This window comes from Arachis hypogaea, chromosome 10 (assembly GCF_003086295.3).
Source record: "Arachis hypogaea cultivar Tifrunner chromosome 10, arahy.Tifrunner.gnm2.J5K5, whole genome shotgun sequence".
Taxonomy (NCBI): Eukaryota; Viridiplantae; Streptophyta; class Magnoliopsida; order Fabales; family Fabaceae; genus Arachis; species Arachis hypogaea.
Window position 1 is genome coordinate 103,541,495 of NC_092045.1, and position 71,168 is coordinate 103,612,662.

The 71,168-nt window shown below is 35.5% G+C and overlaps 7 protein-coding genes and 1 long non-coding RNA gene across 17 annotated transcripts in view; 4 read left to right on the forward strand and 4 right to left on the reverse strand.

The window, feature by feature from the left end:
• Positions 1-17,019: 17,019 nt before the first annotated feature.
• Positions 17,020-18,338, forward strand: LOC112717859 (uncharacterized). Its single transcript, XM_025769787.1, has 2 exons — positions 17,020-17,150; positions 17,594-18,338. Exons 1-2 carry the CDS (start codon positions 17,020-17,022, stop codon positions 18,336-18,338), a joined length of 876 nt encoding a protein of 291 aa, XP_025625572.1.
• A 3,615-nt stretch (positions 18,339-21,953) lies between these two features.
• On the forward strand, positions 21,954-25,904 carry LOC140175887 (uncharacterized). 8 transcript variants are annotated; one of them, XR_011866854.1, is made up of 8 exons: positions 21,954-22,089; positions 22,199-22,417; positions 22,490-22,585; positions 23,238-23,317; positions 24,898-24,926; positions 25,030-25,107; positions 25,192-25,247; positions 25,392-25,904. It is a non-coding gene; the product is annotated as an uncharacterized lncRNA (long non-coding RNA). The 8 variants fall into 8 exon arrangements; XR_011866853.1 differs by having other exon boundaries at positions 22,199-22,410; XR_011866855.1 differs by having other exon boundaries at positions 22,199-22,398.
• An 858-nt stretch (positions 25,905-26,762) lies between these two features.
• LOC112716222 (uncharacterized) lies at positions 26,763-27,890 on the reverse strand. Its single transcript, XM_025768087.3, has 2 exons — positions 27,620-27,890; positions 26,763-27,494 (listed from the first exon to the last, which is right to left on the reverse strand). The coding sequence occupies exons 1-2, from the start codon at positions 27,816-27,818 to the stop codon at positions 27,031-27,033; spliced, it is 663 nt and encodes a 220-aa protein (XP_025623872.1). The 5' UTR covers positions 27,819-27,890; the 3' UTR covers positions 26,763-27,030.
• Positions 27,891-35,892: 8,002 nt separating this feature from the next.
• Positions 35,893-37,098, reverse strand: LOC112717862 (protein FAR1-RELATED SEQUENCE 5-like). Its single transcript, XM_025769790.1, has one exon. The coding sequence runs from the start codon at positions 37,096-37,098 to the stop codon at positions 35,893-35,895; it is 1,206 nt and encodes a 401-aa protein (XP_025625575.1).
• A 2,119-nt stretch (positions 37,099-39,217) lies between these two features.
• On the forward strand, positions 39,218-44,497 carry LOC112716223 (uncharacterized). Of its 2 annotated transcripts, none has more exons than XM_025768088.3 (7): positions 39,218-39,887; positions 40,088-40,225; positions 40,763-41,094; positions 41,880-42,624; positions 42,861-42,957; positions 43,030-43,084; positions 44,096-44,497. In XM_025768088.3, exons 1-7 carry the CDS (start codon positions 39,464-39,466, stop codon positions 44,153-44,155), a joined length of 1,851 nt encoding a protein of 616 aa, XP_025623873.1. In that variant the 5' UTR covers positions 39,218-39,463; the 3' UTR covers positions 44,156-44,497. The 2 variants fall into 2 exon arrangements, with proteins under 2 accessions (XP_025623873.1, XP_025623874.1); XM_025768089.3 differs by having other exon boundaries at positions 39,259-39,887; positions 40,091-40,225.
• A 281-nt stretch (positions 44,498-44,778) lies between these two features.
• On the reverse strand, positions 44,779-48,503 carry LOC112716224 (uncharacterized). 2 transcript variants are annotated; one of them, XM_025768091.2, is made up of 4 exons: positions 48,141-48,503; positions 47,906-48,027; positions 45,393-45,551; positions 44,779-45,194 (listed from the first exon to the last, which is right to left on the reverse strand). In XM_025768091.2, exons 1-4 carry the CDS (start codon positions 48,375-48,377, stop codon positions 45,104-45,106), a joined length of 609 nt encoding a protein of 202 aa, XP_025623876.1. In that variant the 5' UTR covers positions 48,378-48,503; the 3' UTR covers positions 44,779-45,103. The 2 variants fall into 2 exon arrangements, with proteins under 2 accessions (XP_025623876.1, XP_025623875.1); XM_025768090.3 differs by having other exon boundaries at positions 44,779-45,177; positions 48,141-48,440.
• A 21,158-nt stretch (positions 48,504-69,661) lies between these two features.
• Positions 69,662-70,765, forward strand: LOC112717863 (aspartic proteinase nepenthesin-2-like). Its single transcript, XM_025769791.1, has one exon. It carries the CDS (start codon positions 69,662-69,664, stop codon positions 70,763-70,765), a length of 1,104 nt encoding a protein of 367 aa, XP_025625576.1.
• A 369-nt stretch (positions 70,766-71,134) lies between these two features.
• LOC112716225 (DEAD-box ATP-dependent RNA helicase 51) overlaps positions 71,135-71,168 on the reverse strand; it is a 5,377-nt gene continuing 5,343 nt past the window's right edge. The window contains exon 12 of the mRNA XM_025768092.2: positions 71,135-71,168. This exon is cut by the window's right edge and continues 378 nt beyond it. The gene's annotated coding sequence lies outside the window, so the exon portion shown is untranslated.

Below are 71,168 nucleotides of genomic sequence, written 5' to 3' on the forward strand. Positions count from 1 at the left end.
TTCTTTTCGAAAATTGAAAACCTTATTTCTTCATTTCTTTTATTATTTTACAAATTTTAATTTATCTTTCATCTCGATAGCCATCTAATCGAAGACATTTTAATGCACTTTTAAAAAACTGGTACCTGCAAAGAGAAGTAGATTTCGCTCCCAGACCACTAGATATCAAACCACCATCAATTTTCAAAAAATCGACAAAACAATAATACGACCAATCGATTGAATAAAAAAAACAAATATGCCGTGCAAAATTCAATCGATTGTGTATCAATTCCAATCAATTGAATTTCTAACAAATACGAGTTTTCTAATCCAATATGTATGTAACGGATCAATGATAAAATTATGATCGATTAAGATTGTAAAATATTTATTACGATTAATGAAAGATCTAATTTGTTATTGTTTTAGTTTTTTATTATTAATAAACATAATAGATGAATGATAAAATAATAATTTATAGAATAAAAAATAGATTTTATAATTAAGTAATATATAAAGGATTAATTTGTAATTAAAATTAAATAAGGACTATTTAGCAGTTATTAAAAAATTTAAAAAACATGTTTTATTATGGAACCATTTAATGGTCCAAAGGTTCTGGAACCATTGAATCCGGTGCCAACTTTGAAAAGTTTTACCTTAGATATTTTCAAAAGTATCCCGATCTTTTAAAAGTTGCAAGTATAAGCACAAGATCTTTTTTATTTACCAAATACAAAATGAAGAGTTTGAGCTTTTAAAAAGTACAAGTACCTCTTCGAAAAGTTTTACCAAACTAAACTTAAATATCTAGGTTGGGTCAAAATAATGCTCCCAACCTGACAAGCTGCAAATATCTAGGTTGGCGCGTTCACCCTATTTGTGTCTTCTTGCGTAACTATCTTCTCCTGCTCGTGGCTTTATTTGCGGGATTCACGCTTCTAGTGCGCATGAGCTACCCCAACCATTATTTAGGGGTGTCGTTTCGATTTCATGCCCAGAGAATTGAATGCTCTTTATGAGTGATTTGAAAGTGCCTGAAAAAGACTATTATGTCCCTGGCCTTTTGCGCTTTTCCCTCTTCAGTTACAGTTACTTTTACCTCTTTTTCCTCAGTTTCATTTTCTTTCCATTTTTCATTCTTCCCCTCCCCCAACTACAACTATTACCACTGTCATTTTCTCATTATCTCCCTATGCGAATTGTTGCTTCCATTTCTGAATCACTCAAGGATTTCACGCTACTGCCACGAGGGACTTACCATTTCTCATGTCTTGCATCTTCCTCTTTCACAAATACTGGTACGTGGTTATTTTTTGTGTTTATTTTTCTCATCTTAGTGCCTGTGTTGTTGCTTTTGGCCGTTTGCCACTGTTTGTTATACCTTTTTATTGCTTGGTAGCTAGTTCTTAGAGGGTGCCATAGGTATCTTTTTTCTAGATTTAGGCCTATAGATGGTATAGTATAGGATATTACTTTCGTAGAAGAACATAGTTTTAGTTTTTGGCTTGTGATAAGCTTCCAACTTCTCGTTTTAACTTAAGTGGTGCCCCACTGTAGGTATGGTGCAGTAACCTCTCGTGAATCGTTATGCCTGGTGTACGACCGATGATATGAGCACGTCCTCCAAGATGACCGCAGAAAATTTACAAGAGCTTCATAACTCGGAAGCATTATGGGGGGATGGTCCCGAAGAAGCCAACAATGATGTTTTTGTGCCGAGCCCCCAGGAGCGTGTTTGCCAACTTAACTTGGAGCTCCCCATGTTCCGAATTGGACGAGGGTGTATAAACCCACGTTCACTTCATTTTTTCCCTTCGTCATGGCTTTCCTAAATCGATGTAAAGTTGCTCCCTCACAACCTCACCCTAATAGCTAGGCTGCCATCTGGTGCTTCAAGATGGTATGTGAGTACTTGAAGCTCCCGGCCTCCGTGGAAGTCTTCCTCTATGTCTTTCTTCTTACCAACCCCTCCTAAGAAGGTAAACATAAAAAGGAGTACCTCTCCTTTTGGACTGTGTAAAATCGGAGGATTTTCAACCTTTTCGAAAATTTCTTTCACGGTTTCAAGGAGACCTTCTTCAAGGTGAGGCTGGTCAGAGGCCGCCATCCCTTCTGGCTTACTCTCAAAGAAAAACTGTGGATCCTGACCTATTAGAGTTTTGGTGCCGGCTCAAACTATATGATCATGGTAACTTATGACAACCTAGGTCGGCAGAACCTACAGATTGCCGATGTCTTGTTGGCGATTTTTGGTTCTAACAACCTCAACTCCCATCTCTTGATGGGTGACCAAGAGGCCGGTCGTGATTGTGTGGGTAAGATCCTTTCTTTTATTGTTGTTCTTCCATTTTTTTGGTGTGTGTATTGCTATGTTGTTCTCGATTTCATAACTTGTTTTTTTCATGACTTGCTTTTTCATAGCTTGTTTTTCTCATCCTTTTGCAGTTGGGATGACTTCTAGACACGCTTCTTTGAGTTATTTGATGACTCATCTTTTTCTTAGAAATGAAGAAGATAGCTCAGACATCTCTACCCCTGAAATTGAGGTTCCCTGGCGAGAGTGAAATTCAATCTCAGCCTCCTACTAAGTCACCTGCCGGGACTAGTTCCACCGACAAGAGAGATCGAGGCAAGGGGATTATTACAACTTCACACAACTTTGTTAATATTTTTTCAACGCAAGCTAATTGTTTGTCATCATACCAATCATACCTATCACTTCAATGGAATGAGGTGGTACACACTTAAGAGGCAGTCTATGAATCATTTTGGAGTAAATTCTATAATGGAATAGTGTATTAAGGATGTGATTGATAAAGATGGTCACTCGTTCGATAATAAATTTTTTAGCACTTATGAAATTTTTTCAGTTTTTTCGCTACTAAGGGTATCTGATTCGTCAAATAAGTAACATTTGTAGTAATATTTTCAATTTTTTCTAATTCATGTTCCAATTGTGGTGATGTATCCTATGAAGTACGGACACTTTTTTTATTTGGACACGACATTCATCGACACTTGTCCGATACACGTGTTTTTTATGTCTAACTGTGTGTTAATAAAACATAAAAAAGAATTTCTGGACATACTTAGATACAATTAAATAATACCATTACATGTCTGTATTTCTAATTTTATTCTTAACATGTATTTTTGAAATAAATTTAAAAATAATATATATTATTAATTTTTAAAATAAAAAATATTTAAAAAAATTTATATAATTAAAAAATATAAAAAATAATTAAAAAATAAATTTATATTTTAATATTAATAAAAAATTAAAATATTATTATAATTTATTTAAAAAATATTTTATATTTTATATCTTATATCTATACTATGTCTTTATATTTTATAAAAATTTTAAATTTGTATATTCTTTGTTGTATCATGTTTTATATCCATATCATATTAGTATCGTACATGATAGATAAAGATGTATTACATCTGTAATTTCTAAAAGACACAGTAGCAAAAAATATAAATATAAATCCATATTGAAGATACACGCAAAAAATTAGTGTATTGTTAACCATCAAATGGATTAAATTGGTACATAATGAAATTGTATTTAAAGAAGAGAATAGTGATACCTGTTCGAGCTAGAGATTTCATTGTATCACTTCTCTTCGTAGAAAAATTGGTTATTGTTTCTGAAATCTCGAGTGTAGTAAATGAAGCAGCTATAACCAAGAAGCTCACTCTAATTATCATGTAGTCCTTCAAACAAATTACAGAGTATATACATATACAATTACCATCTCAAATTTTTCTAACGACCTTAAGTTGAAAAGAAAACTTTGCCCTATTTTTTTCACACCATTTGAAAGAGATAATTTTATTTATATCTTGTTCTTAACTAGGATGGGCTATCAAAATTTTTTAAATATTTTTATTACAACTATCAAAGTTTAATTTTAACGTGTGTAAAAAATTTTATACGATCCTTTAATTACATTCTTATATATTTAGAAAATTTTTTAAATAGTGTGTTAAAAATTGGATTTTTAATTTTAATAAATAAATTAATTATAATAATTACTGAAATAAATAATTTAAAAAATATTTATCAAAATAAATATTCTACTCTTATCTCGATTACTATAAACAAATTTTCGTATATCTCGTTTACACTCTAAACGAGATAACATAGTGTAAACGAGATATATATTATCTCATTTACACTATAAACGGTTATCTTTCTTCTAATTACCCACTATTAATATTGTTGTCTCTGACTCATAAAATTTTTAAATTTTGTATGTTCTTTTTTGAGTATTAATTTTTAAATTCAAATTATATATATTTTAAATTTTGTTTGTTGCATAGGAGTAAATAAAAATGAAGGTTGTGGTAGGCTTAGAGAAGGGGGTTGAATCTATGCCTTCCTTTTTTGTTGCTGTTATTTTCCTTTTTAAACACCTATGCTATTTTGATTCTGTTTGATCTGAGCAGCGGAAATTTATGAGACAATTTATTTTTGTCTCATGAAAATCATAAAATAGAACACAGCAGAGAAGAGAAGAGCTAACACTAGCAAGTATCCTGGTTCGGTTGTGCTATGCAACCTACATCCAATCTCCTCCACAACTATGGAAGAATTTCACTATAGTTAACAGTATTACATACACCAATAACACAGGATTGACCCAATCCTTTCACACTCAAGTTCTAACCTAACTTGACATTGGCTATGCTAATACCTAACTATACCTCTTAGTGCTAACCCAACTAAGAAAGGGATACCTTACTGGTACAAGATACAAGACATAAACACACCTAAAGAAATCTGAAAAATAACTCTAGACTTTTCTCTCAAGTGTTTCACTCAGCCTTTTTCCACTCATGGCTTTTACTTGAGCTTTTTCACAATGCCTTTTCTCACAAGAAATTACAGAAAGATAAACTTAGAAAAGTACATTACAATCAGTAAAACATGAAGGAGATTGACTTCATCAGCAGCCTCTTTGCTATGTGCAAAACCAGATTCGCAAACCTCAGATACAGTTCTTCAGTATTGGCCGAATGCTTCTTTGAAAGTAAGCATTATCCAAGTAGAGGAACTCCTTTTCAGGACACTGTTCTCACACTCTGTTTTTCTCTCCTTCTTTTTTTTTTTTTGAATGAACAGAAAAACTTCTTTTTAACTCCTTGCATGTTGCTGGGTTCTTCTTCCAAGGTCAACATCTTGAGCCTTGAGCTTCACCCACCACAGATTCACTTTTTCTCCTTAATCATCAAAGTAGAACCTTTGCTTCTGACTTTCTCAAACTTGACCGAAAGCCATGAAGGAGTAACCAAAATTGTTTTCCAATGGTCAACCAAATCTGAACCATAGAGATGCAACTTGGTCCCCAAGAATCTCTTGTGTCTGTGAATTTGTAGCAGTGAAGAGCAGAGATCAACTTTTCTCTTGAATGCCATTTTCGGATAGAGTAGAGAGTTGGGAAGAAGAGAAGAATATTTGATGTAAGCAAGATGAGATGGAATACCTTTAACCTAAGCTTGATTTGGTTTGAATTTTGTGATTAGATTTCTGTGTATCAAGCTTAACCTTTCTCTCTCTTGCTTCTTTGGTGTTTTGCTTGGTGAAGAAGCTCTTTCTCTCTTTCTCTTTCTTACTTTTTCTGAAGCTGATTTGACTTGATCTGAGAGGAGGGTAACGTTGCTTTGGTTGGAGCAACATGGAGGGAATTGAAATTAAGAAGCCAGATCGGGCTTGGATCGGGTGTTGGTGTGCTTGGCCCGATTTGATTTCTTTGGCTTCCTTCTTTGCTTTTGCTTGGCCTTTTTATTTTTGCTTTCAGCCCAATAAGCTTGCTGATTGCTTTTAGGCTATTAACATTTTGGCCTGCAACATATAATAAATAATTAGCAACATATAATTATTGACACTTAACACTAATTATTTATTTTGCCCAAAAATAATATTTGTCATCACTAATTAATTTAGTTAATTTCTTAACTCAATAATCTCCCCCTTGATGACAAACATGATTTAAGCAATAATCAAAAGAAAGTGAATTTGAGTAAGGTTTAGAAATTCCCTTTGATATTTTTCATTTGCTTTTATGTTGCTCCCCCTTTCCTTTTCAATATTTGCTCCCCCTGGATTTATGCTTTCCTCTTTGTCCCTGTTTCACATTGTTCTTAAAGAAAGCACAATAAAGAGCTATGCACACTATATCTTGTATAAGGAATATCAAATGAGCAACATCACATAATCAGCCCAACATCAAACTAATATCAGCAGCAAAAGGATTCAGCATGTGAAATCAAATTTTAGTGCAGCAATTAGACAAAAATCCGAAAGAATTACTAGTAGTTGCATCAACACCAAAAAATACCATCATTCTAGTATTCTAGTGCTATTACTCCCCTTTTTGTCATCAAGGGTGGAAAATAAACAAGATCAACAAAAACAACAATACCAATCCTGCAAGAAAAGGTTAGATCACAGTCCAACGTTCTAACTAAACCATCAAAAGTGCAGCAGTATTTAGAGTTATTACAGTCATCCAAAATAAAATAGTTCAACAGTTGCAAAATAAGTAGAATTTATGAGACAAAAAGAGAGCAGCAGCAGCAGTTTTCATGAGACAAAACTTAGGCATCAGAACCATCCCCCTCCGAAGCAGCTTCTTCTTCAGCATCAGTGGCAATGTCTTCATCATTTTGAAGATTATCAATGAAGGCCATGAGTACAGCCACCCTATCCCTCGATTTCTTCAGAAAGTTCTCATGCTTGCTAGCTAGTTTCCTTTGTTCCTTGCTCATGGCAATCAAGTGATTTTATTAGGAGACAAACTCTTGAGCAACATCCTTAACCACATTTAGCAGAGCAGATTTCTTTCCAGTGGAGATGGATGTTCCCTCAGTGGAAGGATCAGGAGAATCTTCGGGAACAAAATCATCATCTTCATCATCTAGGACAACTCTTTCAGATCTAGTGGGTCCTTTGTTCTGTTTCACTGAACCACCTCCCTTTAGATATGAATGTCTATTTTCATATTTCTCATTGGTCAAGTCAACACCAAAATACTAAAAAATACAAGTTAGAAATATGCCATAAAGAAGAGCTTTGTCCTTTTCACTTCTAACAGAATCAAACATGTATCTAACCATCAAATATGCAAATGAAATTTCAGTTTTGGTGAGAATGGCATATAAAACAAGAGTGTCAGTGTATGAAACCCTTTGATATGAACCACTTTGGGGAAGTATAATGTGGTTGACCATTCGGTGCAACTGAGCACATTCATATCCTAGGACTTTGTGTGTGGGTGTAATGCGATCTATTAAGGAGACATGTTCACAAATACTAGCCAGGGCATCATTGTAAGAAACACCAACTCCATCATCCCACTTAACTGACATGTAGGCACAAGGCCCAACATCAGTATAATTCAAAGCTTCACTGATGGTCTCATTGTTTAAAACGATATCTCGGCCCTTGACATACGAATGAGCAGTGCCTTTATGATAAGTCATGTTTGCATAAAACTCTTTGACCAACAAAGGATAAACAGGTTTTTTGATTTCAAAAAGGTGATTCCAGTCCAGAAAAATTAAGTTGTCAACAAAAGGAAAACCTTTTCTTTTCAATGATGGCAAATCAGCGAGAAATGAAGAGCACAGGGTACGATACTGGATGACTCCCTCATAAAAATCATTATTAATGGCAGATTTGAATCTATAGGGGTTATAGTTTGAATGAGAGGTCAAAAAATGAGCTTTGTGATCGAAAGGTCCTATTTCTGGTTCTTTAACATCTTTGAGAGGGACTCGAGTGTTACCTCGTTGAGAGCGCATTGGAACCGACCTGGATTTTGGTTGTGTTGGTTCGGGAATGGGTTCCTCAGTCACCTGATGTTTGCCTTTGGAGGAGCTAGGCTTTGCTGAGCTCGGTTTTGAAGAGCTAGGCTTGGAAGGTGTGGCCTTTGGTGGTGGCGTCGGTTTGGCAGAGGCAGAAAACCTTGGAGTGTTTTTGGTCCGAGCCATGGGGTCGCAGCGAGGAAGAGAGGTAGGAGGAGAAGGAGAAGGGGTAAAGGTCCGGTCTTGAGAGCGAGTGGAAGGCTTTGTGGGTAGCTTGTAAATCTTCTCACGAGGAGCCCTTTTTGCAATAACTTTCTTCCTCATTTGGTTAGATTCAATCTTTTGAGGGAAGAGAAATAGTGGTGTGAGAGGGAAGAAACCGAAGGGTTGAGGAGAAGTTATGGATGGAAGAGAGGGAGTGTTGGTAACTGTACCCAAAAAGTGGATTTCTAAAACCATGCAACTACATCACCATTTGAAAAGACTTGAAAAGACATGACCTCATAAAAGAAAGATTTGATTTGATTTTAAAAATTTAAAAATTAAAAATCAAACTAAAAGGATCCCTTTAAAAAAAAATTAAGGCATACAGCCCAACAAAAATTATCAACAAAAATGTATTATTCATATTTGGGCCTTGAGGTGATATGGTTTTAGTGAAACACATAGGGCAACCTAGATCTGATTTGAGGTTGGTTCAGATCAATTATTTATTTGAAACAAGCCCAGAGCACGCTAACTTGAGCGAAACGTCCATCACCTGCCCAGAATTGTCTCATACCTGTTTATGAGACAAAAAGCTCCAGCAGATACATCAGCAATTTTTAAATAAAGAATCATAACTCAAAATTCCTAGATAAGTCCTAAGTAAGCAGAATCTGTCCTCAGCTAATGGTTTTGTAAAAATATATGCTAATTGCTCCTCTGATTTAACAAATTGAATGCAAATATCCCCCTTTTGGACATGTTCCCTTATTGAGTGAAATTTCACTTCAATATGTTTAGTCCTAGAGTGCAAAACTGGAATTTTAGAAATATTAATGGCACTCATATTATCACACATCAAGGGAATATTTTCAGCATTTAATTTGTAATCAGCAAGCTGTGTTTTTAACCATAAAAGCTGAGAACAACAAGAAGAAACAGCTATATACTCAGCTTCTGTAATGGATAGGGCCACCGTTGGTTGCTTCTTACTTGACCAAACATTTAAGGACTTTCCAAGGAAGCAACATAAACCAGAAGTGCTCCTTCTATCAACTCTGTCACCAACAAAATCTGCATCACAATAACCAACTGCAGAAAAATCATCAATCTTAGGATACCAAAGACCAAAATTGGATGTGCCGTGAACATATCTAATGATCCTTTTAACTGCAGAAAGATGTGACTCTTTAGGTTTGGATTGGAACCTAAAACACAATCCAACACTTTGCACAATATCGGGTCTAGAGGAAGTTAGGTACATAAGAGAACCGATTATCCCTCTATACCTAGTCTCATCAACATCTTTCTCAGTTTCTCCCTTATCTAATTTAGAACTAGGATGCATGGGAGTTCCCATGGGTTTGGCATTTTCCATACCAAATTTCTTAACTAATTCCTTGGCATACTTTTTTTGATGAATGAAAATACCGTTTTCAGTTTGTTTAATTTGCAGCCCAAGGAAAAAATTAAGTTCACCCATCATACTCATGTCAAATTCACTTGTCATGAGTTTTCCAAATTCAGAACAAAGGAATTCATTGGCTGATCCAAAAATAATGTCATCAACATATATTTGGACTAGAATAAAAGAATCATTAGAGTTCTTGATGAATAGAGTTGTGTCAGTGGTGCCTCTTTGAAAACTATTTTTCAAAAGGAAAGAGCTAAGTCTCTCATACCAAGCTCTAGGAGCTTGTCTTAAACCATAGAGAGCTTTAGATAGTTTAAAAACATGATTAAAATGCTCTTTATTTTCAAAACCAGGAGGCTGCTCCACATACACTTCTCTATCTATTACTCCATTCAAAAATGCACATTTCACATCCATTTGGTATAATTTAAAACCACAATATGCAGCATAAGCTAAGAGAAGTCTTATGGCATCCATTTGGGCAACAGGGGCAAAGGATTCATCAAAGTCTATTCCTTCTTCTTGGTCATATCCTTGTGCCACTAGCCTTGCCTTGTTTCTTGTAATGCTACCATCTTCTCCCAACTTGTTCCGAAATATCCACTTGGTGCCGGTCACTTTCTTTCCACTTGGCCTTGGAACCAAAGTCCACACTTGGTTCTTTTCAAACTCAAGAAGCTCATCCTCCATAGCTTTAACCCAAGAGGGGTCATTTAGTGCTTCCTTGACGTTTTGAGGCTCTATTTGTGAAAGAATGGCAATGTTTGATCCTTCATTTGCCTTCCTAGTGGAAGACCTTGTTTGCACTCCATGAGAGACGTCCCCAATGACAAATTCCTCGGGATAATTCTTCAAGAATCTCCATTCACGAGGTCTGGTGGACTTGGAGGCGGATTCAGTCACCAAGGGATTTTGGGTGTTGCTGGCTTCAGGGTTTACTTCAGATTCATGAGACAAAATGAAATTATCTCTTGAATTTTCAGCAATTGCAGTTTCTGGTTCAGCTTGTCCAGAAATTTCTTTTCCATGATTCTGAGCAGCTTCATCATCCTTTTGAGCTTGATTTCCTGCATCACAATCTTCCAAAATGCTTTGTACCAAGTTAGTATCACAAAATGTAACATGTATGGATTCTTCAATAATTCTGGCATCTTGATGATAAACCCTATATGCTTTACTAGTTGTGGAATATCCTACAAACAAACACTCATAAGCCTTTGGATCAAATTTTCCCAAGTTTTCTTTGTTATTTAAAACAAAACATTTGCATCCAAAGATGTGCAAGTAATCTAAGTTTGGTGGGTAGCCTTTCCAAAGTTCATAAGGAGTTTTCTTCAAAAATTTCCTTATGATTGTTCTATTTAAAATGTGGCAAGCTGTATTAACCACTTCAGCCCAAAGGAATTTTGGAACATTACTCTCACAAAGCATAGCTCTTGTCATCTCTTGTATGCTTCTATTTCTTCTTTCCACAACACCATTTTGTTGTGGTGTTCTTGGACAAGAGAAGTTGTGAGATATTCCAAATTCCTCACAAAATGTTTCAAACAAATTATTTTCAAATTCAGTTCCATGATCACTTCTTATAGAAGAGATTTTCAAATCCTTTTCATTTTGAATTTTCTTGCAAAAAGGTTCAAAGGCCGAAAAGACTTCATTTTTGTGTGCAAGAAATAAAACCCAACCAAACCTAGTATAGTCATCCACAATTACTAAACCATAATGTTTACCACCTAGGCTTTGAGTTCTTGTTGGACCAAATAAATCAATGTGTAGCAACTCAAGTGGTCTTTTAGTAGAGATGTCTTCCTTTGGTTTAAATGAACTTTTTGTTTGTTTTCCCATTTGGCAAGCATCACAAGTGATGTCTTTGTCAAACTTTATCAAAGGAAGACCTCTAACTAATTCTTTCCTTACAAGTTTGTTTATTTGAAACATACTTGCATGGCCCAATCTCTTGTGCCACAACCACTTTTTAGATTCTTTAGAGTGAAGACAAGCTACATTTTGATCCTTTAGTTTATCAAGAGTAAGTCCATACATATTATTGAAACGCTTGGCAACAAACATCACTTCATTTGTCTTTTCATTAACAACACAGCATTCAAGCCTTTTGAAAACAACTAAATATCCTAAATCACACAGCTGACTTATACTCAAAAGATTGTGCTTTAAACCACAAACCAAAAGTACATCATCAATGAAAGTAGATTGCTCATTACCTACTTTTCCAACAGCAATGATTTTACCTTTACCATCATCTCCAAAGGTCACAAAACTTCCATCATACTTATTTAGTTTGATGAAGTAGGTTGACCTTCCAGTCATGTGCCTTGAACATCCACTATCCATGTACCACATGTCCTTTTTGTTCTTGGATGCTAGGCAAATCTGCATGAAGAGTTTCAAGTAGCCTTAGGTATCCAAACTAATTTGGATCCTTTGAAGTTAATCCATCTTGGTTGCCCAAGTGCATTGAAATCACAAACAACATTGTAAACTTTATTTCCTACAACTCTCTTTTCAATGAAGCATTGTGCATATGAGTGACCAAATTTCTTGCAATTAACACAATGATTTTCTGATGTGTGCCGCTGAAGTTGAGGTGAGTTATATTTCTTGAAATGATTAAATGGTTGAAATTTTCTGGTTTTTGGAGGAGATGCATTTCTTTTGACAAATTGATTTTTATTAAAGTTATTCCTCTTTACAAAAGCATTTTTACCAGAATTTTTTTGAGCATTTTTACCTTTCGAATATGAGGTTTTGTTGTAAAAAGGTGGTTTCTTGAAAACAGCCTCATTTTTCGAAATGTAACCCAAACCTGGCCGGTTTGAACTCGGTTCAGTTCTTGGTGAAGGCTCAGTTTCACTTGTGTATACTTCATCAAATTTTTCTTCACGTGTTGGAGTATTTTCGATACCAGATTTGTTTGGTATGATTTTGGTATTTGATGAAGAAGCCACAAATTTTATAGAGGAAATATTAGAGATTGCATCTTCCTTGGCTATGTAGTCCAACCCAGATTTTTCAAACAATGGTTTTTGACTTGCAAGTAATTTGTCCAAGTTACTAGAACCTTGAGCAAATTTTGCTAAGTTACCATTCAGCCTTTTAATTATGTCATTTAATCTTTCATTTTCAACAATTAACTCATGTGAAGGATCCACAATGTGCTTTCCTTTTAATTTTTCAAGTTCAGATTTTAGAAATCTGTTTTCTTCAATGATGTCTAAAGCACATTCAGTTTCCTTCACTTTCTCTTTTAAAAACTCATTTTCAGCTCTTAACACATCTCTTTCAGATCTGCATTCATTGTATTTGTCAAGCAGTTTTGATGTATTTAAAGTGAGATCATCAATAATAGCATGCAAGTCTTCAATGGTTAAATCATAATAGTTTACCTCATCAAGATTGTTGTTTCCAGCCAAGAAACAGTCCTTGTCATCTCCTTCAGATTCTTCTTCTTCATTTGAGTCATTCTTAAGATCCTCTCAAGCTGCCATGAGTACTCTATTCCTTTCTTTCTTTCCTTTGTCCTCCTTTTTGAGCTTTGGGCAGTTTGACTTGAAGTGTCCAGTTTCCTTGCAATGATGACACGTCACCTTGCTCAAGTCTATCTTTTGCTCCTTTGAACTTGAACCTTTGTATTTGCCCTTGCTTTTCATCATCCTTCTAAATTTCCTAGCAAAAAACAAAAGCTCGTCATCTGAAATACCATCACTAGACTCACTCTCTTTCGGTTCTATTTGTGACTTGAGGGCTATTCTCTTTTTCTTTGAGTCTGTGTTTGTGTGTGTGGCTTCATAGGCAAGGAGTTTTCCTCTCAGCTCATTATAGGTTATGGGACTTATATTGTTACTCTCGGTTAGGACAGTAGCAGTGTTTTCCCACTCTTTTGTGAGGCTTCTAAGGAGTTTTCTCACCAAGGTTGTTGATTATGATTGAGAATCTCTCAAATGCTTCATCAATGCTTTCTCCATCCTTCATGCTAAACATCTCGTACTCTTTTCGCAGCATATCAATCCTCGTTTCTTTGACTTGTTTGGTGCCTTCATGTGTAACCTGGAGTTTTTCCCAGATTTCTTTGGCTGTCTTGCATCTAGACACCTTCCGGTACTCTTCAAAGCTGATAGCACAATGAAGAAGGTTGATTGCTTTAGTGTTCAGCTCTATCTTCTTCTTGTCATCTTCATTCCATTCAGCTTCTTCTTTTAGAGTCACCACTCTATCAGCACTTGTTTTTGTTGGGATCTTGGGACCACTCACAACAATCTTCCATAGGTTGTAGTCAATGGATTGAATGAAGATCCTTATCCTTTCTTTCCAGTAGGAATAGTTCTTTCCGTTGAAGAAAGGTGGCCGGCCGTTTGACTGGCCTTCAGTGAAGGTGTAAGCAACTGTGGTTGTGCCCAAGTTGTTCGCCATTGGATCTTTGCTCCAAGCGGTTAAGCTTGATTCTTCAGACTTTAGCTCCTGATACCAATTGAAGGTTGTGGTAGGCTTAGAGAAGGGGGTTGAATCTATGCCTTCCTTTTTCGTTGCTGTTATTTCCCTTTTTAAACACCTATGCTATTTTGATTCTGTTTGATCTGAGCAGCGGAAATTTATGAGACAATTTATTTTTGTCTCATGAAAATCATAAAACAGAACACAGCAGAGAAGAGAAGAGCTAACATCAGCAAGTATCCTGGTTCGGTTGCCTTGTGCTATGCAACCTACATCCAGTCTCCTCCACAACTATGGAAGAATTTCACTATAGTTAACAGTATTACATACACCAATAACACAGGATTGACCCAATCCTTTCACACTCAAGTTCTAACCTAACTTGACATTGGCTATGCTAATACCTAACTATACCTCTTAGTGCTAACCCAACTAAGAAAGGGATACCTTACTGGTACAAGATACAAGACATAAACACACCTAAAGAAATCTGAAAAATAACTCTAGACTTTTCTCTCACGTGTTTCACTCAGCCTTTTTCCACTCATGGCTTTTACTTGAGCTTTCTCACAATGCCTTTTCTCACAAGAAATTACAGAAAGATAAACTTAGAAAAGTACATTACAATCAGTAAAACATGAAGGAAATTGACTTCATCAGCAGCCTCTTTGCTATGTGCAAAACCAGATTCGCAAACCTCAGATACAGTTCTTCAGTATTGGCCGAATGCTTCTTTGAAAGTAAGCATTATCCAAGTAGAGGAACTCCTTTTCAAGACACTGTTCTCACACTCTGGTTTTCTCTCCTTCTTTTTTTTTTGAATGAACAGAAAAACTTCTTTTTAACTCCTTGCATGTTGCTGGGTTCTTCTTCCAAGGTCAACATCTTGAGTCTTGAGCTTCACCCACCACAGATTCACTTTTTCTCCTTAATCATCAAAGTAGAACCTTTGCTTCTGACTTTCTCAAACTTGACCGAAAGCCATGAAGGAGTAACCAAAATTGTTTTCCAATGGTCAACCAAATCTGAACCATAGAGATGCAACTTGGTCCCCAAGAATCTCTTGTGTCTGTGAATTTGTAGCAGTGAAGAGCAGAGATCAACTTTTCTCTTGAATGCCATTTTCGGATAGAGTAGAGAGTTAGGAAGAAGAGAAGAAGATTTGATGTAAGCAAGATAAGATGGAATACCTTTAACCTAAGCTTGATTTGGTTTGAATTTTGTGATTAGATTTCTGTGTATCAAGCTTAACCTTTCTCTCTCTTGCTTCTTTGGTGTTTTGCTTGGTGAAGAAGCTCTTTCTCTCTTTCTCTTTCTTACTTTTTCTGAAGCTGATTTGACTTGATCTGAGAGGAGGGTAACGTTGCTTTGGTTGGAGCAACATGGAGGGAATTGAAATTAAGAAGCCAGATCGGGCTTGGATCGAGTGTTGGTGTTCTTGGCCCGATTTGATTTCTTTGGCTTCCTTCTTTGCTTTTGCTTGGGCTTTTTATTTTTGCTTTCAGCCCAATAAGCTTGCTGATTGCTTTTAGGCTATTAACATTTTAGCCTGCAACATATAATAAATAATTAGCAACATATAATTATTGACACTTAACACTAATTATTTATTTTGCCCAAAAATAATGTTTGTCATCACTAATTAATTTAGTTAATTTCTTAACTCAACAATAAATTTAAAATATAATTTAAATATACTCCTATACAACAAACGAAATTTAAATATATTTCAAATTTTTATATACACCCATATAATAAAAAAAATTTGAAATATAATTATATTTAAATTATATTTCAAACTTTTATGTACTCCTATGCAACAAACAAAATTTAAAATATATATAATTTAAATTTAAAAATTAATATTTAAAAAACGTACTTACGTGCTTTCGTGCATTTACGTACTTTCACATAAACGTGTTAACATGTTTATTTTAAATGGGCAATCTATCTCCCCTTTATTTAAATGTTTATTTCGGAACATAGCAACTACGAGTACGGAGGGAGTTATTTGGTAGGAAAAGCGACTGCTTTTATAAAAGGGAGCCGAGCAAGATGAAGCCCCGCTGATGGTGGTGAGCCGAGGAGGGGAAGATGACGAGGGTAGGTTGATAATTTCTGTCGATTTTTTAAATGAATGGGTCAAGGGCAGTGCAAATTAAATTGAACAAAAATAGTAATGAATCAAATCATTGATGGCGTAAATCAAGACATCCCGGATTTTGAGTGCGAAAACGCTTCCAGTTATGATGGAGAATCAGATCGTACAGTTACTTGTGAGTTTTCTTCCATGCTTAATGGGCTGAAACGGATAATAACTTATGGAAAATAAAAAGGAAAAAAAGGAGGCTGCTCTAAGGTTTCGGCCATGTATAACGAAAGGAGGCTGAAAGGCTGATCTTTTGGACTGGGCCTCAACCCATTAGGCGCTGGGCTTGAACCAGGTCGGGAGAAGCGCGATCTGCAACTTGCCAAGGCGCTCCTAAACGCGCAGCAGGGATCCCTCGAGAACGCTGTGCGTTGCCTTGATGGGGAGTGCGACGCCTACTATGGGGCTAGAAACAGAGGGAGCCGGGTGAGCTCCGATCTGGGGAGCCGGCAGGTCAGTGACGAAGTAGACCGACCCTGAACCGGCAGAAGACTTAGGGCGAGTCATGTTGGGTGGACAGATTTTGACGAGTAGGAAGACAGTCCTCCAGGCGAGTGGCGGAGAACCAGGAGTGCGCTGTAATGGAGTCGGGAACGGTGAGAGGTGAAGAGGATGGAGACGGTCAGGCTACTGTGGAAGAGGGAGAGGTAAGCATGGCTGATGGGGTTGCTGGATTAGGGGGTGCATGTAGTAATCAGGCTGAAAAGGGGGGTACGAAGCGAAAGATGACCACTAATACGCTGGACTTGAACAGTAATCAGGTTGATGGGGTGCAGACGAATGAACAGCACTTGGAGGAGCAATTATTGGAAAATAAAAAAACCTTGGAGCTGGCTTTGGAATCAAGGACTTTACTATGCAATGAGGAAGATGACATAATAGCAATCCTTTAGGCTCAAAATGAAGAAATAGCACAAAAGAAGAAATTGGTGAAACAAAAGGCGAAGTTGCGACGATGCAGACCAAAAACTAAAAACCAGGTGTGTACGAATAGTTCAAAATGACTTTCTGTTCTTGGAATGTTAGGGGGTTGCGGGGTGATAGGAAGATGAGAATGGTGAAGGATTTGAAAAATAAATTTAACCTGAGCATATTAGGCTTGATTGAGACTAAGAGACAGGTTGTGACAAGGTTAGACGTCAATAGGATTTGGGGAGGTTCTGGGACAGGGTGGGAATATGTAGGGTCGGACGGTGCATCCGGGAGACTGTTGATGATTTGGGACGACACTTTTTTTCATATGAACAACTGCTATAAGGGAGAAAGATGGTTATGTGTTAAAGGTGTTGTGCTAAAGAATAGCTTCAACTATACTTTTCTCTTGATATACGGTGCACATAGTAGAGAAGAGAAAAGCCAGATGTGGGAGGAGTTGAGTTACATTGATGGGTTGTGCTAGATCCCCTGCTGCTTTTTGGGAATTTTAATGAGATAGTGCATGCAGAGGAACGAAAAGGTACTGTTAATCTGTCTGTATCCGCAGAAGAGTTCAAGAATTGGATTCAGGACGTGCACTTAGTGGACTTGCCACTTACAGATCGCAAGTTCACTTGGTTTTGAGGTCGTTCGTGCAGTCGACTTGATAGAGTGTTGGTAAGTGTGGAATGGTTAGAAGAGTTCTTTGAGACTCGGCTACGAGAAGGACCAAGAGGCTTATCGGACCACTGCCCTGTTATTGTGGAGGATCGGAGGATGAAGGGAGGTCCTAGGCCTTTTCGGAGTCTTGATGCGTGGTTCACACATGACGGCTTCCTTCGAATGGTTAAGGAGGAATGGAGGGATTTAGGGGAGTTGCAATTTACAGATAAATTGAAGGCGCTAATGGGTCCGTTGAGAAGTTGGCACAAGAACAACTTTGGTGACATGAATAGTAAGATATTGAAGCTTGAGGAAGAGATAAAAAAGGTTGATGATATGGCAAATGCTGGAGTGTATGATGCTACTATGGAGGCTAGAAGGAAAGCACTAGTTACTTGCTGTGAGCGATGGTATGTGAGGAAAGAAATCCACTGGAAGCAAATGTTTCGATCTCAGCAAGCCAAGGAGATGGACAGAAACACAAGGTACTTCCATAATATAGCGTCGTCAAGAAGGAGAAATAATCGGATTGATAATCTGGTAGTTAATGGCAGACTGATAAGGAACCAAGCTAGAATTAAAGTAGCTATTAGAGAGTTTTATAAAGATCTGTATCATCAGGAGAGCTCTCCTTTACTGGGGTTCAGAGATGGGGTGGTTAGAAGGATAGATGAGGAAGAATCGGGGTCCTTGGAGGTGATGCCATCAGCTGAGGAAATTAGACAGGCAGTGGGATTGTGAGTCCTCGAAGGCGCCAGGATGTGATGGGTTCAACATGAACTTCATTAAGTGATGTTGGGATGAGATTGGAACGGAATTCACGGGAGCGGTTATGGAGTTTTTTCAGACAGCCAGGCTACCCACAGATTCCAATATTACGTGGGTGGCGCTAGCCCCAAAGTTCACTGGTGCGAAGGAGATGAAAGACCTCAGGCCTTTTAGTATGGTTGAGTGTGTGTATAAGGTCATTTCAAATGTACTTGTTAGGAAGATGAGAGCAGTGATGCCTGGGCTAGTAGGGGAGACTCAGAGTGCATTTGTACAAGGTAGAAAAATTCATGATAGGGTTCTCATAGCATGTGAAACGGTGCATTGGTTTAAAAGGAGAAAGGGAAAGGCAGCCATAATCAAGCTAGATTTTTAAAAGGCTTATGACAGAGTCAGGTGGAGCTTTGTAGATATTGTACTGGAAAAGATGGAGTTTGGTCGCAGGTGGAGGACTTGGGTTATGGAGTGTGTAACCATAGCTTCGATGTCAGTTTTGATTAATGGATCACCAACTAAACCATTTAAAATAGAAAGGGGCTTGAGACAAGGGGATCCGCTTTCTCCGTTCTTATTTGTGTTGGTTGTGGATGTACTGCATAGAATAATTGGTGAGGCAATAAGGAATGGCCGTATCTCCCATTTGGTGGTGGGTCGAGACAGTGTGGAGCTCTCACACCTTCAGTTTGCTGACGACGCTATCCTGTTCTGCCCACCAGATGATGAGACTATGCAGAATTACAAGCGGCTGCTGCGCTAGTTTGAGTTAATGTCAGGGCTCAGTATCAACTTTGACAAGTCCAGCTTAATTCCACTCAATTGTGAAGAGCAGTGGGTACAATATATGTGTAGTTTCTGGGGTTGCAAGGAAGGCACCCTCCCTGTTAAATACCTTGGAGTCTCCTTAGGAGCTAATCCAAGGTTGGTTAAGACCTGAAAGCCTGTCATTGATAAGGTGGAGGAGAAACTAAGCCTCTGGAAAGCTAGGGTGCTAAACAAAGCGGGGAAGTTGGTGCTTATAAAATCTGTCTTGAGTAGCTTACCAGTGTATTATCTGAGCCTATACAAGATGCCGAAAGCAGTTGCAGAGAAGCTGATTTCCCTACAAAGAAGATTTCTGTGGAGTAAGGAGGACGGGAGACAGGGCATGGTGTTGGTGAAATGGGAGTTGGTGTAGGCCCCTAAAAAATTTGGTGGGCTGGGAGTTGGAGAGCTATGATTCGGAACACCGCACTGTTGTTCAAGTGGTGGTGGCGTTTTGCGAAGGAAGAGTGCCCTTTGTGGAAGAAGGTGGTCTGTTCATGTAATAAATTGAGGCCAAATGAGTTACTATCCATGCAAGTGCTCCCTACTAGAGGAGGCCTTTGGAAGGATATTTGCCATATAGGATTCAAGTTGCAGAATCTGAGGGACAAGATGATTACAAGTCTAACTATGGAGGTTGGTGACGGAAGAAGGACTCGGTTTTGGGAGGATGTTTGGTTGCATTGTGGTTCCTTGAAAGATCGATTTTCAAGACTCTTCTCTGTTTCAAACAAATGTGGGTCGGATAGAGGGGATTGTGGGGTTTGGGATGGGCTAGAGTGGGTTTGGAACTTCCAGTGGAGGCGTGAGCTTTTTCAGTGGGAGTTAGAACTCATGAGTCAGTTACATGAGGTGTTGAGACTTGTGAGGCTAGTGAATAATAGGGAGGATAGAGTCGTGTGAAAATATGATAGACTTGGTATTTTTCGACTAACTCCTTTGTGCAGGTGCTACAAGAAAGAATGCTATCAGAGGATGTTACCAGTTACAGCTTCACGAAGACCATCTGGAAAGGGTTGGCTCTACCAAGAGTAGAGCTATTTGTGTGGTTTGTCCTGGTTGGCAGGGTGAATACAAAGGAACGGCTAAGCCGCCTCAGAATTATTAGCCATGATGATAAGCATTGTGTCTTGTGTAATAAGGATGATGAGTAGGTCCATCACTTGTTTCTTGGCTGTGATTTTGCTTGGCAGGTGTGGAGTGCATGGATATCTGCGTTTGGCCGACCCTGGGTCTTCCCAGAACTAGTGAAGGACCATTTTCTGAGTTGGACAAATGAGACGAGAAGAAAGGAAGACCGGAAGCAGCGCCTGAGATGCTTCTGCGCGATTATCTGGCATATTTGGATGGAGCGAAATAGGAGGATTTTTCAGAATGAAGGTAAAGGCGTTGACGAGATCATCTCAATGACCGTCCTGTGATGAATAGAGAGGTATGCATCCCTAGGGTTGTTGATGGCTATGCCAGAGATGACGTGGGGATGATGGTTCTTTGGGGTAGGATTTTTCGGGAGTGGTTAGTCTTCTTTTTTGGTTTGATCCTGTATGCTCTACCTTAGTGTGTTGAGCTCTTCTCCTTTAAAAAAAATATACATAAAAATTTTTAAATTAAATTAGGATCTAAATGGATTGATTTAAATTTGAAAAATAAAAATAACCGTTTGACAATTGTTAGGAGAGATTGATGAGATAATGGAAAAAGAATTGAGATGGCTATTTTCCACGTAGTTAGCCGTTTGCCAATAAAAATGATCGTTTTTTTTATCTCCCACCCATGTGGAAGATAATCGTTTCAATTCTCCTCTCACTATCCTGTCAACATCTCCTAATAATTGAGAAACAGTTATTTTTATTTTTCAAATTTAACTCAATTCATTTGGATCATAATTTAATCTAGAATTTTTTATATATTTTTTTATACTAATTGATCAAACATATCCATTTTAATCTTTTCTATCAACTTTTTTATATACCATTTGCATGTTAAAAGTTTGGATTATTGATATTATTAATATTTTTTATTATTTTCAAAAAAATTTTTTAAAAATACATGTAAACCAGATAAAAAAATATTTATTTTAGTAAATATTGTTTAAATTATTTATTTCAATAATTATTATAATTAATTTTTTTATTAAAATAAAAATCCGTTAAAAATTAGTTACTTTTTCGATGTATTAATATACGATAAATTATTCATATAAAATTATTTTATATTAACACTGTATACAAATTAAACTAGAAATATAATATTATAATTTAGAGTTTAATTTTAATATATCGTATAAAATAATTTATACAATTATATAGTTATATTTTTTTAGATAATTATTTATACTGTTAATATAAAAGATAATTATTTTTTAAATATAATATTATGTAATTAGATGTATGTTAAAAATCACTTTACGTTAATAATTTATGGCCAATTATATGATACAGATTAATAGATACAGATTGGATGACTTGTTGACAAGTGGCAAGAAGATTGCTTTGAGGGAACAGGCTTGGCAGAGCTTTGTAAGCCTGTCTGCCTTAGTTATGAAAATAGTAGCCGGCTAATGAAAACAGGGTAGAAGGAATATAGGTAACAAAACCCGAACTGGACACGGAACTGGGCTGGGCCTATGTTGTTTGGTTTTTGGTTTTGGGCAGCATGGGTGGCAGCAGCAATTGGAAGAAGTGGCTTTGTGGTACGTGAACAGTGTTCGCGGATGATGAAGTGGGAATTGGGCTTGGGTTGAAAGAGAAATCGGTTCCGGTTATTTTGTTTGGCCTTAGCCCAAGACGGGTAAAATGTAATAGGTTTAAAGAGAATGTAGCAGCCGCCGTTCTATAAGAAGGAGAACCCTAACCCCAGTTCATCACACCTAGAAGGAGAAACGTCGATCCCTTGTAACGTATGTAACACTCAAGGCTTTAAGGTAACTCCTCACCCTTGTCGTTTGGTATTTCAGAAGTCTGAATTTATGCGTTTTTTATATTGTAATGCCGCTGTGTGTTGATGTGGTTCATTGTTTGATTAATTGTGAGGTGGGGCTATAAGTGGCGGAGAGATCTGGATTACCTCGGAACAAAGACACCGTTGGATAAGGAGGAAGAGATCCGGAGCTTTGATGAGGGCGATTACCCTTGGGATGCACACTAAAGATGGATCTGTGTAGGTGGCGTACAGTAGAACTTGAATAAAGGTACATTGAACCAGGAATATTTCTTCAGATAGGTTAATCTTGGTAATGAATGAGGTGAAAGGTTGGTCCAACGGATGTATTTTTTTTTAATTTTATATACTTATTTTTATTATAGGATGTTGTTGTTGTGTAGGCGATGAGTGATGCAGACCCGTAACCGATATTGTGCTGTTGGTGCTTTGTTACTTCAATCATATACGAACTGGAAGCTTATTGTTGATGAATCCAGGTAAACTAACAAATTCCATACTGTTATGGGGACTATGTTATTTATAAGTTAGAGAATCATATTCTAAACCTAAATTTATGTAAATTCATTGCTTTTAAAATACTTTTAATATATGTTGACATGTATGAATTGCAACGAGTTACCTTGATGCTTGCATCTTGTTTTATTGAGAAGGCAATGGATTAGCTTAGAAAAAAAGTAAAGGCAATGGATTAGTTTAGAAAAAAAGTAAAGTTGAATATCTACTGTTAATTAATGTAAGGGCAGTCTTCGTTGATGGAACGGAACATAAAAAGAAGGTTCTGTGCCAGGGGAATTAGATTATATAAGCAGTTTTTACGAATCATGATTTTTATTGTTGTTGGATTTTCCATCAATGTTCATCGGCTGATCGATTTTTGAGAGTCCTATCTAATTGGATTGTCTGTTTTGATTGCTTATCTGGTCCCCCCGCATTGTGTGTCGGGGGAATTGTATTACACAATTGGTTTTTATGATTGATGATTGTTAGTGTAGTTGGTTTTTGCTGTCCATGTTCATGGGGTAGTGGATTATTCATATTACTTAGTAATCCGATTTTCTGTTTCTGATTGCCTTTTCGGTCCCTCCGCATTGTAATGCTTTGTCTCTAACCCGATGGAATCACGCGAAGACCAATTCAAGACAGAATAGCAGCTCCAAATTTGTTGAGGCGGCTCGTGGTTCCCTCCTCCTATCCTTATTCATGAATTGGTTAGTATTTTAATAATTTCTATTGCGTACAAAGTCATTGTGGATAAGAATAATTTTTTTCTCTTTCGAATTCTAATTATAAGGATTGGCAAAATTAAAAAATTATAAGTTCAATCTTAAGATGCACAGTGAAAAAGACGATTGAAGTGTGTAAAAAAAACTTTGCATTGTTGCTTAAAATACCATGTTTTAACATTAAAGAAATGCTTAGTTTAAAGAATTTGCCGACAAAGGTATCATGAAACCTGAAGGTAATAATGGTAAGATAGATGATACAATTATGACTCTTATAAAAATGAATCATCTTCAAGACTCAATTATAGTTCAAATAATTCATAAGGTGCAATGGAGTTGTTGTGTAGTTATGTTTAGTGTAAGTCATAGTAATATCTCCTAAATATTGTTTATGATGCTGCCTTTAAATTTGTGTTCCAAGAGAAAAGAAAGACAATTTGAATTTTAATTTTCAGTAGTATATACTTATATAGCATCGTATATACATGTTCTAACTACAACAATACACAAAAAAATCCACTCTCCTAATCACATGACTACACATGTCACTTTACACAACGCATCATGGCATGTAAATAGTTTGTTGACAAAAAAAAACCAAAATAATCACTGACGACTTGTTTAAGTTGCATTAAATCCAGATTAAATTATTTCATCAATAAAAAGTCTTTAGAATAGAGAATACTGTTGTATGGTTTAGTTATCTGTGCCTGTTGTGCCTGTTGGTAGATATTATTTGAGTACGTGCTGCGGTAAATCGGATGGTTTTAAAGGATTGTTGGAGAGGGTTGTCGGATCCGATATCGGTGAAGGTAGCAGCTGGGGAAGGAATAAAAGTAAAATGGAGTAAGAAAGAGGATATTAGTATTTGGTTCAACGAATGTTGGTAGGGTTGTAAAGTTATTGGGTTTAGGGCATCAATATTTTGTGATTTTTAAGTGTTTTGGTGGATCTAAATTTAAGTTCGTGGTGATCTATTTGAGTGACTCGAAGATTGATAATTCGAGTTTGATTCGTTTCCATGATGATCACCACTTTGTGGGAAATAATTTTCCGAGTCATATGGTGGTGAACATTATGGAAACCTCTCAAACTTGAGTGATCAATCTCCGAAGCATTCGAGCAGATCACCAAGAGATTAAATTTAGATTCACCATGATACTTAAAAATTACAAAATATTGATGTTTTAACCTGTATAGCTCCACAATTCCTTGCCAAGCTGCATTCAGCCAAACACTAACATCTTCTTTCTTGATCCATTTTGCTTTTATTCCATCCGCGGCTGAAAAATCCAACGATATTGGATTTGATAATCCTTTCCGGTAATTCTGTTAAAAAAACGAGGGGAAGGATTGTAGTCGGCAGGACGTCTTAAATAAGATATTTACAGTCGACACATAAAATTGAATATTAGACTGGAGTGATGATGATGTGTGTTTCTTCTTTGTTGAGGGAATATTGTATTGCATTTTATTCGGGAAAAAGTGTTACATACAATTTTTTCGGAAATATCTAATACGGGTGTCGCTAATGTCTCACCCCGATTGTTGACGAGGACATGAAGGAGCATGGGGGCAACAATTGATAGGCAAGGTGATTTTTGTAGTAAATCATGATGTCTTCAACTAGAGCAATACGCCAGGCCTTTGTGCTCAGGACAGTTAGCCCCTCAGTTTGCATTTTTTTTGTGGTGCAGGTTGTTTCGAGTTTACATCCTCGCACGTTCTTCAGCAGCTCGTCATTGTTGACGTTGTGGTGGAATGAGAAATGTTGGGTGAGTCTGACTGTTTATTATTACAACGTGCTAAACACATAAAAGTGGGTACACCATGATTATCCCTGATAGTGGAATTTTCAGGTCTCAATGAGATACTATGTGGAGAATCACGGAATTCAGACACCGGTTGACTTGCTGTAAGTTTTAAGCTTGCTGATTTTTTGGTTCCTGTCTGTTCCTTTTGTGTTACTTAGGTGTTGTGAGTTGATGTTGTAATTTTTGGTTTACTACCTGGACATTGTATTCCAGTTAGTTAATTCGATTTCCTTTTTGTTGTACAGGGATCCTCCCACTACTCGAACGACAAGCGTGATATGCCGGTTACCTGGGCTGGTCGACAAACTTACTTTCTAACCACTAAATTCGGAATACAGTCAAATGACGAGCACAATAAGTCTGAGTCTCATGCGAGCAAACACATTGCGGGACATTCGTTGTCTTTTTAAAATGAATTCTTGTCACTTTTGAATAAGGGCCATTTGGTGTAGGAAAAAATGTTTACATGTTAGTACCAAAAGTTGACTGTTTCGCATCACACAATTTGTCAAGCATTCTTATTCAATTTTTTTGTTGGGTGTCATGCCAGTTTGTTATTAGGATCGTTCAACTGTTACAACCAACACGGTGTTAATAACTTGGGCCTGCACTTTATTGTACATGTAAAGCCCAAAGATCATGACTAAGTAAATGTTTTGGTGTGTTTACTTAAATTTCCAACTTTGTGGTCAGCCCATGAGACTCTTATGTAATCTTAATTAATTAATATGCTTATGGTGACATATTTACTACTGGCATTGAACGCTATGCTTTTCTTTCAAATTTATGTCGTCTATCCTATCCATTCAATCTCTGCAGCGGTTATTATTTTAGATGCAACCATATCCATATAATTAATTAAATTAGTTTAAAGTTTTACTACTTTCTCGGATCGTATTAGTTTAACTAATAAAATTAGTAAAAAGTAGCTAAGTTCGTAAATTACATAACTATAATACTATAAAATTATTGTCGATATCGTCTAACTATAGTTAATGACATTAACGTAACAAAAACACTTATTTTTAAAGTATGCATTATTGTAACCAATTCATTAAGACAAATTATTATTAATTTGACAGAACATGTTACCCTGAAAAAGGATATTTTCTATACATTTAAATGTTACTATTAAATTAGATATACAAGTATGTTTCTCATTTTATTTTCATCATTTGCCTTTCTGTTATTATGTTTTGTAATAAAAAATACAATACAATTTATTCGGACATGTTAAATATACTTTAATTGATAAAAATAAAATAGTATATGGAGGTTAAGATTTTCTAAAACCATTTTGAGCATGAAGAAATATATTTATCTTTTTTTAAGAGAGAAAAAAAATAAAACACATTAGCGATTAAGATTTACAGTTTGGGAAGTAGAGCTTCGAGGTTGAAGTTGATCCACTCAGGAGCTGGTTATTTGGGTGTCCGGGTTTAAACTTTTATGGTACAAACAACATGAACCCTTTAGTAATTTGAGCATGCTCCCGTGGGTGCACTTTCACACTGGATACCATTTGCTTAGGTCTTTCACTTACGGTTTAGTCAGCGTTTTGTTGTTGTCTGCGCGTTCGTCTAAATTTCATGTCTTAGTGAGGATCTCCAGTTTTGGAAACCGAATTTTGGGGAAGAGATTAGGTTGACAAATTTAATTTAACACTATCAATAAAAAACCCTCTTCACTTGTTCATCCTCCCAATGGACAGAATACAATGAGACAGAAATTAAAAATATCACGATAAGTAGAACAACATACACGGAACTATTAAAGACATGGTCGATGTAGTTCATGGAGGATACACACATGGATGCTTAAAACCGGTGGTTGCCCAGTTAATTTAGCAGGCACTGATGTCGAAAGTCGATCGTCAGGATGGTATTAAGAAGAGTCCGAGTCGGAGTCTACCAATTCCGAGTTGTTACAGCAGAGAACGTACCTATAGGAGGACCGGAGCTCCTTGTAGCTGGACTTCACCGCCCCGATCTCCCATTGTAGTTCGTAATTGACTGACAGCGCCTCGTCTAGAAGGTCGTAGTTGTAATCATCAAGATGCTTTCCGGATATCTCCAGCAAGACCCGGATCATCTCTGCCGCCGCATCCTCCCGAGCAAGGTGAGGGTCCGTCGAGAATCTGCCAACTGCAGACAATGCACCGGTACGCACTCCCGGAGGGACCAAAATGAAAAACCTGTGAACATTGCCGACAACAGTGAAGTGTCGTGTTTGGGTCTGGTAATAAGGAGCAGGCCTAGAGAGCTCCTTGCATACTAGTCTTAAGGATGTTTGGCGGCTCCTCCAACCAACGACCTTGCTCCAGTCACGATCTGGGATCATCTCGTCGGCTACATATACCAAGAAAATAGGTTAACAGTGTTAACGGAAATGTAATAACCGGGATCCAGTCATAATGACGTGGTCACCGAACAAGGTCGGAGCAAGTCTGCGTGAAAAAGGTGAGATACAATACCTGGTCCGTTTCTCCGTGTGTTGCTTATGAGCCTGGCCACCTCATCGGGGTTTTCGGACACCCACCGCTGCTGTCTCACACGCTCAGCAACGAAGACCGGATCCAGGCCATCGCCACGTGCTTCTGCGATCAGAGTGCGGATGTGCTCCATCGATGCTGCCTCTTCAAAAGTGGCTTGAACAGGGTTGGTGTTGGACATCCCTTCCTCTCCACGGTGTGACAAGAAGTTGTGTGTCCTTGTTGTAAGTTTGACCACGACGTCAGGTTTATTGCCAACACAAAGAGTATGACCTGAACTTGTGCAGGGCTCCCCATATATATATGAGTTGTCCACTGCTTAGGTTTTTCACGTTTCTTGCTGACTCAGTTCACAATAACATTCACTCCATATGGCCCGGTATTTATTCTTTAGATAAAGTCGCCTGAAACGTCTTTTTTTAAAGATGTTTTCATACTGTGTTTTAGATAAAGTCCACTGATTTAAGATGTTTTAAAAACGTAATAGATTAACAATTACATTTTCTTGAAAAGATTACTTACATAAAAAAATATATCACATTCATCAGTAAACATATATATATATATATATATATATATATATATATATATATATATATATATATATATATATATATATATATATATATATATAACAAGCTCTAACCAAACTGGTCTGCTTTAAAGAATTTTCAAAATATCACCACAATGTCTCGAACCAAGAACCTTGGATCAAAAGCAACCTTCGCTAGCCTGGTTTTATGAAATTCCAGTTAGGTTTTTCAATGGAAAAATGACCTGGCTGAAGGGATCAGAGATCTGAGTCCCAGGCATAGGAGATACACTTCCACTGTCTAGCCACGCCAACATCAATGCATGTGAACTTGTCTTGCTGGGTCAGATTCGTCGCGTTGCCAAGGACCACCCACAACTAACGGAGTCTACGTCATAGCCCCGAAATAGGGGGAGTGTTACAAAAACCCTAAATTTCTGAGGTTTTCAGCTGTTTCTTGCGGAACACTGATTTTTCATTTGAGAGTCATACTGTGGGGTATCTGTTGGGAATCTCTGACGGCTAACAGGTAGGGATACTTTCCACTTCTCGAAACTACTCGTCAGGTCACATGTCCTCGCAGAGGGAAGATGTTGATTCCAGGCATAGCCCCGTGTCATCCAAAGGGGGTGGAGGCTGAAATCATTCTTCACAGAGGTAACTATTCAAAACATTGTGTCATTAAACGTTCCCCAAAACGGTCATACGTGGATGCACCGTAGATTGGCCTTGAAATTAATCACAAAATTACACTTCATTTCTACGGGGGACGTCCACCCCGCCGTTGACGACTGGCCAAGGCGGCACAGTCTGAGGCGGCGTATCTCCCCACGCCAATACAGCATGAGAAAAGCGTTTTGGGCAGAACCAATGGGAACTGTTTTTTTCTTTTTTACCCAAAGAATAAAAAGAACGATTTATTTTTCGACATTTACTCCAAAAAAATGTTCAGCCAGGGTTAAGTTGGATTTCGATGGCAAACCCAAAAAAAATAAACGCATTCCCGCTTGGGTCAATAAACTTTTTCTTGAGTATGCTTTTATGGGCCAACAAGTAAATAACATAAATGGGCCTGGTATAAAACTTTTTTTTCCTTATACCTGGAAGTGAGTGCTTAACACCTAGTAGGCCTTGGAAAAGTGTGGTAAGTAAAACGTAACATCGTTTAACTTGATCCGACCTAAACATAAAAGAAAAAGATTGGTAACATCTGAGTTGGATATAGTTTTCGTTAGACATTAGGCGCAGTTGTGCAAAATGGTAACCGATTTTTTTATCCCTAAATCGCGCACTTACATGCTGTTTGCAGGCGTGGAAGAAGCAAGACAATAATAAGGTCCCCCTCGCGGTATGGTTTCTCCGAACCTCCGGTTACTGTCCGTCCTTGGTCGCATACCCAGTCTGAGTCGACGCGTTCCTGCGCCAGACAAGCAACCGCAGACCATACCAAGAGGTTTGTTACCTCTCCTGTACCGCTATTTATCATTCCTATAGTAAACCTGTTCTATTTTAATGTCAATGGATTGACATTGTGCTTCCTCATTTTCGCAGCTTACCTCGGCGACCCAATGAGGATCACGGTCTGTCCGTTGCACCTACTGTATCCTCCTGCGCGCGCGTTGAAAACGTAAGAATATATACGTGACCCTACCAGCCATTACTTTGGTAAACCCTATGAACTGCTGCATTGAAACATGTATAGTTATGAACGCCGTGAACTTGTTCTCAAAACAGAATTGCAGCCCTATCGCGCTCAGTGTTGTCACCAGCGTTTCTGGCCTAAATAAAGAAATTCGAAGGCTCACCGAATGCATTTGCCTAAACAACCAGGTTGTCTCAGATTTTCGGAAGGCGTTGACTATGTTGGCGAAGATTCAGGATACGGAGCAATAATGTGACCAGGAAAGGAAACTTCGGTGCCCGTGTCAGAATGGGATTCCGCCAAAGCGGCGGCTGCGAACTGAGGATTTGGTAGACAACGATCCTATTTCTCAAGAGACAAAGCCGTCGCAGCACCATGATCCGACCTATGCGCCAACACTAGATGGAAAGTTTAGCATGGATCACATGCTTTTCAGATCCAAGAAATCGAAGAGAGCCCCTCGCAATCAACGGACCATCCGAGCCAAGACGCAGCCGAAAAAAAACCCTAACTTGGTAACTCCTAGCTTCGTCAACAACTAATTCAACTCGTAATCGAGGTGTTCCTTTCACCATCCCTTTCCTTTTTAAATTTCCCTAACTATTGCCCCTGTGATCCCTGCCAGGTCGATCTTACCGGTGAACGAGGTCGGCGTAGTCGACATCCACGGCGTCCACGTAGCAAGTCGCCGGGCCCCTCTAACTGCTTACAGAAGCACTACAATTACCTCGCCCCGGTTGGCAGCGATGGAGTTGTTCACGAATCGGCTCTTGTATGCATGCTTGCGGAGAATATCCCAAAGGTTAGGTTTTGATTCATGTATTTATTGACCATTCGAAAAACTTAGTGACTAAGACAACACTGTTTGTGGTTTCCACTGTTTGAGTTAGGCCTTTAACCTAGCTTTCGTACCAACCCGGAGTATGGACCTCGCAGGGGTTGAGCTTGCCGTTGCTACGTACATCTTCAGCAAGGATCTTCCGAAGAGGTATATCGAATGTTTTCAGTCATTTATGTTGTACGGTGCATTGGCTCATTTGTGCTGCCATAAACCCTGATTGACATAATACTTTAGGAGAACCCAACATGGTTAGGCGACAACTAGGTCCGCCATATGCCCTCTTTCGTTACACGTTGCTCTTCCAATTACACTAACCCGGTTCTTCTTGTATGTTTCTGCCGATGTCACTAATTCGTTTCTAGTGAAATTCTGGCCGACGTTGGTCACTGTTTTGCGGATAGGACAGCATTATTAACACTTGCTTCGAATGAAAGAGTTATGGATGACGTGAGTGCTTTTGTGTACCTTCATTCAATAGTTGTTGTCTTACTAGTCGGGTGCGGCCGCAGTTCGCATGTCACAATTCATAAGCTCATCCCTTAATTTTCAGGTTATTACAATCGTGGCAACGATGTTGTCGAAGACCTCCAGCCAGCACCAGTGGTTCATTCCGACAATGATCATGGTGAGTCACGACAAATGTAACAGCATGCACAATGTCTGATTAACTCTTCATAACGAGTCTGTTATGATTAACCTTTTTTGAGACAATCGGTTTTCCTCACTAATAAGGGACGATGTTTGATCTCACCACAGCAAGATGCCCTACAAGGAACGCGTATGACGCAGGCTAACATAGACGCGGTTGTGACCAAGCATATGAGGTGCAAGGTCGACAAGGTTACCGAGGTTTGAAAACGAATCCCGTTACTGGTGGAAGACGTGATTCTAACAGTCGTAACTTAATTTACCATAAGAAACCTTTTCTGCTCCCGTTGCGACTAACAGATCTTTCAACATTGCGAATAACAGATCTTTCAACCAATGTGGACGGACGGACACTGGTACTTGATGGTTGTGGATGTTCGCTGCCAGAGGCTGATGTACTTTGACTCGTTAAAGTGTACAACAGAGACCGAGGCAAGAAAACTTGCTATGACGCAAGTGGTAAGTGTAGTGACTTTTAACCCTAGCCTGCACGGTAACACATGTTAATTAGGTTAACACCTTTTACCATATAATTCTTGTAAGGTCCGGACTGCGTACTATGCGTAATAAAATCCACGGATTTCATATGTACTTGTCAGCCTGCTGGTTGCATCTGTCTCGTTCGTATATGCTACCTTTGTTAACGTTGGTCTGTTAATTAAATAAAATAGTGACATGTTAATAGAAATGAATTTTGGTATGTGCTATAAATACCATGGAATCTGATGCACCCACGAATAATAGGCTTAACCCGTTTGATGGAAAACGGCTACTTTGACATTAATTAATTATATATGCTGGCTTCATATACTCGATTACATATATGCTTAAATTATTTTTTGGGGAAAATATCATGACCTCTTCTCCTGGGACTGGTTTCTTAAGCAGGCACTGCACTTGGAGTCAATAACAATTGGACCCAAGTGGTTATCCAAGAGGATTGCTGAAAGACCGCGCTTCTCGTCTTACCCGTTCGAGGAGCCCGTGATGCCCCAGCAACATCATTTATCGTGAGTTCTGTTGTCATAGTGTTCTAAATACGTGTACTGTGTGGTTAATTGTTGGCAGGGTTTCTTTTCCATTTTATTTTTGCTGCATCAGTCTTTGTAGAAACTGTTATTTGGTGTGTTACATGACATAGGATGGACTGCGGTGTATGGGTCTTGCAATGGATGATTAGGGGAGCACTTTGGGCTATACACAGTGTGACGGTACGTTGTTCAAAGACGTCCATGATCAGTTACTTGAATGAAATATGTTAACGAGCCAAAAAATATAACAAGTCTAATTACAGTGTTGATAATCGAAGAACTTATAAACTGCGGTTTCATGGCTTGCAGGCAGTAAACAACCAAACAAAGGATGCGAATAGCCGTTGATCTTGTATTGAGATCACACAATGCAAAGGCAATCGATGTCGTGGAAAAGGCCATGAGTTTCTGGAGAAAGAAGATAGCGTCTTCACGACGAGGACAACAACGATAGCCATATAGGTTGGGAAGAACATATAAGTCTCTTATGAGGGGACTTAGGGTCTTATCTTTTTGTTTGTCTCCTATGCTGATCGCTTCATACGCCTGGTCATGATGGATGTCGACAACTAAGGATTTTTTTACATGGATGTTTATTTTTTGTAATTTTTTGTCATCTCGTTAGACTAGCTACTAGTTCCACCCTTTTCCGCGTGGGACGCCATGGCTCTAGATACGCATAGTAACAACAATAGGCGTTTTCAGCGATTAGCATTTCTGGGGTCTGAAAGAAGTTTCAATGGTTTCTTAACTCCACTCTAATTATTATGCATAGGAATGTGACTATGCATACTCACAATCTGTGCAGGGAATTATTTTTTTGTACCGTCTTGCACCGTGTAAAGCTATTTTTTGTTTGGTTAAAAGTGGTAGCCGTTGTTAGCTGTAAACTTTAACATTGTTGTCATCTATATATGTATATGTAAAGATTGGAAGTATGAAGCATGGTTACTTTAGCACCCTTCAGTGTTGAATAATTTTGGCCCGAATTCCAATAATTTTTATCACCATCTGTAACGAATAATAGCGTGTGGAACAACTTTAAATGCATCCATATTCCACTAAGCAAGTAACAAAATAATACAGAAGCATAATTTTTGCTGTTCTCATCCACCGTTCTTCTAATGTAATAATCTACGTGAGTACAATTACAGATAAATTATTTGGAACAATTCGGCATGACTTGGCACTGAACGACATACGTACTATCACTTGTGCCTAACCTTTCGCACATCACAAACCGACCATCTAACTTAACGATAAACGTGGCCACACTTACAGAGAAAAGACTTGGCACAATTCAGCTTGACTTATGAGAACCACAGATTGAACCTTTAGTTAACTTTCGCTTATGAAATGTTGTTAAAAAATCCCGGGACCATAAAATAACCATAAAGCTAGTTGAACGCAAGATTGTTGTCATAATGTATAGGAAACAACTTTACCACAAAATGTTCTGATACCGTGCATAAATTATAGGTAAAAATAATACAAGATTACTAACATAAACTACACAGTATGTCCCAGATGTGCTCTGGAGGGAACACCCTGTAATTTGAAACATAACTCTCTGCAAGGAAAACCGTCGGGTATTGAACAGTTGTCGAAACCTGCGCTTTTGTACGGAAAAGGAGTCACACTCTCCCGCAAACTGTTCATGCTCAGTCTATGAAAAGTTCCCTCCGAACCTGTTGGCGGGCAAAGAGTTTCCCATTGCATTCTACAATAACAGTTAACATTCATAATGTCAACCTTAACTGTCGTTCTATTAATATGTGTACTAGTCACCTTGGCAGGACAATGACTAAAAAATTCAAAACATTTTTACCTCTAGAACCCACTGTTGGAAGGCATCAGAACCTGACGTATTAAAGTTCGTAGCAGTCATAGCGGGAGCTGGTTCAGGTGAGGAAATCGCCGCATCTGCTTGATTAGGGCCGCATCCGTGGAGTGTTGAACAGCTGGGAGCCGCAAAGAACTGATGTATCTACTGCCCCCCGAGGAAGAAGTTGCCGCCGGCAACCCCTGGGTTTAACCGGGGTAGACTAGACTTGGCTGCATTGGGTCCGGGCGGTCTCGGTATGTATGGGTCCGTGGCGCTGGGAATACTAGGTTCAGAGACGCGATGTGCAGCCTGCAACTAGATAAACAAGTTATTCACATGAGACGGTTATGGAAGAATGAAGTGAACCTTGTGAAGCAAAAGGGAACTAAATAAACATAAGCAAAATGATACGGCCTACAGACACCAACGAAGAATGTAAATCACACACAATGTGACAAGTTTAAAAGACAAACTATATACAACATCATCGTGCAAAGCACTTACCCAGGCCGTTTTATCTCACTTTGCATACATAAATTGCATATAAAAAAATAACCGAAAGCACAAAACATACCTCCGAGCAACTACGCCCCGAACGATTCCCACTAGTCTCTCCGGAGGATGGATTCCCAACCGTGGCAGAGGTCACTTGTCGAGTGCCGACCTGGCTCGTATCCCTTTGAGACATGCACGTCCTCTTCGTGTGACCGGGACGCCCACAACAAGTGCAGCAACGCCTCTTCCCCTCAGGTTCTGCAGTTGTCGAGGACCCCGTCTCCCTACCGCGTTTAGGGGCCCCTTTTGTCCGGGTGACAGCCGAATCCCTCACGACGTCCTGTTGCCTCTCGCTGGCCTCGTGGTCTACGGTATTGCCCCTACGCACCTGAAGCCTCCGTGCCAAAGACGTTACTGCATCCCTCACTAAAAAGAAGTCAGATACATCGTCAGAAGCTAGTTTCGCCACGACACTCATTGCACTGCACAGCGCGCCATACCTCAATAAACAATTGTTGTGACCCGATATATTGCATGTTTCGGATTCTGTCCATTCCTTCGCATCCTTACACCAACGCCTAACAATCAAACCAGATGGGATTTCGTCTCAACCCTCATACTTCATCACGCAAAATATATGGCAGCAAGGAATGCCTTCACTGTTCCACAGCATGCAATCACATTCAATCTTTGGTTCGCTTGGATCGTAAAGAACCTTGCGAACCCTACGACGGTTCCCCACGCTTGAGAACTTATAGACGGACGTCGTGCTAATGCTGTCTTTCCCCAGCAACAATAAACTACCAACCCCCTTTATTTGTTTCCTAACCTCCTTGAAGACTGCTCTGGTGTATGTCTTTGCAGCAAACAACTCGATTTTATCAAGACCTGTTGTCAGTACGGGCGTGTAGTACGATGAATAGAATTGAGCTGTAACCTCATTATTGCGATAGTCTTTTACCACCCTATCCAGGCTCTGAACCAATTCAAGAAGGCTATTTGTGGACTTTAGGAACCCTTTGACAAATGCATTTATGCCCTCACACCTCGAAGTCGTTCTGTAACCCGCACAAAAGGTGCCACGTAGATATGCTGTTGCCCAACTATGTCTTAATTCGTAGGTGCTTTTGACCCAGCTGTTGTTCATTAACCCTAAACTTTCCACCGCCGTGCTCCAGTACTCCTCGAACTCTGTAGCATCGAAGTTTGCATAAACTGCCTTTTTGAAGACCTTTCGAAATTCAGGCTCCTTTCACCCTTAAGACACAGTTTTTTTCCAAATGCCACCCGCATAGGCGATGCCTGGCTAAAGGTAGCACATCGGCGATCGCTGCCCGCATTGCTTTATCCCCGTCAGTGACCACAACGGAAGGCTTCTTGTTTTCTATGACATCAAAAATGTTCAGCAATACCCATTTATATGTACGGACCTCCTCGTCCTCCAGCAATGCAAAGCCGAAAATTGCTATCTGCTTGTGATGATTTGATCCGGAGAATACCACCAGAGGCTTCTTGTACTTGTTGGACCTGTATGTTGCATCAAATGCAAGGACGTTACCGAACAACTGGTAATCCGCCATCATCTGCCCATCCGCCCAGAATAGGCTACCAAGTTGATTCTCTGCTGTTTTGGTGTATCTGGCAACAGTCATCATGTCCGTATTGGCCTTGCCTTCCAAATAACTTATTGCTGCTGCAGCGTCACCATTGATAATTTGTGCTATTCTTTGGCTGTGAACGTAATTGTACAAATCCCTCTTCGTAAACCGAAGCATCCCGTAACCCCCTGACTGCCCGGCCATGTACGCCATTATCTTTGATGTCGCAATGCCAAACTTTTTTAGACTATCAACTTGAGCTTTGTCACCGTCACTCAGATTCCGATGACTCGGAAGAAGATGACTAAACATGGTTGTAGCAAGAGGGTGGTTATGGTTGTCGTCTATTCTCCGGACTTTCCAAACCTGATCTTGCAGGTCATAGTAAATTTTCAGCTTCGCTGAACAACCCGTGCGACTCTCCAGCTTCTCCTCCCTCACTCTTTCTGGACGATCGTATTGTTTCTCATGCCTTGTACCTTGACGATGACAAAAGAAGTCTCGTCTAACCAAAAGGCCGTTCATTCGAGCCACGTCACCCTTCCTTACACCGAACCCCCTGAGTCTGGCAAACTGTTTGTATGCCGCGTAAGCATCTTCCTCGGTACTAAACACTTTGTCCAAGAAATCCTCCGTCGACCTAAAACCGGGAGCATCAGCCTCACATGTCTCCTGGCTTGGCCTGACCCCGTTCCCGTGGGTTTCGTCACCCGTTTCAGCCGTCTCGGAGTCACTCTCAAAGGAGTCATCCTCGTCATCCCCAATCGGAGAAGAAATGCGGAAATACTCATCCTCACTAAGACCGCCCGAGTCATCGTCTCCAACAGTGAAATGCACCTGCGAATCCATCTTCAACAACAAAGGAAGTCAATCACCTGGAAGATGGTTATTCGGCAGGAAACTTATCATGACTTACAATGCGACTTATTGAAACGCCCGCATCGGAATAGGGAGTTAAAACAGGCTAGGCATAAATAAATATTCAAATATTCAAATAATTAAATACACATGAAGTCTATGCTTGTAAATGATGCTACGAGTTTTACCGCACCTTAACTAACCGGTGAACTCGTTAACAATGCCACAACACCAACATACTTACATACATTCGGGTCTAACTTAGGGACATGATGTGGATACCATGAACAAGCTTTATCAATTTCAATCAACCCTAAAGACTTGCTCTCTGTCCAGTTTCTTCAACCTGGATGAATGGATTATTGGAGCAATGCAGCAAATTTATCGAAATGGTCAAGAAGAAAAAGAATAACAACAATAACTGCTTTTATTTGAGATCATAACAACAGCAAAATAAGAAAACAGAAAGGAGGGGAGCCATGCTGCATCACAACACTAGTATAGGAAATGTTATCTTTGACCAAAGTAAATAGTCTTTCTTATGCCACTGATCTATGGTGTCGGAACCTACATTCAATACAACTAACTCAGCACCTCCTCATACAAAATATATTTTACTTATTATTGACTTATCGAAAATTAAAAAATAAAAAAGAATAGCCTAACGCCATACAAACAAAACAAGCACAATCTAATAGATAACTCACGTAAGTCAACCAAAGGAACATGTAAACGTTATAGCTACTCTCTTAAGGCAACTCTCACACTATAAAATCACATGATTTTGTATTCGTACCTTCAGTGTGGGACAGACACTACATACTAATACACTGAGACCATCCATGTTTTTACTTATCATTACTAAAGACTATATAACTGTTACTTGCACAATCTCCGACCTCCCGCTACACATCCACAAACATGTCAAACTTTCTTTCTATGAACCCTACTTTCTGTAACAATTAACTTCTTTTTCTCCGTCCTTTCATTTTTGTTCTAAACGTATTGCCAAATCCATAAAAGGGATCCTTAAAGACTAAATTGAAGTAATGCGCAGTGCACATGACTCACTTCATGTGTTGTATGCAATGACAGGCTACACTAAGGGAGGAAGACCTGAATGTCAAGTATAAAAAGACAAAGAGGGATTATAAATTTCGTGTGACAATTACCAATTACAAATCAATCCCAAAAGTCTATATCACCAACAATTCAGTATTCGGCTTGAACGACAGAAGCTGGCATTCTAGTCATAAAAATTGAAAAAGAGGAAAGCACGAATGCAATAACATATACGGCAAAATTGGATAAACACCGTACCTCATGCATCTAGCGGAAGCTCGAAGCCAGGCACAACGCAACAGATTAATGGACTGACTTGAATTCAAAACACCTAATGCTTCAAACCTCTAAAGCAAGACCCCGTTTGCAACAGATTATATTCCAACAGATCATATTCCAACAGATCAACAACCAGCATACTTCATACCTAACACGACACGGGAAGTAGGGAAGCACCGCCTGTCTCCCCCGCCGGTAGCGATACCGTCTATCGCACAGTTGCAATCAGCGCTGGATACGAGAAGAACCAGCAAACTTCACCGAAGTTTGTTTCCAGCCTTCGACCTCTGCCGCTGCAGCAACACTGTCTCCTTGTGCCTCGAACCTAGGGCATCAATTTTGGCCACAATATCGTCGTCACTGTTTCGCTTCCCTTTGATGCATCAGGATATGACTCTGTATTTTTTTTTTCTCCCTTCCATTTTCATTACAAAAAAAAAAAATACCCATCATCTATTGGATACCCAAATATTTTTCTTGGCATAGCCCACCTTATCAAGTCCACTAACAGACTGTGAAACCAAAAAGCTTCGGCTTCTGGCTCAGCCAACCCAGCCATCAACTAGTAGACAAGCTCTGCAAAAGAGAGCAACGTGTCAATCTCATGATCATTTGGACAGAAAATCTGTAAATCTGTACCAATTTAAATCTTTACCATAGAAAGGCCCTAATTTATTAAAATTAAATTCTATAATTTAATTATATTTTTTAAGATAGCCTAATATATGACATATTTTTAATACATTAACAATAAAATTTTCAGTAATCACATTAATCTTGTTTTCCCGCGTTACTTTCCATGATCTAGTTGACCTGACTCGCGTGAAGTCGTGGTAGTTAGTAGTAACTAGTTTCTGAACTGCCACACTCCACGAACAAAATCCTATTCACACGCCAATCTTAATCGCAATCACCAAAAATTACGCCAATCAATATCATGAAACCCTAATTAAAATTTCCATCACCAGAATTGAATTGAATCCCATACCGAGTTACCGACACCCTCTCGACTTCCATGGACCCCAAATTCAGGCGCGTCGGTTTCGAACCCGACCCGAACCAATCCCAATATCCGCTTACTGTGCCCCCGCCACGTCTTCTCTCCGAGAGAACCGCCGCCGTTCCTGTTCCGGAGATAGGGTTCCGGCGTCAGTTCCCGGGAGATCGAATTCCGATTGGGAGTTACAACCCTTCCCTGGCGCTGCTCGGAACCTCGCCATCAGCGGCGTCCACGCCTACTTCCGAGTATCGCGATGGCGACGGAGAATTCTCCGAGGATTCCTCCGGTTGGTTCCTTCGCAGCGAATCGAGTTTTGCCGTCACAGAGTTCGATTTGCCGGCGAAGCCTCTGGAAAATTCATCGGAGAATTGTTTAACCGGCAGTGTGAATTCGAAAAATGTAGCCGGATCCAGAGCCGGAGCTATAGCCGGAACCACCGGTAGTAATAACGATGCTACATTAAACTTTCATTTTCTTTAATTCAAAATAGGCAATGACATGCTAGCAATTACAAATAAATGTGAGCGATTTTGATGATGTTGAATAAGCTGCATTTGCTTCTTCTGATAAATGGCTGATTCTAGATATAGTTATTTGTTATTCTTTAACATGTTAATGACGAAAGCATAATACTCATAGCAGAAAGGATGGAAGGAACTGCCAAAGAAGAACGCAACGATGTGCCCTCAATTTCGAAGCCAGTTAAGGCAAACACTACGAAGGCCGAGAGACGAGCCTTGCAGGAGGCACAAAGAGCTGCAAAAGCTACTTCTAAAGGTGGTTGTAGTCATTGAAAATTTTGTTGACAATTTCGCATTTTTTTTTCTGAATATTTCAGAATTGATTTGATTTATGCATACTACTATGAAGTTTAAATTTTAGCTCGTCTTTTATTCTAAATTTTGAAAACTGTCAGTGTTCTTGTTCTGTTAATTGGTTTTTAAATGAGAGGCATGGTTTAAAATAATTGTTGCTTCACAGTTTTCATTAGTTTTGTGCCCTTGCATAGTTTTTGAATTGTAAACCAAGGTAAACACTTGCTTTGAGCAACCCTGGGGGCTTTTTATTCTTGCTACTTTCTTAGAAGCATCAGTTTTTAGCTCTCAATTATTTCTTTCTAAATTTTTTAAAACTGGAAGACTGTTGAAATTTGATTAACTTGTTTTGACTGAAAGAAAAAATTTGGAGTTTCATGTTTAAATAGGCCAAATATATCAGATAGTTAATTTGTTAGTTGCTTATTCATGTATTCTATGACCTTCATGTGGCTCCTGTAGTCTCTGCTTATGCTTTTGATAGTTGTTCTGTATCCAGCTGATGGCAGAGCAGAACCTGGTAAAGGTGTGAAGCAGTCTTCCGGGAAGAAAGATGGACCTCCTGTAACATCTTCGACAGCTACTGACAAGAAATCAGGTGGTCGTTCTTTGGAGAAAGAGAGGAAAAAAGATGTTCCTCCTCCACGTATGCAATTTGACGACAAAAGTAGAGTTGAAAAGGCCAAAAGGCGTGCATTAGTCAATCAAACTGAAGCTGTAAACAGAGTTGAATTATTTCGTCATTTGCCTCAATACGAATATGGTTCTCAGCTTCCTAAGCTTGAATCAAAGCTTTTCCAAATTGATTCAGTGCATCCTTCTGTGTTCAAGGTACTCTTTTGGAGTTTCATAAGGTTGGTTCAAATTAAGATACTTGGAATCTATTTGTTGATATTACTAGTTAAATATGTGATCTGAGCATAAATATCAACATTACAACTAACTTGTGTTTTCATTCTATAGTGTGTATATTTCGTTGTTAAATGCAATTGCTTTGCTGTGTCTTAAATTAATTATTCTTATTTCAAATCTCCATTCTCCTTGATATTATTGTATTTGTTAGTTGTGTTTAATATTATGTTTGCGATGGTTACAAAATTTTTTCTAAAACTTTGATGAAAATAAATATTTAATTTAAACCGTTCAGTGGTTACAAAAATGTTGTTTTAAAAAACTTTTATGAAATAAATATATTAATTTAAAGTTTGCCCTTTGTTTGAATTTATAACTTTACATGTTCATATGTTCATGAGTGCAAAGAGGCATCCTATACGATCAACTAGATATGGATGTTTTTTGTTTCTGTTTTAACTCTAAATTATATTTGTCTCCCTTGAGATTAGGAGATATGAAACACAACATTTCTTGATTTGTCATGTTTTCACTGACAAAGTCTGTTAGAGGTGTTCAATGCTGCAGATCATGTAGTTTGCCCTTTTCTTATGTATTGTCTTTTGAGCTGGAACCTGGATCGATATTATTCCCTCTTCCCATGCAGGGGGGAAATATGTCAATTCCATTTGAAGCAATTTTTTACATGCATGTATCCATGCTTTGAAATGAACTTTTAAATGGCAAATATAGATATGTTGCTCACTGGCTTATTCAATTTTCAGGTTGGATTGCGTTACTTGGCAGGAGGTACATCTGGTGATAATGCTCGTTGTATTGAAATGCTCAGAGCCTTTCAAGAAGCAATCAGAGACTACTCTACTCCTCCTGAAAAAGCTCTTGTTAGGGACTTAACTGCAAAAATTGGTAGTTATGTTTCATTTTTCACTGAATGCAGGCCTCTTTCTATTAGCATGAGAAATGCAATTAGATTTGTAAAGAGTCGTATTGCCAAGTTGCCTTTAAGTCATTCTGAATCTGAGGCAAAAGCAACTCTTTATTCTGATATTGATCGATTCATAAATGAGAAAATAATTCTTGCTGCTAAGGTGATAGTTGGACATGCTGCTACAAAGGTTAGGGATGGAGATGTTCTTCTAATATATGGATCATCATCTGTTGTGGAGATGATTCTTTTATATGCTCATGAGCTTGGGAAACAGTTCCGTGTTGTGGTGGTAGATTCGCGACCAAAGCTTCAAAGTCAGGCCTTAATCCGTAGGTTGTTGGCAAAGGGACTCGATTGTACATATACTCTAATAAATGGTGTTTCTTACGTCATGCATGAAGTCACACGAGTTTTTCTGGGAGCTTCTGCTGTTCTATCTAATGGAACTGTATATTCAAGAATTGGGACTGCATGTGTTGCTATGGTGGCTCATGCATTTCATGTTCCTGTATTGGTCTGTTGTGAAGCTTATAAGTTTCACGAAAGAGTCCAACTTGATTCAATATGTTCCAATGAACTAGGTAAGTTTAATAGCATCAGTTTGTTGGCTTTGCATTTTCATTTCAGCGTATCTTGATATTTAGAGGAGGGATTGGGATAGAAATTTGTATCTACTGCTATCCTTGTGTCAACTGTCATGCATTTTATATAAATGATCTTCAACCCACTTCTATTCCTTTCATGTGCTGTCAAGCGAAAAAATTCACTTTTTGTGAAATGAAGCTGTCAATTTGAGAAAACTTCAAATTGCTTGCAGGTGATCCCAATGCTGTTGCCACGGTTCCTGGAAGAATGAATGTAAATTATCTAGACAATTGGACCAGTGAAGACAATTTGCAGATTTTGAATTTGATGTAAGCTTTAGATTTTACGTTTGTGTGAACAGCCCATGAAAAATTAGATACTGATTTTATTTTGATTGATAGGTTTGATGTCACTCCTTCAGATTATATCTCAGCAATTGTTACAGACCATGGAATGGTAAGTTTATCAGTGTGAGTTGTGCAGGTTTTAAGGTTGTTTTGAATGCCACCACATTGTCTTAGATGTAAATTAGGTGACATATATCCAGCTCTTTTATGATGTAAAGTTCGATTCCTAATTCTCCTCCCACATTATTTTGCATTTGTCTCTTTTCATTATAGAATGAACCCTCATATTCGCCCTTGTAAAATTTATTGGGGAGGGGCTTGTTTGCTTTTCTATTTTCAACTTTTTATAATTTGTAAAGATGAAAGCAGAAACAATATAAATCCAGTTTTCTGTCTTAATTTTCTATTTTCACTATTTTTTCCTAAAATCTTGAAAAAAAGTTGAAAATGAAAACTACACAAGCCCAATTTCTGAGGGAAAAAAAAAAGCTCTCAGGATTTCCCAATTGTGGTAATTGGAATATTAATGTTGGCCATGTTAGTCCTTAACATTTGGACATGTGAGTTCTAGAAAGGACTAGAGAATGAATATGTCTAAGATTTCTTTTGCCCCTTAGGAAGGGAACTAAGTTAGGGTTTTCTCTTTTTCATTTATATACATAGAGATTGATTCTCAAATCATATCCAGTTGTCCTAGACGTACATTACCGGTTTTTTGGCTCTTTCCTCTATTTATGTTCTTGTTGAGGGGGAGGGGAGCATTTTGAATGTTTTTGCTTTCTTTTTCTTTATGTTCTTTCCCTCCCTGATACATTCAAAAGAAAGTTAAGGTGACAATCATCACTCATTATGAAAAATATGGTAGAAATCTACGGTGGTTTGGTCTTATTCACAGAAGACTTGTTTAAAAAGCCTTTGGAAGAGTAGGTAAAAGGAAGATAGTCCAGGTCAGTTAGAGAAAGACTTGAATTTTAATATCTTGGCTATGGCCTATAGATATGGTTTATGTTGTGATAGTATGGAGTCAATTGGTGAATGTAGCTGACTGCACCTGATAAAGAAGAAGGTTTAATTGTTGCTAGCTTAATACTTTCTAGTTGTTTTCGTCTTTTTGTTGCAGGTCCCTCCGACAAGTGTGCCCGTAATTGTACGCGAATACGGTCGAGAGCACTTGATTTAGACTCTCAAGTTTTGGCCCACAATAATTCTAAGTTTTCTATGTGCTTTAAAATTCTTTTCTGATTAAAAAAAAATCAATCATGCTACATGTACACACAAAAATCAGCTGCCAAATTAGCTACTCATATAAAATATATGCTAGATAATAAATACATATTGAAAATGATTTAAACAATATGTATATTTATGTACAAACACATAATGACTGATTTGGTGGTTGATTTTTGGTGTGCATAACTGCATATAATATTTTTGTAATACAGTTTATATCATGTAATCTTTTCATCTTCCAAAGATCAAGGAGATCTGCGTATTCTTTCAATAGTTACACATTCTTTTTAAATACTTTTAGGTCAACTGAAATTTGTTACCCTTAAATTGTAAGTTTAGACACTACACAGAAGTTGGAAGCAGCTTCTTTTTTCAAGTGGTTGTAGAAAGTATTCATTGATGAAAACGAAAGACAGTCTGTAGTACAGTAGATAGTTGAACTCTTACCGAAGCAATCGAAATTCGTAATCGTGGAAGGGATTTTATTATATTATATTAACACGAACGATTTCACAAACTTTGCTGCAGGAAGAATATAAAAATATCTTATCATTGGATTCAGTAGAGAAAGAATGAACAAATTAGAAAAATCAATGGCTTGTGTCAATGGGCAATGTCATAGCATCCTCGGCATTATCTAGTAGTGGCAAGATTCCGAAGATAAAGTGCAATGCCACTACTCCAGTAAGGTAATGTTCCCACAACAACCTTTGTACAATCAGAAAACTCTAAGCCATAAACAACAAAACTATACTGCGTCAATTGCTTCATTTGTGTGTGTTGGGTGGGGCTGCTGGTGTAAGTGGAAATTAAATAAAAATGTAAAAGGAAAATGCGATTCTAAATTTTTAATCAAGAGCTTAAAACTTTTTTATCCTTCAGCTTCTCCTCGCCCTCCTTAGCCTCCAAATAATTGCATATGGGTCGGGGCATATCCTGTATGGTGTTTTTGGTGGAGGCATTTGAGGTACTCTGCAAGAACAACAATTCTAAAACTGAGTTATTAGAAGCTCTATTAAGTAACCTTAATATTGTATTTGTGCCTATATATACAAGAAAAAAGATGCAAGGATATAAAAGCATGAACGCATCTAATAATATATAAGCTCCAAATTGCTAAAACCATGTGAAGGAATCTAGCATGTTGAGGAATTATTAATGGTGAGATAGATAGTGAGGGAACATACTTTAATCTAGAAATATCGATCTGAGAAAAGTCCATGTTGGTTGCACTGTCTAGAACTGATACACTGGGTCTCAATGGTGGTGTAGGGGGCTGCTTGATTGCTAGTACTCTGCAGTTGAAATGTCTGGCCATGCTATTTGGGGAATGGGCCATAGCCAATCTATTTACCAAATGAATAAAAACAAGATTTTGAGTTTGCAATGAAATGAATGATCATAATTTATTGTGTTATTTTAGAGGACTCGATGGTGAAAATCAACACGTCATTTCAAAATTATTCATTCCCCTTAAATACAGCTAATTATTATTCATCATTATTTATTTAGTGGAGCCATCGCATGTGTTGGTTGAGCCAAATGCACCATGTACTTCTGTTGGGCCAACACTACCCTTCTTAGAAGTTAGAACTCATCTCTGCCATATATAATAATAGGCATAGCTAACATAAGATAGCTTCCTTCTACATTAGAAGCACACCTTTGAGGGCCTTTAGGCTTTAACCTCTAAAGGGATTCATATGTAGAGTACATGGGCACAGCATTACTTACATTCCGAAAACATTTCTTTTTTTTTTCTTTTCTTTCCCTTTAATAGTTAAATCAATGCTAAAGAATAGAGCAATAATTACAATAAATATTCCTCAAAAGTAATTTCAACATGATAAGACTACTACTAACGGAATCTAGCAGGTGCTCCTTTGTCCTTTTACTAAAAAAACAAAAGAAAAGAAAAAGAAAGACTCAGAACTCAGAAGTGGAGCCAAAAAGCATTGGCAGTTTTGTTATCATTACAGATGGCACGTGCAATAGTCATGGCCTTACGTGATCAAGTTCCAGAGATCACTAACACTGGATAAACTCTCTCAATTTTTTTAAGTGGTATTATAAAATATAATTCTTTATTATACATTTTTTAATTAAAATAAAAAATATGTAAAACACGACATTATATCCTTTTTTACCTCCCATAATGATACTTAAATTCAAAAGTGATTTTGATACCAATATTTTAGTTAGGAACTAATCATTTCATTTTTATAATGTCATTTTCTATTTGATAAAATTTTATTATAAACAAATTTTATATAAAAAGTAAAATCTCTTAAATAATAATATTGTCATACTCTTTTGTAATTATTCATTTTGTACTGTAAGCTTCACAGCGTTGATATTTAATTAGGAATTAGCTGATGATAATAAAAGTAGAAAATTTGCATTCTTTCAATGTATTATCAACATATTGAATGCATAAAATTTTTTTAAAATTTATATTTTTCAAAAAAATATTCTATTTACATAAGATGATTAGTTAAAATAGAAAACAGATCTTTCAAATTAGTGTTATAAAGTGTAATCTTTTACAGTACACTACTATTTTTACACACAAGAGAAAGGATTTTATAGATAAAGCGAATTCCACTTTTATATTCTTAATAAATACCTTTTCAAAGACACCCAAAAAAAAAAAGAAAACGCTTTTTATTTTTGACATGGAGAAGAGAATGTAGTAATACAACACTACGGAGAAGAGAGATGTTTTTCATACATACGGTATCAGCAGAAAACGCACCCTCCGTTTTGAGTTTGGAAAAAAATAAAAAAAAGTTAAAAATCTTAATCGGACGGTTCGATTTGTAATTTCGAAAATAAAAAAAATTTAATGTTAAAATCGGACCGTCCGATTTTCATTTTAACAAATTAAAAAAATAAAAAATACAAACCGGACCCTCCGATTTGGTGTTTATTTTCTTTTTCAAGCAAATCGAACCCTCTGATTTGTAGTTTATTTTTTTCTTCAAACAAATCGGACTGTCCGATTTAAATAAAACACCATATAAAAAAAACACCTAATCTTCCAATATCAATGTATTACACATGTATTTAACTAATATAAAAAAAATTAGCCAAAAAAAAAAACATTGAGACTACTACTAATTCGCAAAACCTTAAATATTAAAATTAAATTAAAAAACCTTCAAAACTTCAAATATCACTATTGTTGTTTATTCATAGTAGCATCAGAAAGAGCACAAAACAAATTGGAACATTTAAGACACACAGGTCCCATCAACTAGGGAAGAAAGCCAAGATCACCAGAAAAAAGAAGAGTGATATGGAAATATTGATTATTACAGATCCCAGAATAATTATTATGTAATTAAAAGTTGAAATCCCAATTCCCAAGTACCACTAATCAGAATCTGTCTTATTTCTTTTCCGAAAAAACATAAATATACAGAACATTGAATTTCATGCTTTTCATTCATCGGTGATCACCCACCTTAATTACAATGACAATTACCAAAGAGAAACCCAACTTTATTCTTCCCCCAACAAAAGCAATAAATTCTAGGGAGAGTAAATAAATACTATTTTAATATCAATATTTTTTTAACAATTAATATATAATTAATTAATAAGAATGATATTTTTATTGTGAAAATCATTTATCAAATTGAAATTGACCTGAAAAGTATTTGAATATATTTTGACATTGAAGTTATAATTAAATTACCTGTAAAGAAAGCTATGATCATGGAGTCCAACCACAAGAACAGAAGCTCCAAGCTCTCGAACCGTAGCAGCAATCTTAGTCCCTTCTTGATCCCCTTCCGTGACAATAATCTCAACCTTTGTCTGTAACACAATCCTCCTAAGATTAATTTGTACATAGCAACAAAATCAGTATAACAATAAATTAATTAAATCAAATCAAACCAAGTTAAGATCAAAGTTTATTAGTTACAAACATTGGGGTGGCTATTGCAGATGTGTTGAAAGGAGAGTGCTAATTGGTAACCATTGAGGCGAAGAAGGCGAGATTTTGATCTGGTTCTTGTTCTTGAAGATGATGAAGATGAAGAATGGTAAACATGAAGCAATGTGATTATGTCACCGTAGCGAATGATATTGTGAAGTGCCCATTTTAGAGCTGTTCTTGCAACTTCTTCATCTTCCACCATCACCACTATTTTCCTCACATCCATTATTTTTCTTTTTGTTCTCTTCTTGCTTTTCTTCCCCACACTACTCTCTAGTTTCCTCTTCTCTTATTCACATGATTATTTCTTTTTTTATTATTTATAGTTATTCTTAAAAAGTTAATTATCAAATCAATAGAATATATGTTCACATACAGAATATATATTAAAAATATATTAAATAATATATATTTATATACAAATATATAATAAATTATTGAGTATATATTTAAATAGGTCTTTAAAAAATTTTGCATCGAACATTTTTGTTCTAAAAAAATTTTATTAAAAAATAAAACGTATAAATTTTTTTTCATACTTTTAAAGAATTATTTATCTGAATAAAAATAGTGAATCTGATTAAAATAAAAATTTATATATCTTATTTTTATAAAATTAAAAGACTTTATTGTAATAAAATTTTTTAGAAATAAAAATGTTCGACACAATTTTTTAGGAATCTATTTAAATATATATTCTAAATTATTTGATGATTAAATTTTTGTGGATATATAATATTTTTGTTATTGATGATTAATAACCCATTCATATATGGCCAAGGTTGTCTCTTTCTCTGATGGTTTGTGTCTATTCTTTATTTCAATGATGATTGACATTAATTTAATAGTTTATGGCATATTCTTCTAAAAGCTTTAAGTTATTAAGTAGAAACGCTTAAATGTTTTAGGTTTAGTATGTTTTTGCATGATTGAAACGTGAATTATGCACATATTTGTTTTTTATTTAAAATTTTATCTTTTGTTTTAAAAGAAAAAGATTGCAAAAATTTGAATTATAATTTTTTTTATGAATAATGTTACACATCAAAATTTTTTTATAAACCAAGTCCAATCAAATTAAATAATAAGATAATACTAATCAAGTAATCATAACTAATTTTTGTTATGTTAAACTAATTTAATTAAATTTAATTAACAAAAATTCAAAAAAACTTAGATATATAATATTATTTTTTATTATAAAAGTTTTGATTATTTAAATAATCATGTTTCATCTTAATAAATTTTAATCTTGACTATTATATGTGTATATATTTTCAATCATTCATTAATTTTATATTACTATGTTATGAATTGATTTGTATCCTTAATTAAAAATGTAAGATCAAATATGAGATCCCAACCAAAAAAAAATATGAGATCACAAAAAAATTCAACTAGAGAATTAATTTATTTTAAGTTAACATCAGTAAATTTTTTAATCGTAAACTTTAAAATTTAAATTTTAATCATAAACTCTAAATCATTCAAAATATAAAGGTTAAAAGTAGTTATATAATAAAAAAATCAACCAAAATTAATTATTGAAAAATTACTTTCCTATTTTTTTTATTTATTATTTTGGAAGATTGCTAATTGCTACGTATTGAATGAAGTTGGAAAAGACGAAAAAGTACAAATGAAAAAAAAAAGAAGTGGTTGAATAATAATTATTTGGTTATCAATCTCACAAGTTGAAAAATTGTGTCCATATACGGGACAACTTTGATTGGTGCTTCGTGGTATATATATGTTCTAGGTTATTCATTATTCATTTTAATTCTATTGTCAGTCACCCGATTAAAAAGAAAAGCTAGCAGTTGACCATTATGATTATGATTCTTTCTTTTCCTTTTGCAATTTATTTCATCTAACATATTTTATTCATTATGCAATAATATATATTACTCATTATTGCCTTTCTTATAAAAATACAATAACATTAGGACGTGGAATTACGTGCGTTTTATTTTAATAGTGCAACTAGATATCCTTTTAAAAATTGTTTATTATTCAATTTTTAAAGAAGAAAAAAAATTAAAAGATAACTAATTTTTCATAAAAAATAAGTAATTTTTTATAAAAAAAAATATTTAAATTAATTATATAATATTATTTAAATAAAAAAATTGATTAAAGACTAAAAATTTAAAAGATAAGTAATATTTTTTATTTTAAATATTAATTTGAAGCACCTTATTATATCCAGAGATAGCAACGGAGTCGGACAGAATAGAGACAGAGACAAGAATGTCTCTATTCCTGTCTCTATTTTTTATCCTTGCTCCTAGATTTATTTCCTATTTTTCTTTTTGATTCCCACGGTGAAAAAATATTATTTTCCATTCTTATTATTTGCAGGGTCCATTTTTTATTTCTCTTATAATTCTCACTGATCACTAATTTTTATAAGAGTACAATTATAAGTATTCATCCTATACAAAAACATCAAGATTTTATACATAAATGTTAAACGGCAGACGCCGATTTCTTTTGAACTGACGTGGTGGCTGGACGCGACGATGAGACAGAACATAGAGCAGCGAACGAGATGAGAGACATGACAACGCAGAGAAGAATGGACACGATGGCAGAGTTCCGTGTAAGACCCAGAATTTTTAGAAATTAATTAATAAGTTATTTATGATTTATTATATTTATTTAAGATTATATTTTTAGAGATTTTATATATAAACCGAAAAATTTTTTATTTATAATTTAGAGCTTTAATAATTGAAAAAAAATAATGAGAATTTTATGCGTTTTAATTTAAATATTTATATTTTTAATATTATTTATAATTTTAAAGAAAATTAATTTGATTATCTCTAATTCCTTAATTGGAGTATTTATATGAGAATAAATTGTAAATTTATGGATAACTAGTATTTTTATATATAATTATTATTTGATTAAATTAGTTTTCAATTACTACATTATCCTTATTTTTATTAGAAATTACCAACCTAACCCTAGCCTTTTTTTTTCTAATCAAAATCCTAACTCTAACTATACACACACTCCTTCCTTTCATCCTCAACAGTGCCGCCAGCCCCCTCCCACTTTTTCCAAAAAAAAACCTACACACGAACACACCAATGGCACACACACACAAATGGAGAGGGAAAAAGAAGAAAGAAGAGAGGGAATAGACAGCGCTGGTGGAGTTGGGTGTCTCCAATGGTACAGGGAATTAGAAAGTTTCCAGGATCCTGCAGCTTTTTTGGAAGATTTTTCTGGATGATTGCATTGCATTTCTTAGTCAACGCCACTATCTCAATCTCTTTCCAATCCCTCAACAACTCCTTCATGAACTTGGCATAAAGAGGCATTTGTTCAAGGGTCTCTGCGAAGAAGATATTGATCTCAAGCTTCCTAAAGACTTCCAGAAATTTGGAGAATTGCTTGTCCTTAAATGCCTTCTGAAGTCTCTCAGGATATGGCATTTTTGCCTTATATTCTAGAGCCTTGGGTAGTGCAGGATGTGTATTAAGAGTAACTGGAAAAGGGTTATCTGGATGTCTTGAAGGGGCGCTCTTTAAATCTTCATGGGCGTTTAACGCCCTCCCTGACTCCCCTGCTGGGTGTTCAGCGCCCTCCCTAGTACTCTCTGTCTCTGCAATTTTTTCTCTGGTGTCTCTTTTTCAACTTGCTTCTCACCAATCTTAGTTCCTGACCTCGCGATCTTACCACTTCTCAATTGAACATCCCGGCACTGTTTTTTGGAGTTAGAAACCATGTCACTAGATCTCTCGGGTATTTGCTTGCACAACTGATCCAACTGCATCTCTAAATCTCAGAGTGAAGCTCTAATTTTCTGCATAAAGCTATGTTGGCTCTTAGATAGTTCTCACGGATGCCAAGTCAGGACCGTTCTGGGACTGAGAATGTTGAAAAGGAAGATTATTAAAATAATTCTGGTTGAACCCGTCCTGAAGATTGTTGGCATAGTTCATTTGTTGCCTTTGAGATTGCTCTCCCCATCTAAAGTTTGGGTGGTTCTTCCATCTTTGATTAAAAGTCTGAGGATAAAGAGCACCATTGAAATTTTTGGAGGAATTTCCCATGTAATTGATTTGCTTAGGCGTATATTGGCCATAATTGCACGTCTCACCTAGAGGAAAGTTGCCACTCATGTCATAAGGAGTATATAGAGAAACACTATGAACATTAGCAACTGGACGCTGCATGCCACTCAATTGCTGCGTGATGAGACTCATTTAGTTGGGATAAGAACTTGATCGCATCTACAACGTCTACCTCCATGACTCCTTTCTTCACTAAAATCCTCTCAGAAGAGTATAAGTATTGATTATTGACAACCATCTCAATCAGATCATTGGCCTCTTCAGGCGCTTTCTTCATGTGCAAAGAATCATTTGCAGAATTGTCTAGAGATATTTTGGCCATGTGAGAAAGTACTTCATAAAAAATATGCACCCTGATCTAGTCTGAGAACATATCAGGAGGACACTTCTTGAGCATCAACTTGTACCTCTCCTAGGATTCATACAGGGACTCATTATCTCCCTGCATAAAGGTCTGAACATCTGTCCTCAGCTTAGTCAGCCTATGACGAGGGAAGAACTTGTTCAGAAACCTGCTAGCCACCTTATCCCAAGTATCTAGACTCTCCTTGGACAGAGCATCAAACCACTGCTTTGCTCTATCCCTAACAGCAAATGGGAAGAGTATTGGCTTATAAACTTTAGGATTCACTCCATTAGTTTTCACAGTATCACAGATCTGTAGGAAGTTGGAGATGAATAAATTTGGATAATCTTGTAGAAATCCAAGAAACTGACAATTTTGCTACACCAGAGTAATCAATTGTGGCTTTAGCTCAAAATTTTTTGCTCCAATGGGGGTACAGCAATACTGTTCCCATAGAAATCAGGAGTAGGGGCAATGTATGAGCCCAGAGTCCTTCTAGGTTACTCATTTCCATTTAAATTCATGGTGAGCTTCGTCTTGTTTCTGAAAAACACAAACAAAAAACAAAGAAAAGTAAAAATCTCTGCGTTAAAGTACAGAGAATTTCCAGTGAGGTATCCTATGTAAATAAAATAAAATAAAATAAGAAATAGACCTAAAAGTTTCCAAAATAAGTCAGAAAAAATCAGACTACTAATTCGAAAACTAAACAATAAAGAACACTAATATTTTCAAAAATTAAAAAAAAATTATTACGGGACGCCAAACTTAATTTCAAAAACTAATGGAAAATAAACAAAACCTAATTCAATAATTTAAAGAGAAATAAACAAGCAAATAAAACTAAAGAAAATAATACCTAATCTAAGCAATCAGACAATTGGTAGTTGTCAATCACCATCAATCCTTGGCAATGGCGTCAAAAACTTGGTGCGAATTTTTAGAATATCCACAACTGAATCGGCAACTGCACCGGGTCGTTCAAGTAATACCTTAGGTAAGTGATGGTCGATCTCATGAGGACTGATGGACTGAGCAATAACGGTCGACTGATTGGTTTAGTTAGGCAGACAGAAAAGTTGGTGTGGTGATTTGAAATAGCATTAAATAGTAGTTCAAAAGTAAAGGAAGCAAACAAGAGAATTGGTGAAAAATCAATAAGAGAAAGCAGTTAAGGTATCGGAGATGTTTATTTTTCTAGATTAAGTTTTCTTACTAACTATTTTAATCATGCAAGATTCATTTCATGGCAAACTGTAATTGACTAAACCCTAATCTCTTAGTGATTTAATCTCCTCTAACCTTCATCAACCGCCAATCCCTTGGTCACTTGATTCTGGTTAGAAGGTTATGTTCAAATCTTGTTTATGGCCACAAAGACCCTAATTATCCAAAGCTAAACGAATTATATGTCACGTATCTAGATTAGTTCAAATAATTAGCAATTTAGGAGGAATTTACTTTCAAGCTGTATTCAGGTGAGGAACCTCTTTCAAGGGTCACAAGAACGCATCTAGAATAAGAGTCATACTCCCGTTCCACCCAGATTCATAAGATTAAGAACAAAATTAATTCTTGAAACTGAATCAGTACATTAATTAAAATAGAAAAGTAATAATCTCAATCCATAGAAATAAACAGAGCTCCTAACCTTAACCAAAGAGGTTTAGTGGCTCATGACATACAGAAAAACAAGGATTCTGAAAATTACGGAAGAGAGAAGATCCCCTCAAGGGTGAATCTTTTTCCTTTTATATCTAACCTAATTGGATTTGAAAATAAAATTAAAATAATAAATCCGAAAACTAAAAGATATTGTTTGTAAATAAAAATTACAAAAATAAAAGATATAATCACTAATAAGAGCTAAATCCACTTGAAGATGCTTCCTTGAATTGATGGGCTTTAACTCGAATTGCCTGGTGCTAAACACCAGTTTGGGCTTTTAGCTCCCAAGAAGGCAGAGATGCTTCTGATTTGCAAGGCCTGCTGGAGCTAAATGCCAGCTTGGCATTTAGCGCCCAAAAGGGTAGCGCCAAATCTTCTCCTTTTTGCATAAGACTCTGCCAAATTGCTCCGAATTTCACCTGAAATCAGTAAAAATACTAAAACACTCAAAGTAGCATCCAAAGAGGATTTTTGCACTAAAATATAATAAAACTTAATAAATTCTAACTAAAAACGACTAGAAAATACGCAGAAAATAGGTACAAAATGCTCACGCATCATAGAGTCGCGAGGTATTGACGTCGCCGAAAAACACCATCATCAGAGCTTCTACCAGCTTGCCTTGGCTCCGGCTAGCTTCTGTCGGTTCTGTCCTTGCCAATGAGGGTCACTGGAGCTGTTGTTGCTCCATTTCCTTGTTTTCCTTAATCTCAATAAGTTGTGTTTGCTCCGAAACCCTTATAATCGTTGTTCTGTTATATATTACTGAGGATTTTGCGACGTTAATGTCTTAGGGTTGACCTTCGGTATTTGCATGCTACTTTTCTGGCTGTTGCTGCTGTGAAAAAACGGTCGGATTTGACGCCGCTGCTACGACATAAGATAAATGGAGTTTATCGCGTAGTCAACTCGTGATCGAGGTAGGGACTTTTTCTTAAAACTCGTTTTAATTACAAGAATTGTTACAAGTCGATATCAATAAAAATATTTATAATTATGATGACATGAGTCTTATTGATTGCATTGAGTTATTTTTTATTGATATAATTGTTTGTTGAATTGATTTACCAATTGATTTAGAATGTTTAATTGATTGCTGTTGAAGTGTCGCTGTATTTGTTGTGGAACCGAGATATAATGAGTAGTTAATTGGTTGGAGTCCTTGAGAATTTTGATTGATTGATTGATAAGGTTGGATGTTTTAGTTGTTGATTAATTTTATTGAATTAGTGGTGGGTGGATTGGTTTTCTTGAAATGTTGAAAAATGATTCGATATTGAAATTGGTTTGATTTCGAAATGGTTTGATATCGAAAATAGTTTAATATTTGGAAATCTAAATTGTGTTTTTATTGGAAAATTATTTGGATTTAAAGCTGTTGGAAAGGATTGAGGAATGGCTTGGATGGAATCCGAGAAGGGTGACAAAATTTAAATTTTAGAAGAGAATTTATTTATTTTTGTTTGGTTAATTAAGAAAATGGGTTTCTAGGAGTAAATGAAACTCGTGATTGTTTTGGAAACTTGGTTAAATGAAAAAGAGTTTTACTCGATTTTTACGAACCATGGAAAAGACTTCATTTATGGAGTGCTCTTGTGATTTTGAAGAATTGTTTAAAATAAAGATAATTATATGGTTTCAATTAAGATTTTGGTTTGTAAACAAGATGATTTTTGGGTCTTTAAAGGAGTTGTTTTTCAAGTTGAGATTAGAAGACTTGGTTTGAATTATTATTTGAAAAATTTGGATTGAAAAATTATTTTATTTGAATTTACTTTTGACGTAATGAAATGATTTCTGATTCTCCAAAAAATGTTTTAAACTTAGAAAAGAAATTGAAATCGGCTTTGGCAACTTGTTTTAAATAAAGGTGGTCTTGGGTATTTGGTCAAAATCGAAAGTGAGTTCTATTCAATTAAATCTGATTTAATTATCGTTTTGAGAATTTCAAATTTTCAATATAAAGAAAATGAGATTAGTTGTCACTTCCCTAAAGTTTAGAGACTTTGCTGTAGAATTCAATTTAATAAATCTTGATTTAAGATAATTTAATCTAACTTAATAACTTATTTTGGCTTGGGTTGATTTTAAGAAAAGAATTATATTTTGTGACCTTGGAGAAAGGTTTTGAAAGTTTTTAGTAATTTTCAAAAGCAATTCAATTCAAATGTTTAAACTAGAGATGAGTTATTGAAGTTAATTTGAGACTTTCGATTGAGTGAAAATAAATTTTTGAAAGAGATATACAAGGTACTCAACCTTGTGAGGATCTCTCTGATGGCAAGTTGACATGGCACTCTCTCTCTGAAACTAGCTTGTGATAAACTTGAAATGTTCCTCTTAGAGATGTGATAGGTTGTTCCGCCCACGTTCTCTCTGATTGTAAGGTGAAAAGGTACTCTCTTTCTGAGACAGATGACATGACACTCTCCCTCTTAGACAGAATGATACTCACAATGAGAAGGTGATAGGGCACTCTCCTTCTGAGATAGGAATATTTTTCTTGTTGGAAATGCGTAACAGAGAGACCATATCCAGGTTCGCTATCGGATGAGTCGGATTCTGACAATTTAACCTACACGTAACCTCATGGCCAGTAGGACAGACATGCATCATATTGCATTTATTTGCTATTGTTTGGGTATGCTTAAGTGTTTTGGTCTGCCTATGTGATGAATTATGTTTAACTGTTAATTGTAGTACTTGATGTGACTGTTCTCTAATTGTGTTTGCTTGTATTGTTTGTGCCACTGACTGATTCCGTTTTAAGACTGAGTGGAGATTTGTTTATATGTTAGGTTGGAGACTAATAGTTTTTTATATGTTGGGTCGAAGGCGGTGACTTGATTTTGTGTTAGACTGGAGGCCATACTTGATTATGTTATGGGATATTATTTTGAGCTTTGAAATTCTTTTATTGAAGAAGAGAAATTTGAATTTCGGATAAGTAAATGTCGTGGTTTTGAAAAGGTTCATAAGACAAACGATGATCTTTACTTTTTGAAATTCATTCTTCGTTTTATATATATTCTCTTAAGACAATTCTTAAACTCGTATTGAGAACCTGCGAGAGTACAGCCAGAAGCGTAATATTATGATAGTAAAAATGTTATATTGTGGAGAGAAAAACAGATACACCCTCAAAAAGGAGAAAAAACACCGCGAACAGAGAGAACAAGGCGGTGAAAAGTGACAACACAGTGAGAGGTGATGGTGCGGTGAGAAAGAAGAGTGGTGAGGGGGTGGCTGCAAAGAGGTTAAATAGAGTATGGATGACGTTAGGGATCTCTAAATTGAAAAAGGATTATGGAAATGAAGATTAAGAATTTAGAGTTTTTATATATATATATATATATATGGCATGTGAAATAAATAAAAAATATATAAGAGAAATAAATTATTAAAAACAATTAAGTAAATTTAAAAATTTTTAGAAAGAGCATAGATGAAGCGAAAATTCTCGCACCGAAAAGAATTTTGCCCTATCTCTACAAAAAAAAGTTTCACAATCAAATCTCTATTCGGAGTGGTCTCCACAAAAATTTCTGTCTTTCAAAAAATTTTGCCATCTTTAATTATACCTTAATTATTATTTAATAATATCGAGTATGCGGTCATCATAAAAATTCAACATTATAAGGATTATTTATGTGACGTATACTTGGCACGTCTCTGAAAACAAAAATATTTAATAATTAAACTAAATTTATAAAAAATAGTTAAAATTTATTTTATTTAACTAACATTATCGCTCTAAAAAAAATAATGATTGTCTCATTGTTTATTTCGTTTCTTTTCAAATTAAACAATGTATCCACAATCACAAAAATTAATTAGTATTATCGTCAACGAGATTGTTAATTAAAACAAAAACGATCTCGGGTTTTTTATTTAAAAATAATGGAAATTTGCTGTAAGTATCCTATTGAATCTGCACTCCCAAAAACAAAATAAAATAATAACCATATATATGCTTGGGTTGATATTACAACTATCGACATATATAAAATTCAGCCATAAAAAAAATAGAGTTAAACTCAAAATAGTTCCTAAATTTACATTCGAACCATAAAATAATTTCTGAAATTAATAATTATTTAAATTCGTCTATAAATTTATATTTTGAGACTTATAGTAGTCCTTAAAATAATTTCCGACCATTCTTACCATTGGAAGGACGAAAACGATGTCGTTTTATATTTATACAAAAAAAAATCCTAATCTCCAACACGATATCGTTTTATATTTATAAAAAAAAGCATAATCTCCAATTATCTTCACCAATTCTCTTTTTCACCCTGTTCTTTTTCTTCTTCAAATTCACAGTAACAACAACAACATCATCATCATTGCAAACAATAATTAAACTATCAAATTCATATTAATTTATGTAGACATTCGATAATCATTCTCAAGCCAATAATTTGATTTAAATAACAAAAAATTTTATAAATCATAGTAGTAGCAACAATAAATATGCAACAACATCACATCGATCAATAACAAAAATTAAAACATAAGCAACTAAAAAAAGAATAAATGGGGGAAGAAGAAGCAGAGCAAACCGGCGGAGTAGAAGAAAGAAGCAGGCCGTCGGAGCAGAGAAAAGCAAAAGTGAATGATTACCATGTTGTTCATAACACGCGGCGGAAGAAAAGAAAGTAATCCTAAAGATCTATTTTGTGCTTAAATTTTATTTCAATAATAAATATATAGTAGATCAGATCTAAATACCTGAGTACGCTAGCAAAAATTATTTTCTCCTTCGATTGTACGAAGGCGCTATGCGTATCCACACCGAGGCTAACCTTTGCTATCAACTCTTTGACCAATGGATATCTGATCTAAATTGAGAAACCTCTTGCAACTCTTTGCACGCCATAAAATTCTTCTCCAAGAATCAGGCTCACATACGTTTATGTGTGTAGAAGTAAAAGAATAAAATCCTTGTGTTTGTTTTCTCACCTTTTTCCTGTACTCTTGACGTACATATATAATATGAGATTTGTTATTGATTTTAAATTTGAATCTCAATTCAAATTTAAATCATATCTTAAAATTCCAAATCTGAATCTTTCAAATTTTAGGAATCATATCATAACAATTTGAAACATAATTGATTTAGATCTCTTCCAAATTTATAATTCAAATTCAGAAATAGAATAACTAATTATTCTCAAATCTCATTTAATATTCTCAATTATCATATTATTATTATATTCTTAGTGCTAGCAAAGAATACAATAATATTTTATTTGAATTAATATGATTATTTATTTGATCAAATCAAAATAATAATTAAATAATTCTATAACAAATATTAGAATACTCGTTAGTGTGTGACCCCATAGGTTCAATACTAAGCGGGTAGTAAATTAGTCATACTAAATTTATTAATCAAGGTTGGCGTCTAGTAACACTTCTCAACGACCCGATAATATGAAGTAATATATTTTTACTAAGAACCTCAAAAGAACAAAGTATAATTCCTTTCATCTTTCCATCTCTTGGTTAACCCTTAGAGTATGGTTTAATTGTAAAACTCTAACCTGTTACCATTATTATAATGAACTGTGAATGACCTAAGAAACTCATTTCTTCATTCATTCAATCCCCTTGGCCAAGGTTTTATTTATATCAGTCATTATAATCATAGAGCTCAAACTCTTTACCGAGAGTTGATGGATTCTTTATTGACTAATCATTAATTCTACAAGTATTTAAACCATACCCAATATCCATTCAACTTGCACCGTAGGGTATTAGGTGTCCGGAATCAAAGTATAATAAATACATTGTTAATTACTATGATAGTCGCAGGTCAAAGGAAACTCTATTACTATATTCATCTTGAGAATATCCTATTGACAAATATGCGGTAATTATAGCCATTAAGAATTCTCAGAGTAAGTCAGTTCAGTGGTCATATCTCTATATGCACCATCTATATATATAATTTAATAAATGAGATCTATTAATTTTCATTCAATGAAGACCATTATATATATATATATATATATATATATATATATATATATATATATATATATATATTTGATCTTTCTGACTTATTAATGTCCTTTTTAATAATTCTATGACCAAGAACAATTTAGATTAAATTATAAAGAATTTATCTCTCTATATTATTATCACTATCACAATGATAAATCTCTAAATTTAATCAAGGACCTTATTATATTAATATTTTAATATAATAACAATAACAAATTATTTGACACATAATTGATTGGATTGTGGTCATACTCCTTATTCCCAAAAAGAAGTACATGCACGAGAGGAGGTTCCACGGTGGTCCAAAAGTAAATCAACGAAAGGAGACAACGGCGGCAAGAGAGGCAACGCTTGCAGGAAGTTTGCCTTCTGTATTTCTTTCCATCTTCTATTATCTCTCTATGAATTAACAAATTATTATTTTCTTTCTTCTAAGAGAAAAAAGAAAAGAAGAACTGGGGATGAATTGGGAAAGGAGAAGAGGAGCATGGAATAAAAAAGAAGAAAAAAATTGGGGAAGGAAAAGAAAGAAAAAAATTGGAAAAGAAAAAGGGAAACTGGAAATGGGGAAGAGAAAGGGGAGCGTGGAAGAGGTAGGGGAAGGAAAACTGAGAAAGGGTTAGGGAAGGAGAAAGGAAGTGGGAAAGGGAAAGAGGGAAGGGAACTGGAAATGGGGAAGGAGAGCGTAGAAGAGGAAGAGAAAGGAGAAGTGAAAAAGGGTTGGGGAAGAGGAAAGGAAAAAAGAAACGGAAAAAGGGGGGAGGGGTGTATTTTTTTTAATATAAAACAATGTCGTTTTAGTCATTTCTTAGTAAGGATGGACGGAAATTATTTTAGGGTTTACTATGAGTCCCGGAGAACAATTTTGAAGACAAAAAAATTATTTTAGAGACTACTATGAGTTCCGAATAACATTTTTAAGGACAAATTTGAGTAATTATTAATTTCAGGAATCACTTTGAGGTTCGAATGCAAGTTTAGAGACCACTTTAAGACTTAACTCAAAAAAAACCTGCATTAAATCAATAAAAAGTTCTCTAAATACAAATTCAGTCATATTTAATTTATAGACTCAATTATCATATATTTATGTAAATTTATATATATTATTTTATAACTTTTCAGTAAATAATCAGTCATAAAAATAATCAAATATTTTATAATAAAATAATTAAATATCTGGTGATGATAGACCTAATGAAATATTTTTAAAGAAGTATATAAAAATTTCTCATAAACACAAAATATTTCATTAGGTCTATCGTCAGATATTTAATTATTTTATTATAAAATATTTGATTATTTTTATGACTGATTATTTACTAAAAAGTTATAAAATAATATATATATATATATATATATATAAATTTACATAAATATATGATAATTGAGTCTATAAATCAAATATAACTGAATTTGTATTTAGAGAACTTTTTATTGATCTAATGCAGGTTTTTTTTCCTTGAATATGTTCACAAGTTTATAAGGCTTTTTCCTCATTTTTTTCCATCATAAATTAAATTTGCGGAGACATCTAAATTTTTTTATTTAACTTGACTCATTACTTAAAATCATTATTTAAAAGTAATAAAATTATAAGGTTTTTATCAAATATCTTACTCTAGTAGTTTTAGTTGAGACCTATTAAAATTGTTTAAAAGGTGTGAAGTGAAAATTTGAAGAAATAATAAGAGATAGAAAAAACTTTTTGAATAAAATGACTAAAATTTTTTTTAAAAAAAGATAAATTAGTTCTTGAGCTTTTATTTTGTGGATAAATTTATCCCTCAAAATTTAAAAATACAAAAATGCACCTCACTATTCAAAACGCATGACGGATGGTCCCTTTATGTAAAATGCTCCCTCAGACGTAACAGAGACAGCTTATGTGGCGCTTATTTAGCATTGACAGGAGATCACTACCGTAACGATGTACATGTGTAAATATCGATTGATGTTAGGGACAAATTCGTCCCTAGATGAAAAAACGACGTCATGTTGTTTATGTGCCCTATGTCTTCAAATTAAACCCAGTCGCCATAACTGTTGTAGTTTCTGTTAGAGCTTGAGAGTGGTGGTATATCCCAGTGCTCACTGGTCAGTGAGAAAACTTCATCCAACACACGACGAGTTCTACTGCCGTCAACCATTAAATGCGTAGAAGCTGGAGAGGAGAAAGACGAGATTGCTCCAACGTGTAAATGCAGAGTGTATGCTATATTGTACAAATCGTGGACAGTGACGAACCCTAATAGATTGTTCTTTGGATGTCCATTCTTTAAGGTAAGTTGGTGATTTTGTTTTATTGAGTTTGATTAAACGGATTTTCTTTATATGATTTTTGTTTTGATGATGAACATGCAATTGAAAAATTCCAGTCATTGCAAGTTCTACTTATGGCTGGATGATCATGTTGCAATAATAGGAGCTAAAGACAAATTTATGATTGAGAATGGGGTTGATAATCTGAAAGTGTATCTTGGAAAAAAATAGTGGAATAGAGACTAACTAATTTAGAGAAGAAGCTGTTACATCTAGAGAGAAAGAAAAATGTTAATGTGTATTGGGTTGTTATTGTACTGGTTAGTATAATTTTTGCTTCCATTATTGCTAAAATTGGTTGAAAAGTGAAAAATTAGGTTAGAAAAAATGCTGTAATGAGGTATGGGATTAATTACCATGAGTTGTATCTTTTTAAGACAAAAATAATGTATTAAATAATGTTATATCCAGCCAACTGATGAAAAATGTGCATGAAGCTATTGCCTTGGCATAATCTGCAGAGATATGATTAGATAAGTAAAGCATATATTAATCTCATGAAAGAGATGTTAATGTCATAAAAGATATCTAAACATGTAGTCTGCCAAAATAAAGCATTACTTAAGTCTGCGAATTATACAATCATATTGTTTTCAAAAAGGGTTGCTTGGTAAATCACACTATTTTCAAAAAGATGTTGATGTCATAACTGATGTCTAAACATGTAGTGTTAACTACTAGGCTTGTTATGTCCTGAAGTGGGGATGAATTTAAACAGTCGTTGAGTTGCTTTGCCTGTTGATGCCAAAGTCTGTAGAGAGACTCCTGATGTAGTTGGTTGTTGTGGAGAGGATGGATGCTGTTCAGGTTGGGTATGTGGTCCAGATGGAGAGGGTTTGTTTGCCACAGGCTTTCTCCTTATGGATTGCTTAAGTCTAAATGGCTTAAGAGTTGGCCGTAATGAAGACTGGGCTGGAGGCCTAAATTGTGCTTGTGGAGGCCTTGATGGTGTCGCAGACACTGCTACTGATGGTCCAGATGCTTGCTCAGACATCGGGACAGAGGTTGTATTCGGATTACTCTGCAGCAAATTTGAATAATTGTGAATGTCTCAAAAATAACAAATAAAAGCCAACAAAGTCTATCAGAAAATACCTCATCAGCAAACAAATGGTCAGTAGAATGTGTTCAACATGAAGAGGGTTGGTTGCATCAGGGTTACTCTGAGCAGTTATGTTTGATCAGATCTACATTGACTTTGAATCACGTATACGTCACTTCAAAATATTTATGCTCGTTATCACCAATCCACTCCGCTCTCCATTTGTTACTTGGTTTGATGAGCCTCTTCAACCTCTTACGCTGGCGCAAGTTTTCCTTCATGAGTCCCTAGCAGTTTCTTGTGTTGAACCATTCGCCGCATGATATAGCACTGTAATTCCTCACACATTGTGAGTATCGATTTGCATCTATACTTCAACACCTTTTCACTGAAAGACTCGCATATATTGTTCGTTAGGTTGTCGACTTTCGGACCATGGATGAAGTAGGCTCTAACCCAGGTAGCAGGATCAAATTTCATGAGTTAGGCCTAAACATCCTTGTTCACTTCTTTCAGTCTTTCCGTGGTTGACTTGAATTCGGAGATGGTGGTGCATCTTGCACAGTCCCACACTATTTCTCTAATATACAAGTCCTTGAATCGGTTGATAAAATTTTTTCATATACACATGACACAGTTTCTGACATGTGCATTTGGCATTACCTCTTTCAGTGCAAGTAGCATGTCCTAATAAAAAGGAAATAATCCTCAATTTTCCAAGTTTACAAACAAATACAATTCACACAGACTCACAGAACACATAAGAATTGACAAAAAAGTAACTAATCTTTTGTTGGTCTGACATAAAATTCTAACCATGGTTGCTCACATCACCAAGATCCTCTTGTAAAAGTGTTAGGAACTACTTCCATGATTCTTTGGATTTAGATATTGCAACTGCATATGTAACCACATAGAACTGGTTGTTAGTATCCTGTGCAACGGCCGAAGATAGTCCCCCCTTTGGTAGGTTTTAAGAAATGTTCCATTCAGGTGAAGCAATGGTCAGCATCCACTCTTAAATCCAGTTTGCAGGCTTCGAAACAAACATACAACTTGTCAAATGTTGGGGGTATTTGTGGTTGAGGAATTACGCCTATCAATGCAGAAGACCCAGGATGGAGGTGCATACAGCTCATCCTCTGCACTCTCATAATTATCATATTCAGTCGACGACTGATTCAATTCCTACACTTCAATTCGAACGACATCTACTTCTACCTCAACATTTTTCTTACCAGCACCCTTTGCAAGCTCAGGATTATCAATAGGATGATCGAAAAATATATAGAACTCATCAGTGTCTTTATTTTTCATCTTAGTTTGTTGCATCTGGTTGATTCCTGCATCTCCCCTCAGTACATGCAGCCCTGACTCTATATCCTTACTCTTTGGAACATACCAGCATGCTTCCTTGTATGCTTGATATCCCAGTCCTTTAAACAATGTTATCAAATCACCGAAATTTACAAAATCCAAGTTTATTGGTGAGAACCTCTCAATTTTACCATGTAGTTAAACTAACTCACCAGTAAAAACCCTTGAAAAGTAGCCCCATGATGAAAAACAGAAACCACAAAAATATCGTCCATGTGCAATATTGTTCATCACAAAATACTCAGATAATGTACTCTAAACCAAACTTATCTACCAGGGTTAGCCCTAAACATCATTAAATCAGTTAATCAGCACCTACCTAAACCCTAAACCCCACATAGCCCATCTTCCATGTCCCTCACTAACTACATTACCCAGAAATTCTAACCCACCACATGCATAGCAAATAACGTTAAAAAGCACAAATAAAATGAGTTTCTCAATAAAGGTAATTATCAGTATACACGACACTCTAAACTACACCAACGAAGTTTCACTGGTGCAACCTTACACGAAATGAATAAACGAAGAAGATCAATCGTTGTATTTTTTGGAGGAAAAAGATTATACATATGTCTGCTAGGGTATCAAGTAATTGTGTGGAATTCATATGGACTTCTTTGGAATTACGTTTAAACGCTAGAACTACAACCAATGTTCTAAAACGGGGCCGTTTTAAGTGATAGGGACCTATTTATCCCAGACTTTTTTCACAACGGACACACAAAGTTTTCTCAACGATACTATTTCGCCACATAAGCACATCACATGCCAAATAAGCGCCACATAAGCTGTCTTTGTTACGTTTGAGGGAGCATTTTGTACAGAAAGACCCATCCGTCATGCGTTTTGAATAGTGAGGAGCGTTTTTATATTTTTTAAAATTTTAAGGGAAGAATTTGTCCACGAAATAAAAGTTCAGAGACTAATTTATCTTTTTTTTTAATTTTTGGTTGTCCACAGTATCTTTTAACCCGACAGGTCAAGAACTAATTTGTCGTAAATTTGAGCTTTTTAAATCTGTAATATTTATTTAAGCGAACGAGTGAATTAACCACTCGATCAACTTTGGTTAATAAATAATGACACACAAATTTACTCTTTAAAGTTCAGACCCGACCATCTTAATTTACGAACCCACCTCCTTAACGGAAATGGATCCTCTCAATTTTTTTGTCACTGGAGAGAATAAAGTGTAATCTTCCACCTTTAATTATATAAATGGGACCAAAAATAAATGAGAGAGAAAATGCAATGAAGGGTGAGATCTTCTATTGAATATCATCTAGTTTTTTTTGTTCACCGGAGAGGATTTACTCTCCCTCCTTAACTAGTCTCGTCCAAAAAAAAAAAAAATAAATAAAATAAAATTTTATTTATTTGACCTGCAAGGTCTTTTTTTTTGGAATTTGGATAATGTACGCCAACTCTAGTGCACCTTGCTTGCTGGCTTCACATTCTTTCATTTTAATTTAAATAATGTATGCCATTCTGTCTTGTATAACATTGTATTGTAAATATTAATATCTGAAAATCAGAAGAGTATCAACATCATATAAATGATGACAAACCACTTAATTAAATATATTTGATTTTCATATATCTCTTATGGATAAAAATAAAGGTAAAGACAAATTGTACATAATTTCTTTTTTTTTTTAATAAATTTTAGCCGTAGTTTTTAAATCTAGCTTTCTATTTGAGTTATTTATAAATTTAATTCAAATATATTGGCATTGGACCTTATAAATTTCTGTTTAAAGTCAAAAGAATTATTTTATAATTATGTTATATATACACTAAAGATCAGTCATTTGTATAAAATAATATTAAAAAATAAATTAAATAATATCTATTTATATATAAATATATATTAACTGATTTTTGTGCAAATAATATTTTTGTTTTCGGATATAGTGATACCTCAAATTAGTTCCTAAATTCTTTAGTTATTGGACGGAGTAATGTTTAGGGGAAAAAAGGACAATTTTTTCTCTTCTGCCTGCTATGAAGAAGTTATTTTGTTTCATTAAAAATTTATTTATCTATTATTCTAAAAAACCAAGACCAATTTATCAAAAACAAAAATATTAAAAGTAATATTCAATACAAAAAAGTAAAGTATTATTTTTGTCTCTAATATTTAGGGTAAATTTTAATATTATTTCTAACATTTAAATCGTCCTATTTAATTTCTTAACGTTTTAAAATTAGCTCACTGTTATACTGCCGTTAGGGATTTGTTAACAAAATTGACGGCAGGATAAAAGTGAGACGATCTTAAAATGTTAGGGATTTAAATAGGATGAAAACGTTAGGGACAAAAACAATACATAAAAATAAATTTTAATTTTATCTTTCAATAATATCAATTTTTTACGGAATATAATTATTCAATTATTTTTTAACCACATGTAAGTAAATTAAACTTAATCACATTACTTTTATTCTAAAAAAAATTATTTTTTTATAATTTTACTCTTAAAAAATTTTTACTCATCATAAAATGTTTATAAATTGTATCTTTTGTCTCTAATGTATTAAAATTTTTTAATGTTTAAGAGTAAAAATCTTTAAAAGTAAAATTATAAAAAATAAATTTATTTAAAATAAAAATAATGTTATTAAGTATAATTTACTTAAATGTGATTAAAAATAATTGAATAACTATGTACAATAAAAATTTAATATTATTGAAGGATAAAATTAAAATTTATTTTTATATATCGTTTTTTTCAATGTTTTTGTACTATTTACGCTCTTAATGTTTCAAAATCGTCTCAATTTTATACCGACGTTAATTTTGTTAACAGATCTCTAACGGCAGGACAATATTAAAAAATTTTAAAATGCAAAAAATTTAAATAAAACGATTTAATATTACAAACAACTTTAAAATTTACTCCAAACGTTACGAACAAAAACAATACTTTACCTATACAAAAAATTATTACAAATCAATTTGGTCAATTTGGTATCATTATTTTTTATATGTGGTCAACAAGCGTAGTGTCTTTAGGACAGGAATCGGAGCACGTTCCTGATTCTTTGTTCTTTGTTACTTTCGTTTTGTCGTTAATGATATTTGTGTTTTGTGACGTTTAAGTTTAATGCACCATTCTTATATTTTAAAATAATTATTAGTGTCGGCATAATGTGAAGATTGTTACAAAGGATAATAAAGTAACATTTATGTTACATCCCTCACCTAAGTGATTATTTACAATTTTGATACTCAGATATTGGTCGAAAATCTTTTTATTTTTAACCCTTTTTTTATACAAAATTATTTTTAAAATTTAACTTAATTTTAAATTATTTTTATTTTAGACACTAAAATCGTATGATAATGACAATAAAAAAAGAAGTGGAGATAAATTGTGGACAACTTTTTCTTTTTCTCTTCTCTTTTTTTTTTTCTTCTCCTTTTGCAGGAACAAAAACACTCTGTTACTTTTATTTTCTTTTTTTTTATAATTTTTTGTTATGAGTAATTTAGTCCAAATTTTTAATATTTAAATAAAAATGACAATTTTAAAATTTTGTTTTAAACCTTAAGAATTTTGTATGCAAAAAAAAATTAAAAACAAAAAAAAATTTCAACTTCTACCTTAAAAACTAAAATCGTACTTAACCTATCAGAAAATAAAACAACATCTCTGAAAAGTGTAGTTCGTATTTGGATGCCAAGTTCTTAAATCTAATTAGAGTACCATACAGTTTTTTTTCCCCAGATTATTAATAGTTGAAGTTTCTTAAATATATTTATGAATAGCTCTTGGATGTTTCAACTCCAAAGTACTAAAAAATGACTAAATTGAGTTGAAAAGAAAAATGATATATAAAAATATCTTAGGAAATATGACAAAATGCCGGATGACACAACATAGGTAGGTTTGAATTGAGAATGGCATGGTGTTTAATTGCTTAATATATGAACATTGTAATATTTCATGTGAACCATGTCAACTTAATGAGTTACCAAATCATGAAGATTCTAACAAAATTAGACTGATTTTTCTACTATGTCGACTCATTTTGCTTTATTATTAGATGAAATGTGAGATTTTAGTTTTCATACTCTATCTAAAAATGAATTAAGTTAACTTAATATACAAAAAAAATAAGTATAAAAAATATCAGTAATGTAAAAGAGATAATAACCCAAAATTATTTAATTTAATTTAATTTAATATCTATAATTTCATATATGTAATATTTATACTTATGCATTTATCACATTTAATATTATCTAATTATTTCACTGGTAATTGAACAATATAAAATAAATACAAAATAAAATAACTTTAGACTTATTTTTTATGATTTCTATTGTTTCTCAAATATTTGGGAAAAAAAACATTTCTCATGCAATTAAGATGGGATAGATAGTTAAAATAAATTAGTTAAAAATCACTTATTGCATATTTAAAACCGAAATATTTAAAACATGTGACCAACTACAAAAGAAAAGAAATTGCAACAAGGTAGTCAACTAGTTGCAAACAATGGAAATCATTTCAAAGTTTTGGTGTGTATTATTGTTAACAATAAGATTTTCTCTATCCACATCATCCTCTACTTCTACTCCACAACTCTCTCCAATTCCCAAAATTAGCATCCCACTATACCATAGTAAAATGCTCAAGCCTCAAATGGGTGCTATAGTAGATACATACCCTATTGATGATTCCTATGCACTATTCTTGTGGATTGGAACTCCAGTTCAAATTGCCTTTGTTCAAATGGACCTAGGGAGCCCAATCACTTGGACCCAATGTGACCCTTGTAGCAATTGTTACCCAATGCAACGCTCTCCCTTCAATACCAAAGAATCAAGTACTTTCAGAGAACTTGGTTGTTACTCTGAGACATGCTTGGACCCAAGGATGAAGGAGCTTTTGGGAAATTGCACCTCATGGACATGTAGGTATAATGTGAATTATGGTAAGGAATCTAGCTCCTTTGGAACTATGGTAATTGACACATTAAATTTTGAGCGTTCTAATAATGAATTGAAGGGATTCATAATGGGGTGTGGTGATTCTTATGAGGGCCCATATAGGGCCCAATTCTCAGGTGTTTTGGGCCTTGGAAGGGGCCCACTTTCTTTGCAAAGCCAACTCAATGCAAAGGCGTTCTCTTTTTGCCTTGTGAATTTTGGATCACAAACAGCCTCAACACTAGAGTTTTATGATAGGGCACCACAAATAGATAAACATGACAATTCCATCATCATGGTCCCTTTGAGAGAAAATAGTGGGTACCCTAATTATTACTTTTTGCAATTTGTTGGTATAAGCATTAATGGGTTTATGCTAGATGTGAAATCTAGTGTTTGGGGCTATGGTCTTAATTATGATGGTGGGGTTATCTTGGATATAGGATCAATCGCAACATATTTACCTAGTGAAGCATATAATGTGTTCAAGTTAGAGATACGAAAAGTTGATCACAACCTTACAAGGGAGCAAGCACATGAAGACCTAGAACTTTGTTATAAGGATGATTCATTTAATGTGTATCCTTCAATTGCATTGCACTTTGAAAATGGCAATGTTGCAGGTGAAAATTTTGTGTCCTTCAACATGAACAATGACCAAATGTTGTTAAGGGTAGACGAAGGTACGGTTTGCCTATCATTTGTAGAAGGAAAAGATTCTAATCTTACAGTTATTGGCAGTAACCAACTTCAAGGAACACAACTAATGATTGATCTAGTTAAAGAGATCCTTGTCTTCATACATAACAAGTGCTAAGCTAAAGCTATTGATGTTTTGTAGAGAATTATTTTGTACCCTCTATACTTCGTATAATGTTAATTAACAAAAAAAGTAACATTGTTACCGATTTAATTTCCCAGTCTTGAGAATACTTTTAACTCGATGGATGTTAAGGGTGTACCATGTAATTTGGTATTATTAATGATCGTTTAATTTTGAATTAGTAAATTGGCAATTGACAAGACAAAACAAACCAAAAACATCTAAAATTAAACTCTAGTAATACTGCCTTAGAAAAAGTTTATTAATAATGCACAAGACATCATAAAATAAATAAATAAAAAATACTTCTTACCACAAGAACATATGCAGTCAAATGATGACCGAAGAAACAATAATAGAATATGAGAAATGAAACCGCCAGTGATAACTTTTGAGA

What these genes read in the sequence shown, in the direction of transcription:
- LOC112717859 (XM_025769787.1), top strand. Translation starts at nt 17,020, where the DNA reads ATGACTTTCTGTTCTTGGAATGTTAGGGGGTTGCGGGGTGATAGGAAG. An exon ending in AAGAGACAGGTTGTGACAAG is followed by an intron (nt 17,151 to 17,593) that starts GTTAGACGTCAA and finishes TCGTTCGTGCAG; the next exon opens with TCGACTTGATAGAGTGTTGG.
- LOC112716222 (XM_025768087.3), bottom strand. Translation starts at nt 27,818, where the DNA reads ATGTCCAACACCAACCCTGTTCAAGCCACTTTTGAAGAGGCAGCATCG. An exon ending in CACACGGAGAAACGGACCAG is followed by an intron (nt 27,495 to 27,619) that starts GTATTGTATCTC and finishes TGGTATATGTAG; the next exon opens with CCGACGAGATGATCCCAGAT.
- LOC112717862 (XM_025769790.1), bottom strand. Translation starts at nt 37,098, where the DNA reads ATGGATTCGCAGGTGCATTTCACTGTTGGAGACGATGACTCGGGCGGT.
- LOC112716223 (XM_025768088.3), top strand. Translation starts at nt 39,464, where the DNA reads ATGGACCCCAAATTCAGGCGCGTCGGTTTCGAACCCGACCCGAACCAA. An exon ending in TGCATCCTTCTGTGTTCAAG is followed by an intron (nt 41,095 to 41,879) that starts GTACTCTTTTGG and finishes TTCAATTTTCAG; the next exon opens with GTTGGATTGCGTTACTTGGC. An exon ending in AATATGTTCCAATGAACTAG is followed by an intron (nt 42,625 to 42,860) that starts GTAAGTTTAATA and finishes AATTGCTTGCAG; the next exon opens with GTGATCCCAATGCTGTTGCC.
- LOC112716224 (XM_025768090.3), bottom strand. Translation starts at nt 48,377, where the DNA reads ATGGATGTGAGGAAAATAGTGGTGATGGTGGAAGATGAAGAAGTTGCA. An exon ending in TCTGCAATAGCCACCCCAAT is followed by an intron (nt 48,028 to 48,140) that starts GTTTGTAACTAA and finishes ATTGTGTTACAG; the next exon opens with ACAAAGGTTGAGATTATTGT. An exon ending in GATCATAGCTTTCTTTACAG is followed by an intron (nt 45,552 to 47,905) that starts GTAATTTAATTA and finishes TTTGGTAAATAG; the next exon opens with ATTGGCTATGGCCCATTCCC.
- LOC112717863 (XM_025769791.1), top strand. Translation starts at nt 69,662, where the DNA reads ATGGGTGCTATAGTAGATACATACCCTATTGATGATTCCTATGCACTA.